The sequence below is a fragment of the Cryptomeria japonica genome, chromosome 9, assembly GCF_030272615.1.
Source record: "Cryptomeria japonica chromosome 9, Sugi_1.0, whole genome shotgun sequence".
NCBI lineage: Eukaryota > Viridiplantae > Streptophyta > Pinopsida > Cupressales > Cupressaceae > Cryptomeria > Cryptomeria japonica.
Genome location: NC_081413.1, coordinates 305,868,669 through 305,940,757, shown reverse-complemented (window position 1 = coordinate 305,940,757; position 72,089 = coordinate 305,868,669). Strand labels below are relative to the sequence as shown.

The window sequence follows — 72,089 nt, the reverse complement described above, 5'->3', positions numbered from 1 at the left end:
AGGGCTTGGTATGGGAGACTCCATTAACATCTAATAAAGATTGGATTTTAGAGAACCAGTGAGGATAGCAATATTCACTTGAAGAAAGAAGGAGATAAGTTATTGATTGCAGAAGTATTTGTAGATGATATTATATTTGAGGAGATGATGATATGAGTCTAAATTTTATAAAAGAGATAAAAAAGGAATTTGAGATGTCTCTAATAGGTGAGATTAAATTTTTCATTGGTTTGCAAGTACAATAGATGAAAGGTGGTATCTTTATCAGTCAGTCCAAGTACGTGAAGGAGGTATTGAAAACCTTTGGGATGGAAAACTCTAAACCAGTTGGAACTCCCATGGTTACATGTTGCAGATTATCAAAAGAAGATGATTCAGATCTACTAGATGAATCTGAGTATAGATCTATGATTGGAAAATTGCATTATGTTGTTCATAGCAGACTGAATATTGCTCATGTAGCTGGTATTGTGGCTAGATTTCAGAAAAGTCCTAAAGAGACTCATGTGCTGGCAGTGAAGAGAATTTTCAGATATCTTAGAGGGACTATTGATTATGGATTATGGCATCCATAAAAAGGAAATTTCCCTTTGCAGGTATTCACTGGTGCTGATTGGCAGGTAATATAGATGACCGGAAGAGCACAACCGGTGGTGCATTCTTTCTAGGAGGAAGATTGGTATCTTGGACCAGTAAGAACAGAGTTGTATTTCTTAGTCTACAGCAGAAGAAAAGTATGTGGTTGCATCCATGAATTCTACACAAGCTATATGGATGAGACATATATTGGAAGGATTCAAGGAGACTATGATAGAATCTATGATCATATATTGTGATAATACAAGTACAATAAGTATTTCAAAGAATCTGGTATTGCATGCTAGAACAAAGCATATTGAACTAAAGTATCATTTTCTGAGAGAAAGGGTGCAGGAAAAGCAAGTCAGGATGGAACATGTGTCAAGTAAGGAGTAGTTAGTAGACATATTCACTAAGCCATTGCCTAAGGCTACCTTTAAATATCTCATAGGCAAGTTAGGGGCCATACCCCTACCAAAGCTCAACTAAGATGTTGTTGAAGCATCAATCTAGTGGACTAATTGACAATGTTTCACTGTGGATTGATGAGAAGTGGGCTACTCCTCAGGGGGGGTAGCTAAGATGAAGGAAGCAAGAGCAGCAGAAGATGAATTTGACACTTTGCACCTTTGGCATTGTTGTCAAAGGGGGAGAAGAAATGAAAAGGGGGAGAAGAACAATGATATGGGGAGAAGTAAAGCAAAGAAGGAGAAGAGCAAAGAAGATCCAATACAACAGTCATAACTGGAACTCTAACAGTTATGTATGGTGAGCGTTTCAGTTTTGCAGATGAGCTTTTGGTATTGCCATTTTGGTGTTTCCATCAATGCCAAAGGGGGAGATTATTGGCATATCTGATGAAGACAATAATGAGGAGATTATTGGCATATGGAGATGATGATGAGATGAGAAGATCACCGGTAAAGTTGGTAAAGTTGATGGAGATTATTTTCTACATCATGATGATATTGTTGTAAGTTGTTTGATGACTTTATTTGTGTTGTTCTTGATGGCAACCATGTTTGTTGAGTCATCTAAGTCATCTAGGCCTACCGGTATAGCATAACTGGTAGAGGAATGTGTTAGACAACAAAACTACTGAACTGGTTTACAACAAGGTAAGAAGGAATAGTGCGATGATCAAGACACCGGTATAGACGATTGGTGATGAGTTAGGCATTGTGGTTTTACAGGAGTGTTGTAGACAAGAAGATGTATCTATGTTCCACACCGCATCAGCAAATTCAGTATATTGAATGAGTTATGATTGATTGTCATAAACTCTGTGAAGAAGAATGTATACCGGTAACAGATCTTTGACCGGTAATGATTTATGGTTTGGCGGTGAATCTTATCATGTTCATAACTTAGTGATGACGTGTCAAAAATCATGTGTAATGATAAGATGATGTTTGAGCACGTACAAGGATCAGATTTCTTGGGAAACAACAAAGTTCTTAACAGAATGTGACAAGGGTTTGATTGCTTATCAAATCGATGTCCGGTGATGTGTGGTGATCATTCAACGGTGGAAATTGTCTTCAAATTTGTTGTAATGATTTGTAATGTATTTTGGTGGACTGTTTTGTCACGCTTGATGCAAATTCAATTTATTTTGAATGTTGCTAGGGTTTTGTAACCAACCTAGTTGAAAAGAGTATTTAGGTCGAGTTTGAGAAGAGATTTTGTGTCGATGGTTTTGACAAGAAGAGTGTGTTGAACCAGATTGAAGAGTCTGCATGTGAGAAGCAGAATTGAGCTGAAAAGGATCTATAATAGCAAGCAAGTAAGTGTTGAGACCAGATCATTTACCTATTGTTTCCTAACAGTTGCAGCAGATTGAACCCCTTAACCGAGTAGACTTTAACAGGTCTTATTTGTAAATCCCTTGACCGAGTGGCTCATTAGCTTGAGTTTAAAATTCTCTAATAAGGTTACTCCTAACAAGGATAAGGTGAAATCCCTTAACCAGGTAACTCCTAACAGGGTCTACTCTCAACCGGGCATATTGTAAAGCTCCTAAAAGGGCTAGGCCTTTAATCGGGCGCATTCCTAAAGAGTGCAAATATTTTGTGGGTGTTAATTCCCACCGTGGTTTTTCCCATTTGGGTTTCCACGTGAAAAATCTTTGTGTTCATGTGGTGATGCATTATTGATGTGTGGATTTGATATCATTACTTTATTTGCATGTTGATCAACACTTAAATGAATGGTTTGGTAAATCAGTTTAAAGGATTGTTTGAGTAATTACCAGTACTGGTTTTTGAAGTTTCTCTTGAATTATTATCAAAGTTGTTTAACTACTGATTCACCCCCCCCCCCTCTCAGTAGTTACTGGATCCTCATAATAGAAAATTCAGTATGAGTTTCAATATTCTTAAAGGTGATTTGGTCGGGTTATGTGATCTGGTGTTGTGGTTGGTTTTTCTGTTGGTTTTGTATTGCAGAGTTGTGATTTCTGGATTTTATTGCTTCGGAATTGATTCCTTATGCGTTGCGGATTTTGGAGAGTGATTGGGATGTTCATGTGTGTCATCAAATCGGATGGTTCATGATTCGGAACTTTGCAAGCGTATCTTTCAATTTGTCAGTTGGTGCTCTTGACCTCCGATGACGAAATAATGACGATTCTTATTATCTGAATTGTTGCGGTGATTGTATAGGAATTCGTGTTACTTGTTGATGTTCTTTGATTGTGTCCTATGTGTTTTGGTGGTTCACATTGATCGTGGTGCGCGTTACTGAAGATTTTATTGGTTCGATGGTATTCTTCATGTTATGTGACATATTCGGTGGTTTGGCATGTTGCAGATGATCTTGGAAAATTATTTCATGGTGTTGTGTGTTCGAGGATTTGATTTGGGTCCATGCTATGTCCTTGCCAACATTGTATTGGTCTAGTTATTGATTTATGTATCATGTGATGCAATTTTGTAATTAGGTCTTATGTGTTGAGCCGACATTGAGGTCAAGGTTGATGATTTGTATAAATAGGTGATGTACTCATGTAATTGGTGTATTTGCGAGTGTCTAAGGTTGTACCTATGATGTGGGAGAGTATTGTATGTGCAAAGAAAATTTATCTTTTGGAAGTGTGGAAGAGCAAAGAAGTGTTGTTGTGTAGACAGTGTGCTTAACCGGAACTGTAATTGAGCATTTGGAGATGTTATTTTTTCAGTTCATGTAATCCAAATTTTTGTCCGATCTTTGTAAGGCAATGAGCCTTCCTAGGGTTGTATCCCTTTTTTTTTTGAGTAGTGAGCTCTAAGCAATGTGCCTGAATGCATGTGCATTCCCCATTGTAATATTTACACATACTACTGCAAAGTATCATCTTATTGTGAATAGGTTCCCACCGTGGTTTTTCTCTTAACCGGCATTTCCACATTAGAAATTTGTGTTATGTGCGTTGTTGATGTGGTGATTATTTATGTTATTGTTGTTCATGATCAAATCTAATTTTAAGGTTAATTGGTTTTAAGTCTGGTGAAAACTGATTCACCCCGCCCCCTCTCAGTTTTCTTGCATTATTGTGCCGAAAGATGAGACTACCAACAAGCTGCCAATATAAAGTACCATCAACCAAGGGTGAAGAGAAATTAGCCTCAAGTTTGACCCCTAACAAAAATGGAGTTGGTGTAGGCTTACAGTCAGCCATCCGAAATCTGGAGAGCATATCAAGTGCATACTTGGGTTGTCCAAGAAAGATACCCGAGGATGTTTTAGTGATCTCAATCCCAAAAAACTAATACAAAATATCCAATTTTGACATTATAAATCTCTCATGTAGAGAATTTTTCGCTGCCTTAATGGTGGATGAGCGATTCCTTGTGATCAACAAGTCATCAACATAGAGAACAAAATATGTGATACCTTCATCTTGTTGTAGGATGTACACGTTTAGATCAAAATGACACCAAGTGAAACCAATTGTCAGAAGAAATGAGTCTTTATTGGCATACAAAGCTCGGGGAGCCTATTTGAGGCCATAGAGATATTTTTGAAGTCGACACTCAAGTGAGGGATCCTGAACAAAACTTTATGGTTGCTCCATATAGATTTACTCATGGAGGTCACCATGAAGAAAGGCACTCTGCACATCCATTTGATGAACTTCCCAACAATGGGTTGCAACTATAGCAAGGACAAGTCAATAGGAATGCATCTTAGCAACTAGTGCCAAAGTCTTAGAGTGGTCAATCTTGGGAACCTAGGAGAATCATTTTTCTACCAAGTGAGTCTTATACTTATCAAATGGCCCTACTACAAATTTTGTTTGATAGATCCACTTACATCGAACAAGTTTCATTCCCGTGGGAAGAGGAACTAAATCCCATGTGTGATTCCTTTCTAAGGAATTGAACTATATCTGCATTGCAACATCTCACTCAGGAATACCTAAAGCTTCTCGAAAAGACTATGGATCAAAAGCTGAAGCATTGAAGATATGTGGAGCCTACTAAAATTATGACCTTGTTCTTCATGTATCTGATGGATCACCAAGTCAATCACCTACTAACTCAAATGTTTGTCGAGCCCAAAGAGGTACTGAGGTTGGAGAGTCTGGGGGAGAATCATCAACCTTTGGATGATGACTATGATGAATGTGAATCCTTGTCATCACTATCACCATCTAAAGTGGAGGAAGAAGACTCTTCATCAGTATTAGGAGGATTAAGATCCTCTGAAGAACTATCATCATGATACAATGTGTCTGATGTGATTGTGGATGGAGAAGTGGTATGAGAATAACTGGAAGAACTCTCCTCAAAATGAACACTCCTCTCAACGAACAACTCATGAGTGGTTGGATGGAGAATTCTATACCCTTTGACATCATCTAGATACCCAAAAAATATGCAAGGATTTCTTTGCAGATACATAGCCTTACATTTCTCTACTAGAATGTGGGCCCATGCAAGAGGACCAAACACTCTGAAGTTCTTAATTGTGGGTTTCCGACTAGTCCAGGCTTGAGGAGTAACCCCTTTCACAGATTTCTAAGGAAGTCGGTTCTAGATGTAACACACACATTTGATGACCTTTTCTCAATATTGAGGTGCCAAAGACTTGGATTGAATCATACAATTGGCCATCTCCTTCAAGGACCTATTCTTGCATTCTATGATACTATTCTATTGACGATTGTATGGAACTGTGTGCCGCATGTTGATACCTTCTGAAGAACAAAATTGTTCAAACTAATTGTTAGCATATTCACCCCCATTATTTTTACACAGAATCTTGATGAAATTCCTAGATTATTTCTCTACAAAATCTTTGAAATCTAGAAAATTCTCAAAGACCTCAGACTTTTGTTTGAGAAAGTAAACTCATGTATATCTAGAAAATTCATCAATAAATGTCAAGACATATCTAGCCCAAATGGTTGTGGAAATGGTCCTACCAAGTCATTGTGTACCAACTCTAATAGTTGTGTAGCTCTCCATGTTTTTCCTTTATCATACTTCTCCTTAGGATGCTTATCAAGAATTCATCCTTGGAAAACTCCATCAGAAAATTGAATTGAAGGCAACCCTGAAACCATGTCTTATTGACTAAATTATTGCAAGTAATGATAGTTCAAGTGGCCAAACCGTTGATGCCACAAACAACTCACCTCATGTGCATTAGTGTGGTAGACTGCCAAAAGAGAGTCAAGAACAAAATGAGAAAATTGATATAATTTGGAATGATGATCTACTTTTCCCATACCAATAGTAGACCCATTATGTATTTCACTAATTACACAATTGTATCTGTTGTGAACTCAACTCACTTGCCAAAACCAATGTGAATGATCTAATAAATAGATAGGAGATTGATTGATAAATATGGAACATAAAGGACATCTTCAAATGTTCCTTCATCGACATCAGTATACCCTTTCCCCTGCACTTCAACATGAATGTCATCACCCATTAGTATGTTAGGCATAAAACATTGCTCTAAAGAGGTGAAATCATCTTCTAAAGAAGCCATGTGGTGTGATGCACCTGATTCAATGATCCAAGAATTTGGTTGTGAAGAAAAAACAACTAGGGCCTTACCCTTTCCTTTCCCCTTACTCTTGTTTGTCTTTAGAAGATCCTTCTGTTGAACTTTGTTTATCTGAATTAAGAACCTTGATATTATTCTTTTCTAGAAGATGTGAAAGGTGATCAATTTGTTTCTTCAAACACTCATGTTCATCATGGCTAGGCCTCTTACAGTAAGAACACTTGAATTTCTCCTTCTTAGGTTCACCTTTTATGGAGAGGACCAGTTATCTTCTTTTGAAGTAGAATTTTTTTTATCTTTCTTCTTTCCTCCTTGGTTCTTTTGTTTCTTATCTTTCTTATAAACCCTTTTTGTTCTTGTGTGCCTTGATTTACAACTACGACATGTGACTTAGAGGGTTTGATTCTACCCATTTGAACCAATTTGTCTTTCTCCCTAGTGAGCTCTACAAATTCATCTAACAAATTAAGTCATTACATGTATGGTTAGACAGATATAAGCATGAATAATAAAACCATAACAAATTGACCAATTGCCTTCTAAAAGATGTGAGTATAGACTTGCTCTCAGATTTGTATAAGCAATACCAGTGACTAGACTACACCAAGATGGAGGATTTAATCTATATGAGCATGATAGTAAGCTAAATGGATGCAAGATTATACTAGATGGATGAATAGTAAGCTAAATGTATTCAAGCAATCATAATTGAACTAAATATGCAAAAAGCTAAACTAAGATGCAATAATCTCAAAAAGCAAGCACAATATCTTCAATGACTCTAGAGCAAAAACTGCATAATAACAATAAATCTCCAGGGTGATTTGAATGAGAGATGAAGGTTGAATTTATAGAGAATCAAAAGAGAGACCAACGGTCAAGATCAATTAGAAATGAGCGGTTGAGATTATTCAAGAAAAAACACAATTTAGGATAATTGAAATAATTGAGAGATCGGATTCAGTTAACCTTGAGATAAATTCCAATTATAGTTTGATTGAAATGCATTCAGATTATAAGTTTGAGTTTGCATTGGAGACAAAATTCAATTAATTCCATGCACTTGAGATAAAAATAGGTAATTCCATGCATATTTCTTTGATTTATTCAAAAAAAGAGTCTTTTCAATGCAACTGAATTTCTTTTCCTCAAAAGCTTTGAGTTCCAATTTTAGAGAATGATTAATAATTCATTTAGTTATTTTTCTAATTTCAAGTTCCCAATTTAGAAGAAGAAATAATATCTCGAGTTTGATTTCTCTCTCAATTCAATTCTTTTATTTTATTTTCAATTATAGTTTTGCTTTGCATATTGATTCCTCTTTTGTGATAAATTAATTCATTTTTTATGATTAAATGGCAAATTTATTAATTAATTAAATATGCTAAGATATTTAATAAATTAAATAGGATAATTGATCAAAATGATTTTATTGGAATGATTTAATTAATTAAATAAATATTTAATTAATATAGAATAATTCGCATGCCATGTGACATTTAATGATTGAAGAATTAATTAATTGTGTGCTCAAAGTTGATTTAATTGCCTTTGGTTAGGACCTTGGTGATGTTGTCGAAATTAAGGGCCCATGGTTTAGGTAACCATTTTTAGGGTATTACAGTACCTAAGGCACATTTTATAGCATAGAATGTAGAAACAAACATTGAATAATTAGGACCATGCTTAGAAATAATACTCAAGATCAATTGCTTATCATCCTTCTTGATTCCACACTATTCCAACTATAATCTTGCATATTTTAGTTTTGTGAAGAAGTCTTGTATAGTGTCAAAATTGGTTGGACTCAACCCTATGAGTTCAATCTCCAACTGATAACCTCTTAACTCATCCTTCTTACCAAAGAGTTTTTCCAAAGTGGTCCACACTCCATTTGGTGTAGTGGGAGATTCAATTTGAAAACAAAGGTCAACGGAGATTGACATACATAGAGTACCAAAGGCCTCATCACATTTGTTAAACCATTTTATCTTTTCTACAACATCCTATGGTTCGGTTTTGAGTCCCATTGTAACACAATGATATCCATGTCTTTTCAAATATATTATCATCTTATATTTTTATTCAAAATAATTATATGGTGTTAAAAGAGGAACTATAGATGCATACAAGATAGCAAAAGAGAAGATTGCATGATTAGGAAAAGTGCAAGAAGGAAGACACACAAGACACCCCCCCCTCCCTTTCCATTAGTCTCAAAAATCACCCCCCCCCAAAAAATATTACAAGGTTGGCACTTTATAATTAGTGCATTTACAAGGTCTTTTATCAGATTACAATGCTTTCTAAGGCTCCAATGGAAAAAATAGAAAGTTTTGATATAAATAAATTTGAAACAAAATCTTTTAAAAAAAGCCTTTTAGCTATGTAGTACCCTTCAATACCTTTCCAACGCCTATTTGTTTTTCGAAAAATGGAGTTTTGAGGTGAAAGATATGGCCTGTTGAAGAAAAAAATATGGAGTTGATTCAACCTACAATATTTGATAGAAAATAATAGAATTTTACAATGAAAACCATGTGGATGGAAGGTGCTAATTTCTAGCTTTCTATCAAGTACTCGTTTGTGAAAATTTGACACCTCAAGAAAAAGTTACAATTTTTTTTTAAAAAGTTGTTGAATCTACTAGCCAAAATAGTTCATGCTTCATTCAAACTGAATTTATGCAAAATGTATTAACTTTATGCAAAAAAAAAGAGATAATCAGGTGGTTTTTTTATGTTGGGAAGTAAAACCAGAAATTGATTTTCTTGCAAAGGAGTATAAGCTAGATTTCTAAAGCCAAAATGAAAATAGCTTCAATAAAAATTTTAATTTTTCACTCTAATTTTTACTGTCCTCCAAACTCTAGTTTTGGTGGAATATCACTTTTGACTTTCTCAAGCTTTCTGGACACTCTAGAAATGTTGAAGAAGCCTCCAATATTACCAAAAATATATAATAACCCAGATCTCACAAGACCACATGCATATATAAACCAGATTCACTAGAAGCTTATTTTCCTTTAAACTATTCAGATTCTCTAGGTCATATGAGAATGCAGGAGAAGAGCATACTTGGTTTTTAAGAAAAATATTAGGTATCTATTTGTCTTAAATCTCTCTAAAAATTAGAAAAAACAATTAACTATACTAGACAACATGATACTGATACCATGTTAGATTTTGCGAGAACCAAGTCAAGATCTGATGTCAGTCATAGATCACATGCAACTCTGAGTAACAAATGATCAAAGATCAAAATAGCTGAATGAAGAGAAATCTGAAATGAAAGAAAATAGATAAAGAAGAGAATTTTGAGAAGACTCACCAAGTTAGCACTGAACTAGTGAAGGTGAGAGTATAGTACTTATTATACAGAAAAATAATGATCAAAGATCAAAATAGCTGAATGAAGAGAAATTTGAAATGAAAGAAAATAGATAAAGAAGAGAATTTTGAGAAGACTCACCGAGTTAGCACTGAACTAGTGAAGGTGAGAGTATAGTACTTATTATACAGAAAAATAATGGCATATATGTCCAAGAGGTGCATTGACTCCCACTCCCCGTAAGACATGGGAGGTTTTGCCCACTTGGTAAATGCCAAAACATGTGGCATAACCTCCTTACATGAAAACAAAAAAGGAGTTATAAAGGTGACACATAAAGTCGAAAGAGAGTGAGAAACCCAACTACCCCATAACCCACCTAGGAAATGACAAAACAATGGCTATGTGAGGTGGCACAACAAACCAAAAGATGGTGTGTAACTCAACTACCCATGTGAAGGAGAGAGTTACACATATAGTGAAGTATTCCACCATGTACCCTCATATTAACCACTCCTAATAACCTAAGCAAGCTTAAATATTATGTGTAGGAAAATAATAACACCCTAACATAAGGAAAAATTAAAAAACCTACACTAATAGTGTTGGCGTGAGTGGTTTGTTGGAATTGTTTAGAAAGGATGTGTTGTCATGTACCTACACTAATAGTGTTAGTGTGTGTGGTTTGTTGGAATTATTGGGAAAGGATGTGTTGTGATGTTTTTGGGTCCCTTTTATCTCCTAGAGTAGACCGCAATAGATGTTATAGATCTGGATGGCCGAATTTGTGTAATATTGTATATTCTATCTATGGCCAACCTAGTTGAGAGTTTCAATGAATTATCTTGTATGTATAGGAGTGCAGATGTATGAGTTGAGTATGGGATGTATGTGAATTGATGTGAAGTTGATATGAATGATGCGCAAGTAGATTTGGTATAGCATAAGTGTGCAAGATAGTTTGTGAAGAGCTTTGAGATAGTGTTTGTTGTCAGATGCATTTGCCATGATATTGATTGCTTGACACAATGGTTCAAGGACAGTTTCATTATCAAGAGATCTTGTTCATTTCTGTTCATTTGATCCTCTACATCTACCAGAAGGTGTGTTCCTTTTAGCAGTTTGTGTAGCCCTTTGCATCTTGCCCTAAGGTTGTACATCTTAGTCTTGCAAGTCCTTCAAGGGTAGTGAGCTCCTTGGCCTTGAGCCTAAACATTGTAATCAATGATTCATATTGTGAGTGTGATTCTCACCATGGTTTTTCCCTATTTAGGGTTTTCCATGTAAATCTGGACTGCATGTGATTGTTGTACTTTGTGCTTTCATGTTTCATAATTGCAATAGTAAGTTAATTGTTGTTTAAGGTTTGAAGTAAAAAATTTTGAGATCTGGACTAATTCACGCCCCCACCCCCTCTCAATCCTATGGTGTGTTCAACAATAAGTATTAGCATAGAATTGTAGGTTGTCAATTCTAGTAATTATGTAGTTCACATGAGGTGAATATCATGCCAACACGTCCCATATTCATATGTGTATACCTCATGTCGTATGGAAAAATGGAGTGTAAACAAGATGTATCATCAACTACGAGCACATTATCCTCACATGTACTGAAAAAAATTGTAAAAAATCATGTTTTTAATCCTTAGGTGTGTCCACACCATGTGAAATAAATTGTATGTAAGAAAAGGTACCGCAAGTGGTCAAAGATTTGTCGTGTGGAAGAATGAACTAACCTAAAGGAGAGTCTCCATTAGAAAGTAGTTTGTTATAATGATGCATAGAAAAATCAATGGGGTCCACTAATGGCCACCAAGAAGGGGAAAGAATGATAATCATGAGTAAACCATGGTCTATGATCAACAATAAAGTAATCTATCAAAGCACATGACAAATCATAGAAGGATGTTTACTAATCATGACTTGATTTGAACCACTACCTAGTGCTATCAATCAAGGTATCACCAAATGCAAGTATAAAATACCACTATGATGTTTAGAAACACAATATGAAGATGAGAATGATCTAACATGTCTTTACATCTTCAATTCCACTAAATGACTCCTATCATATGTATATTGAAATTTTACATCATAAACCACATTATCATGTAACAAAGATTCATCGACCTCATTAAAAGAAGATAAAGAAGTATCACTATATTCACAAAACATATCATTTAAAGAACATGAACCAAAAGATAGAGAAGAGGAATCACCATGAACTACTTGGGGAGTAATGACCTCATATGAAGATGAACAAGGCATATCACTAATGATAGAAGTGCAATCATGATAAAGCTCATCACTAAGATAATCATCATAGATAGGTAATCCAAAACTAACTAGCATATTAGTAAGCATGGGAGAAAGTGCATAATGCATCACATCATCATCTATGAGAGTGGATATGTAATCTAAATGCATTATTCTAAGGATGTATGGCCATCGTGAAATGTGAAAAAAAGGCATCATGAGATGAAAAAATGTTATGAGAAGGTGAGGGAGGTAAAACTACATCCATGTCCATCCTACAAGGTATTTCACAAGGTAAAACTATATTAATCATCTACTCATCATAATTCATAGGATTATTATTAAGCTCGTGGATAAATGGCATAGGTGTATCTAATAAATGTAGATGACCAATCAGCAACTCCATGAAGGAAAAGATGAGAAATTGTAGAATTAAAAATCCAAGGAGAATACGTACTTATCTTTATGAAAATGTAGGTAGAATATTCTAGGGTGGGAAGCTAGGACAAAAGACAAATCGCAATGTATACCCAAACCCTAATCAAGGTATAATAAACATGAAAGAATCCAAAACCGTCGAGAAATTGAAAATGAGCAATAAAATCGTAATAATATTGAATTTGAAATTCCCCAAAATAATGAAGGTATAAACCTTAAAGCAAAACCCTGGGTTGGTGTAACATTGAACAAATTCACCAAAATGTAAAGAAAAATAACCTTTCCTAGGGGGTGACACACGCTTATCAATTAAGATGCATACACAAGCATAATTCAACCTAAAAAAAATCCTTTAATATTTATGGGCATGAGGATTATAAATTAAATGCTGGAAGTATGAAAAAAATCCTTTAATATTTATGGGCATGAGGATTATAAATTAAATGCTGGAAGTATGAAAATAAATGTAATAAATAAGGTACTCAACTTTATGAATGAAGAATGAATGATCCAAGTGAAGATTCTAGAATCTATTATGCTTCAAGATTTGAAATAGAATGTCTCAGTCTATTTTGACCCAAGATCAAAATTTGAATCTACTATATGTGAGATTGAGGCTAAGGATCAAGTTCAAGTCTACAATCATGGAAATGTCCTATACTTATGAACTCAATCTAGTATTTTACAACAATCTATTATTGTGCTGACTTGATTTGCATCTACTTTTATTCTTCTCCAAATCTAAAAGGTTGTTATCTCATGATGGGAAATCTTCTCCTAGGTCAATTGGTTAAAATGTACCACAAGATCAAAAATGACTCTTCATTCATGCATATGTTCCTAGAATGCTCATACAAATCTAGATTCTTTTTATTGCATTAATTGAAATGTTTATTTCCCTAAATGTGAATAAAACTTGAATAGATGTAAGGATGATTAAAATGAATGCATTGAATGATGTTCCTAGAGTGCTCATGCAGATCTAGGTTCTTTTCATTGCACCAATTGAAATGTTTATTTTCCTAAATGTGAATGATAATCAAATAAATGATTGAATTATTAGAATGAATGCATTGAATGCCTTTAGATATAAGTACATAGCAAGAAATTGCACAAATTTGTGTGGTTGTCTCTAGGCAAGAAAGGGATGGGCAAGTCTTAACAATATTTAAATTTGAATTTTAAAATATCAAAGGTCAAATTTGTAGATGTGGGATCAATTATGAAAGCATGGACTCAACTTGTTAAATTTGGAAAGCATCCTTCTCCAGATCTTTATTCGTTTTGCTGCCATGCATATGAGAAGTTGCAATTCTAAGATACAATTCAAAAGTTATGATCAGAACAATGAAGAGTCATATTTTAGCTGCCAAGACAAATGGGTAATGTGGTCAATGGGGGTAATGAAATGTATGTGGGTAAGTGAAATAAATGCATAGATAAAATGAATGTATCAAAATATGTATATATGAATAAAAATAGAGATAGGTGTATACAAATATATATGAACGGAGAAGGCCCTCTCCTCAAAACAAGCACATAAACTAAATGAAAAAAGATGCTATGCAAATTTCAACATACACCAAGATAGGACCAATAAGTACTATACTTCATTTGCCAAACTAATTTAACTCCAACATTCCCCCATACATAAAATTATCAAGGAACCAAAATTTTAAACAATAACATACTTGTTGGTCTCTATAAGTGAGGACCAACAGACTTACATTTCGCTAGTTGGTTAACATTGTTAAAATTTTATGCTATAATATACTTGTTGATATCTATAAGATCTATTTTTCCGATGTCATTACACTCTAATGCGCATCTTCAAACACTATAACTACCAATGTTGTTAGTTCTTAAACAACTATTTAATTTCTTTGTCCTTCCTAATTGTTGATTTATCTCGTATATGTTTTTCTAATTGCCTTTTCCCAGGTCGGCCACTATTCTTTCTCAGAACTCGTTTAAAGCTTTTGCAGTAAGTGCCAATCTCATTCGTATATCATGCACTTGCCGTGCTGTAGGAATTTTTTTTCACACGTCTGGACACTCCAATGTTGTACAACTAATTGCAACAAGCATCACGTAAGACTGGCATGTTTGTGTCAAATGTTTCAAGCTAATCATTAGCAATCTTAAATACATATTCGTTAAAGCACCTGAAAAACAGAGTTATTATGTAAAATAGGCTGAAGCATATGTGAAGACCATGTCTAGAGAGAAAATACACCTTTTTGGAAGAGTCCAATCATCTAAAACCATGTTCAGCAATGCTAATGCTTGTGTGTACTACATAACAAACTATTCTTCCAATGATAGATCAATTCTAGTGATGTCTGGTATAGGCTGCATAGCAACCATTTGAGAAATTAATAATCTGAGAGTTTTAAAGTGTGGGTAGGAAAGCATAATGGGCATTTTTTCTAATTAAAGTTCCATGCATTTTACTCATTTGTAATTAAATAATATTATTGTGTAATTGAATGGCAGGAAACAAATACATAGATCAAATATTAAAACTCAGTCATTACAGGCAAAACCCTTCAACTAGGCGCATAAATGCTCAAGATGTACTTTATGTTATTGAGGTTACATTGTCACGACATTTAAGCACTAGAAATAGCTGTCAGAGGAATTATAGAATTTCTGCTAGCTAAGTGCACTGGCAGTTATCTTCTCAAGCATTGTAAACTCATTGCAAGAAACCAAGCAGGGAAAAAAACATCACTCTCTGTTTAAGCAAATACTCTTCTAAAGAAAAAATAGGGCCAGATTATAGGCCCAAACAACTTTTTCGGTCTCCTTCGGTCTACATAAACCTGGTAGAAAGGAAGAATTTGAATCATGGGCATTATTGAAATTCAACCTTGGTTCAATCAAAAAGCTGGTTACTCTTCACTGTTGTGCCTGTCTCTCCCTCTAAACTTTAAAGTACCCATTATATGACAACATTATAGTTCCAGCTGGCTAACAATCCAATAATGCCTATGGGAGGCATGGATTGCTCCATCCTGAGGATCTTCATATCAAAAACTAAAGGCTTCACATTAATCCTGGCCTTTTACATGTTGTGTCTCCACTTGAGACATGGCGAAGAACTCAGTTATAACTTCCAGTGGCATTCCCTTTGTCTCTGGAACTTTTAAGAATATAAATACCCAAGCTATGCAGCATACAGCTGCATAAATGCCAAATACACCTTTGAGGCCAACTGAGGACAATAATGTCGGAAGAGAGTAAGTTACAATGATGTCTCCAAACCAAAAGGCCAACGAACATAATGCTATACACACACCCCGTACACGGGTTGGAAATATTTCTGCACAGAGGATATTTGGTATTGGCCCAAACCCCATGACAAAGAAGCAAATGTAAAAGACGACACAGAGACAAGACATGATGGCTAAAGGTACATCACCCATAGAAATACAATTCACTATCACCAAAACCACAAGTGATACGATCAAAATAGGCACAGTTTTAAGTAGGAGCGTCCTGCAAGCATTCATAACATCTGATCAGTTTTCCATTCCAAGTTAGAATAAAGTAGCTATAAGAAAAAATCGAAGTTCTCCATAAGCCGCAGGTACTCCCAACTGAAATCTTCAAACTTACCTTCTGCCAGCTGTATCCATAAGCCGCATGGCAACTAAAATACATGGAAGCATAAGCAAAGTCGCAATTCCACTGATTAAAACAGATGATGAGTCATCACTTATGCCAATGTCGGCAAAGATAACATATGCACCAGCCTTCTCTAGAATTTGGGGTGTATAATATAGGACTCCATTTATACCAGCAAACTGCATGTATGACAGATTTAGAATATTATCAGTGAAGCTAATGAAAAATCAACTTAAATCAAAAAACCGTTACATGTTATTCTTTTATATTGCAATATCACAGTTACCTGCTCAAGAAGTTGAAGCGTAATTCCCATTATCAGAGCACGCTTAACCCCTGGCTCAAGAAGATCAGTCCATTTTGGACCTTTGACAGCTGTTTCTGAAGGATGTACCATAGCAGGTCCTACTGGATGTTCAGCCAGCAGCTCTTTCGAAAACAGTGCTGGTTGACTTACCAAGGCTGCTGCTTGGATGGGCTCCATCTCACCTTGAAAGCTAACACTTGGTAATGACATCATAGAAGCCCGTTGAGATTGGGTTCCACCTTCCTGATGTAGATAAATTCTTTTGAACTTCCCCTCCTCAGGTTTGGCTTCTCTTCCTTCAGCACCAGTCCAACGCCAGGCTAACTGCCAGCCACCTCCAATACCCGTACTGCCAAATGACTCTGCGATGCTACCATGATGTCCACTCATAAGACTACTATGACGACGCATGCTCAGTGTACTACCATGAGGAACAGGTGGCAAAAGCTCCTTAACTTCTCTGGAACTAGTGTGTCTAGACAGTAGAGGACTATGAAGATTTTCATCAAGATCACCTGTTGCATCATCAGATTCGTACCCTTCACCAGTATTATCCCTTTGCACGCTCTCTTCATCCCACTGATCATTTTTCCCATCATCTGCATGTCTTTCTTCTGCTGCATTCCACATACTCCCAAGCTCAGGAAGGGCTGTACTGCGCATGCTGCGCATGCTCCCACCCTCAGGTAGAGTGACATTGCGAAGACTACCAAAGAGAGTGACCACAGGATCCATAAGGGGTACACTCTGCGTTTCCACACTGCCATGCCTTGAGAGGAAACTCTGAGTTCCAGTTTCATTTGTGATTGGCTTGGCAATCCAAGAAAGACCCTCTTCTGGCCCATACAGTTTGATGTTACCATTTTCTGAAACCGGTTCATACTCATCCCCTAGAGCATCAGCCGGCTGAATTAGATATTCTTCTAGAGATGTTTCACCTCCTACTCCTAAACCTTCAACCAGAAGTGCCATTTCCCCTGCATGCAGAAAAGTATTCTCAGTAAAGAAATGAGATGCCATAAGTTCCTAAACATTTGATCTACAACCCTTTGATTGAAAAGGCTGTCACAAGACTCACTCCACCATTGCTTTTGAAGAAAGAAATTTATGTCAAATATTAACAATCTTACGAGTTCCACTGTATGTCTAATTGTATTCTTTACTAAGCCCAAGGGTTCAAGGAAAGCTCCCCTTGCTTTCTTCACATCATGCATAGCCATACAAGAAACAAGGAACCAAATCAAGCCCTTCTACCTCATGCCGATTGAGATTTGTAGGGGTGAAGGATACTCTATTGTATATAACCATTATTCTCTTGCATCAGAGATGTTCATATACTATTTATTTATACTTAAATCCTTGAGGAGTCCTACTACATAGTCATAGTCTATTGAAAGACAATAAATAGCCGGAAGCTTTTGACTACAATAAAATGTCCATGTCTCTGTTGGAAGGAGACATTTAAAGAAAGCTTTATTAATATACACACCTAGATCCGTTGTACACCTTTGAATCTAGATATATATTGTTGTAATGTCCCCTTTTGCAGGTATACCTTATTTTGCCCAAAAATAATAAATCCAATAATACAATTTTATTTACAAGAGTATTCTTACACTAAATTACACAATAGCAATTGATTTTAGGAAAATAATCAACTAACATCAAACAAATGATAATGAAGATTCCTATTGTAAACATAAACATTATAGCTTATTCCTAATCACCAACCACATTAGAAACGTGAGGAGAAAGCACAATAGGTGCCAGGAGACTGTCTTCCGCAACTAAGCCCAAGAGTGCTGGACAACTAACCAATGTGATGTAGTGTCCTCTACTAAGTTTAGGTCTATTTTAATCATAATTAATCCATCTCAACATACTTATTTCATAAACTAAATTGATTAGGAAACAAAACTATCTTAACATGAATCCAATCGATGATATTCCGCAGTTCCATCAGTAATTTGTTCATCTATCATACATCAGTAATTTGTTCATCCGAGTTACTATTTCTACATATTCATATATTATATATATTTTAATTTAGTTTCAGATAGTATTGTTATATATCTTTACTGCAGAGCAGTTCTAATAAGATATTATAGTAATTATAATTATTATATTATTTTTTAGAATTATATTATAATTAAGCTCTGCATAAGAATATTATCGTACTTCATATATTAAGCATTCATATTAAGCTCATTCCCCATGCATACCACCAAAAACAAGGATGTTAATGCTTGTAACTTAATAACGGTTCTGATCTGATCTGATCGATAGCGAACATCAGCGATGCAACCTAACCTCCTTTTATAAGCACAGACTATATATAATAATTTCTAATGAATCTAATCCATTCCGATGGTTGAAGATAATATCTATTGCCCTTCTCCCTTTTTATCTACTCTAAACTCGGAAATTAATCATTGAATTCCCTTTGGCCGTTCTTCATTCTAAGAGAATTCCTTATGCTTCAAAAGTCTCCATTCCAAATTATTAAATGGCAACCGCCCGTTATCATGTTACTTGATAATAAGCATGGTATAGTGGTACGCCTTAAAGAATATCGATTGCTCATTTGGCATTATAATACTGGTGCCCCGTATTGCTTCTAAATTCTTTCACGACTTATCCACAACATTTATGTTGATCAAGTAATCAATTTATACCAATTTCTCCAAGTGTCGATTTTTGTTAGGCCAAGGTTGATTTCCTTAAGGACCATGTTTGGCTTGTAATACAATACTCAATCTAAAATCATTATCAAGCGATATCATCTGCATCTCCCGTTTAAGATTATTCATCTATACCTTAAGTGTACGAGTGGGGTGATTACGTATGATTCCCTCCCAAGATAGGGAGATTTCTTAATTATAACCGCCACCCTAATAGTTCCATGGCCAAGAACCCATCGTTGGATGTATATACGGTTGTTTGCTTAAGCTGGGTCTCATGGAGGGGCTTCCTAAAAAAATAGAGTTCGTGAGATTTTTTAAGAAAATTTTAAAGTTGGCAGTCCCATGAATTTTATTTTGCATTTCAGCTTAAAAATTTTAGTTCCTAAATTTAAGGATGTCATGAACTTTGTAGTGTAGATCAACTTAAGTTTAAACTCCTGAATTTAAGTAAATTGGTGGTAAATAAATTTAGGTTTTTTTCTAGTCCCACCCAATTTTTATCAATTTTCACCAGCTTAGATTTTCAAGGCTAAAAAATAGGGGCTCTATTTTTTTTGGAATAAATTCCAAATAATCCCATAGCCAAAAAAAAAATTTTCCATGAGACAACCTCTTCCTTAAAAATAGAACTTTACACCTATAATAGATTCTCAGAAATCTCAATTGCACCTGGATACCACTCCGTGGTTGAGATAGTTCTACTAATTCCTATTCATTGCTCCGTATCCCGTTCTAGCTTCCCTTCCTTATGCCTTCTCGTGTCTTGTGGAAAGATGTGCCTTTATGGAGGGAGACGTTCATCCAAGGAGAAGCGCCCCTTAATTCACATCTTATTATTATTTGTTAATAAATAATGTTCGATTTGTAATACAGATGGCCTGTACTGTTTAATTCATGGGGCTATATATATATATATATGTGTGTGTTTTTACTGTTAGGTATATATAAATATAATTTACAATTTATATAATATTAATTAATATTTTTATTTGAATATTTCAAGAATATTATTAGTAATAAATATTAATAAATATTAGTTAAATAAATAAATTTGAAACAATCATTTGTTGGTAAATAATATATAATATATTAATTAATAATAATAGTTGTTTCATTTGAAATATATATAAAACAATCAAAGAGGGAACATGACATGGGACTCCTTGACCCACAAGCAATCCAACTCAATGGGTGGTCTAATTGAATCCATACTCCTGCATCTCCCCATTATGTTTCCTCTCCCCATTATGTTTCCTTGCCAATTCCTAATATGATTTTCAAATGAATAATTACTAATGTTTCTTGATGGATTGGCAATCTAATTTCATTAAATAAATTTAAAAATTTTATTAGATTCAACCATAATGCATATCAATCACTTTGCTAAATACAAATGGCTGCTTATTTTCTGAATTCAAGTTAGATCTCAGAATTCTGCTCTTAGATCAGATTACTTCTTTCTTATCTCTTTCTTGTTTTTCAGTTGCCTTCCTCGAATGAGACTTCCCTCCTTGTATACCTCTTACGTGGGAAGGGTCATAACCCTTAAGTTTGAAAAGATGTAACCTTTACAATGAAGCGCTGCCCTCCATGAATAATAATCACCAAATGACCCTTCACTTTGCTGTGTTAAGGATAATTGATATTCATAAGGGTTGCCGACCAATTTTGCCGAGTGTTAAAATTAATAATGGACAGCCGACCTGTATGTAATAGTTACCTCTTTCTTTGGTAAGCATCGCTCTTGATTTGATATGTTGGCGATTTTAATTATAATAAATTGCTATTTTTGTGGCAGGGCATGATAATCGTTAAGCTTAATATAGTAATTTTCTTTGAGATAAAGGAGACAAATGAAATATCAAGAGAAGAAATGAATGTTATATGTGCTCTATGACCTTCTTAACTTAGAATGGATGATTTCATTGTTTACATGAACTATGCATTTTAAGTCAACTTGTCTTGGTGATATTGCATTTAAAAAATACCTTTAATTAATTTTGTTTGACAACTACTGATTTTGGGTAGGAATCTAATGGGCCGAGTTGCAAAGAAAACTGCCAGCACATATTTATGATTTTTACTAAATGCTTTCTAGGTTTTATTCTTCGCTCTTTCCTTTTTCTAGAACATATTAAACTTTTAATTTTGGCCAAAGGACGTGGAAGTTATGATGGTTTAAACGCTGTCCTGTTTGCTCCAATCTGCAGATTGAAAGTTGTGAATTGATTTATGACATAAATACACAAATTTAATAGTTAATATTATTATTTAAGAATATGATATTATGAATATGGGTGAAGTTATTTCTAGCCTTTCATTGGATTCTAGGGAAAGGTTCAAGACTTGAAAATTAACAAATGAAGAAATACGACATTAGGTTCCTAAATCACCTAGTTGTGAATGAATTTAGGGAACATATGGGATATGGAATAGCCTTTAATTGGTACTATTTAGTGAATGTTATTACCTTGGAATTATATTATTGAACTAATGCCAGTATGGACTTCGTCTTCTAGATATTGTTTTATCCATCTTGTAGAATGTCAAGGTATCATAGTGATGATTGAAATATTCTATGTTGTAAACATAGAATGTCATTAATTTCCATGCATAAGTGCATTATTTTGGTTGATTTACGTACTCTCCCATAATATATTTAGCAGTGGACAAACGTATTAGATATATGATGCATGAGCCAATAGGTACCCTAGCTTATCAGTGACTCACATAGGGAATTGGATTACATCAAGGTGGAAATCACCTCAATGATTCTCTCTCTCTCTCTTCCTTTGCAAACTGTAAATATGATATCATGGTGTTTCTATAATTGTAAAATAAAATGTTTTAAGTTTATAGTTATACCAAAGTAAGTATCTTAAATGATTAGCTATGATGATTGTAGAATCATTATATGCAATTGAAAAAAAAAAGGGTCAAATGTTTGACTCTTTGACTCTGAGTAACCATTATGTTTATTCATTAAATTCCATACTTTGTTAAGTAATTATTTGGGTAGATATTACAAGACCTATGTTAGCCCTCTCATAACTACCACCAATTACTTCACAAAATGTGGACCGTAGCAACACCATAATGCACTGCTCGTGACATTATGAAGTTCTTGGATGAGAACATTATTTGGTTTGGATATCTGCAGATATTGGTAAGTGAGAGTGGAACTAACTTTCTAAGTAAAACAATCGAATCCTAAACCAAGGCGTTCATGATCACACGTCACAAGAGGGACCCTATATCACCCACAACCAATCAATCAGGCAGAAACTTTAAGCAAGGTATAAAAAAGCATATAGACAAAATCAGCAATGTGAACTGAGATGACTGGGAAGGAAGGATCCCAACAATACTATATGCATATCAAAAAAAAAATTGCAGGTCTACAAGGCAGACGCCATTTTAATCAGTAGATGGATTGAAAGTTGTTATGAACTTATGCCAATGGAACATATCTATCTGATCCTACAGGTTGCTATAACAACGTGAATAGGAGGTTTAGAACAACAAATGGTATGGCATGATAGGAAACTATGACTCGCAGAATTTATGAAGGGCCACACCTGTTGTTGTATGAGAATAGCTGTAAAGCACAACCCAGGAAATTAAGAATTCAATAGCAAAGTCCATATGGAATCCACCACATCACTAACAATGGGACAATCAAGCATAGGCAGATGAAAGGACAATATGTGAATTGTAATTGGCTTAAGCACTATCAAGGCTGAGAGGTGGAACAAAGTAAGTTGTAAATAAGTGTGCAAAAAGAGCACAAGGGCAGAAGGCATAAGAGCAAGTGTTTTATTATTCAATTGATATGTAGTTGGTACAAATAAGAAGGAAATTTTGTAAATAATTGTGTTATGGAAGGATGGATCAGGCTACAGAAGTTATGAGAGAAAGTAGAAAGCTGTCACATTTGTGAGGGAAAGTTGATGGTCATTCGAGAGATTTGCAGCAAAATACAAATGTTTAGGTCTATATAAAACCCAACGTGTTTTGATGAGTAAAAAAAGTTGGAGAAAATATTTTTTTAAATTACGCTTTGGAGCTGTGAAATAAAGATACAAATTTTAAGTAGCCTGAAGATGAGAATTTCCATTCCCAAAAGTGGGGATACTTGGGCACTACGAGGTGCAAATATTTTGTACTATGAGCTGAAACAAGCCGATGCTACTTCACAAGTCAATTGCCTCCATCTCTTATCCCAAATGATGAACCCCATAAAACAAAGAGAAATAAGGTACAAGAGTACTTAGGGGCCAATGGTTGAAGTGATTGGTTCCTTGGCTTCATCAATGGTGCAAACACTAGTAGGGAAAGCCACAAAGATGAAGAATTGATAAAGCCTCCACCTCAAGAACATAGTCTAGAGCAAGGACCTCCACCACTTGGTGATAATAATGAAACCATAGGTCAAGATGCCAATGTTGAAGAGGAAATGTTGATAACATTGCTACAATAGTTTAATAAAACTTATTGATGGGGAAAAGGAAAAAAACCAGTGTTCCATGGGGACACGCCCCCCCCCCTTTTTGGCCACGTCTCCCCGTAAGAAACGTCTCGGGGACGGGGGGACAGGGATGCGACGTCCCCCGTCATCCCGCCACCGCCACCCAAGCGCCGCCGAGACGTCTCTACGTCTCCCAGGGAGACGTGGAGATGTCTCGACGGCAGACGTCTGGGCGTCTCACTGTCCTTTGAGAGACATGCAGACGTCTCTCAAGGGACGGGGAGACGCCCAGATGTCTCCTGTCGCCCCCACGTATATGCAATGTTTAAAATTAAATTTTTTTTAAAAAGTGACTTTTTAAGTTTTTGGGGGGTTAAGGGGTAACTCTAATTGGACATGGGCCAATAGAAAAATAACACTCAATGCCTTCATAAAATAATAAAAGTATTTTTGGCCTTGCGGGGCGCAGCCCCTTGACCCCCACAAGGGGCGATGCCCCTTGACCCCAACTTGGGGGCGCTGCCCCCAAACCCCGTTGAAAAATATAGGTGGAAACCGTGCCGATAGAAGCAGGGAAAATCTAACCTCCGAGTCTGATTAGGCTCCATATAACAACACAACTTAGAAATCTTGGTAATTGGTATTTAGATTTAGTATTTCAAATTTCCTATAGTCTCATTTGAAAATGTAATTCTTATACTGTAATACTGTCATACATCTTTTCAAAACTAGTTTTTCAAGTACCATATTGTTGTGACCATTTCACACATCGCCCCATTAAAATGGGGACCTGTTGACGTGTATTTTGTACACCATCATACACAGAATAAAATACCTAAAGGTATCTTATCCTCTCTTGAATAAAGCCTCTAACTGCTGAAGATTCGCATGAAGGATCAGTTAGGATGACTCCAAGGTTCCTTTTGGTAGGGTCTCTACATGTGGACAAGCTCCAGTGGTATGATGTGATTTGCTGGAATCACAAGGGGACTTACATTTGGTGATTGAATTTCCGATCTACTTTGCTAGAACACAAGCTCTTACTAACTTAGATTTGAAAAAAAAAAAAAAGGATAAGGGCGAAGAGAGGATCTAATCCTAATACTAAGAATGTAGGAGCAATGATTGATCTTTGACAAAACTCTAACTAGGTCTTGTTTTGACATCAATGGAACATCTACACAAGACTAGTGCGATCTTCTAAGGGAAGCTTTATGATGTTCAAATCATCACCGCAGGCATAGATACCATCCAAGTTGATGCATATCAATGAAGAGGCAACAAATTGAAATTGAGCTTAAGCTGAACTATTCCAGTTGACTACACAAGACAAGTCTGCAATCAACAAACTGCTAGTAGTATGGATATACGAATTTCACCATCAATCAAGCACATTTCCTCCATTCATCTAATTATCTACCATCTAAGATTGAAGACTTCAACAAGAAACCATGCAAATTGCAAGAAAACGACATATTTCACCATTACTTCAATGAAAATGGAGTTTGTTTACAATCAATGGCAACAATTTCTTGCCTTGTCCTCCTATTCTACTCTCTAACTACTAACTAGTTTCAACTATTTCTAACTATCTCTCTCTAATTCTGTCTAATTCTTTTACAAATGAAATGTCTGGGCTTATATAGTGCCCACAATACAATTTGATGGCTTAGATCAATTCAAGATCAATGGCCAAGATTCAACAATGAAAAACCCTAATTAGGGTTTGTTACAACCATTACATAACATTTAATGTTTGACCAATGATAAAATTGTATTGCTTGGACACATGTCCCTTTTAGAAAAATCGACCAATGGATAGCCGGGGTAGGTACATCGGAGTTTGTGCCACCTTCCATGAGTTAAGTACATTGAATCTGGACATGCTGAGATGGACTTCACTGATTGGAGAAATGATGACTAGGACGCCACCTCATTTGACACTTGGAACTTGGTAGATATTCAACTTGATGTTGTTGAGAAGCTTGCTTTAATTAATTCATCTGGAACTATTTTGCTTCTTCAACGAGCCCTTGTTCTAACTCCTTGCGTCCTTGATGTGCAGGAAGATGATATACCTCGCCTTGGAACACTGGATTGAAAGAGTTCGCCCTTGTCCTGGCTTGATCGTCCTGGCGAAGACCATCCTTGATCCGGCTTGATTTTCCTTGAAGAGATCTCCATTTGATGCCTACACAACATTTCAGAATTAGTACCATGATTTTGCAATACATAACATAAATTAGAGAGCAAATTTTAGGAAACTTAATGATAAGTCCTTTATTAATCATTTCCTAAAAAAGACTGAGCTAAGGCAAAACAAAATTCCAAAATTCAAAATTAAGGAAATGACGATGAACAATTCAAAATCAAGACAATAAAACCAATATCGCCATACCTCAGGAGAGAGCTAACTCTAGAATGCAAATGATAAAAATTTGCCTAGGCAAAAATCAAAATTTGATGGCTTCGACGTGATCTTGAAGGATAAGGAACGTTCTCTTTGTCAATTCGCCACCCTTGGGGATATCTCTGACGTGGTCTTCAATGTCTTTGGCAAGTTCGCCTAACTTGAAACTCAAACTCCTTTGATAATGCTTGTGCCTTCCTATTGATAAGACTCGCACCTTGAACACAATTCGCACCTTCTCTTGAATGATAATTTCGCCCTTCCTTTGTATGAAATTCGCATGAAGGATAAAAATAATGATATGACAATAATAGTTCTCACCCTCCATATATAGCGCTTGCATTGCATTCATCCCTTAGGCCGACTTGAGGATATAAAACAATTTTTTAATGATTTTAAATGAAATAACAAGGCCGACCTCCCTTAAATGAGCGCTCCATGCGATTTTTATTAATTAATTAATTAATTATTAAATGCCTTACGTTTTTTAATTTGCAAATTTCGATTCTAATAAAGGCAAAATAATTAATAAATGTTCAACGCCGTATTAAATGCCAAATTAAATAGGATTTTCAATTTTTTATTGATTTTAGCATTTAAGGAAATTCGAATTGTCTATTTGGCGCCAAAATTATGAAAATGAAAGGGACGTACCTCATCGCCCTGGTCCCTTGGAGAGGGACAGGAGCGATTCAACATTTTTGTCCTGATTTTGCATTTTTTCACGATCAACTCCTTCATCTCCACGTTAAAAATCGATCATCTTGATAGGTTCTTCGCATTTGATCATCTTGCATGTGTGCTTAAGTGCCTTTTGAGTGTACATCGCCCTGGTCCTTGTCCAAAGGACAGGAGCGATCTTCTTGTTTCCACGTCCATCTTGCATCTTTTAACTTCGATCTTTTATTGTTGGCGAATAACATCCTTTGTTCGTGTCTTTTGCGCTTATTCCATTTGCTCGCATGAAGTTTTGGGCGTATTAAAGGGATCATCGCCCTTGTCCCTTGGAGAGGGACAGGAGCGATCCATGTTTTCTCCTTGACCTTGTCAACTTTAAACCTTGATCTTCGTTGTGATGTCCTTCAAACGTCGTCCTTCACCTTACCTAACCTCGCCTAGCTTGGATCTTGAAGGAAAATGAGTGCTATTGATAGTATCGCCCTGGTCCTTGTCCAAAGGACAGGAGCGATGGGAGCTTTTCACCTTGATTGGCAATGTTTGGACGTTGAAAAACTCTCGCATTTATCTTCAAACGATGCCTTGGACCATGTATTACCTTATGAAATCTTGCTCTTACGTAAATCTTGCACAAAATGACCAATGCATCTAACATCGCCCTGGTCCCTTGGAGAGGGACAGGAGCGATCTAGGTCTTAGGGTGCGAATTTCTTCATTATAACGTCCCTTGAGTACTTGTGCTTGCTAAAGACGCCTTGAAATGTCCCTCGCCACCTTGTCTTGACTTGGATCGACCTTGAACTTTGGAGGAACGACCTTGAACTTGCATAGGAAGTATCATCACCATTGTATCGCCCTGGTCCCTTGGAGAGGGACAGGAGCGATCCTCCCTTTATGGCCTTTATTTCACTTGGTCAGGTTCCAAATTTATATTCAACGGACTCGTCATGCTCCACTCCATTCATTCATGTCTTGACATCATCTGTAACTTTGCAAGAAAATCATTTATATCAAAAATCGCTCTGGTCCCTTCCTGAGGGACAGGAGCGAACTAGGCATTTAGGACCTTTGTGGACGTCCAAAAAAAATCTTCAATTTGTATTCAATGCGTTCATCTCATGTTTTCCCTTGTTTTTGAACGTAAACTTGCCTTGACATTTGCCTGGATTCTGTCTAATGAAGGAAATCGCTCTGGTCCCTGGGAGAGGGACGAGAGCTACAAGGTACCTCGCCCTGGTCCCTTGGAGAGGGACAGGAGCGATTTGGTCATTCTAGGTCATTCTCCTTCACCTTTGGCATTTCAAATTATATTCATTTGGTAAAGCACCTTCCTTTGGACCCTTTCAAATTGCTAAGTCATCAAAATCTTGCAAGGACAAGGCGAAATTTGATTTGTAGCTCCGGTCCTTCACTGAGGGACAGGAGCGATTTTCCTCCTGGAGGCATTTCTGTGCTCATGAAAATCTTCAATTTATATTCAATGGAAAGATATCGCCGTTCTCCATCACTTCCAACTTGAAATTTGTCTGGACTCTGCAGGGATGATGAGATATTTGAAAATGAGCTCCCGTCCTTCACTGAGGGACAGGAGCGATTTTGCTCCTACAGGCCAAAATAACATGATTTTTCACATTTTAACACTTCACGAGGGGAAAACAAATCAATTCCAATGCCCAGGATCAAAATCAAAAAAGTCAAAATTTGGTCAAAATATTCAATGGGACAAAAATTCACATTTCATCTTCAACACTTAGACAAATTTAAGCTCTGCATTAACATTCCAATTGAAAATTAGACCATTTTGGCGAACTCATTGCATTCAAAATTTGCATTCTAGAAAAGGAAATTCAAAAAGCTCCCAAAACCGACTGGATTCAAACCAAAACCCTAAAAAGCAAAGCGAAAACGAGCAAAAAACATGGGTCCCCATTTGCAATGGGGCGATGTGTGAAAACGTCACAACAGGACCCCCTCTTTTTTGCTTTTGTTTTGCCTGTTCTTCTCTCTGCTTTTAGGATTTTGAGTAAGTGAGTGAGTCGTCTGGACTAGGGTTAAGCCTTAGAGTTGCCTTTTGATGTTTTCGAGCCGAGTCCAGTCCAATTTTGAGAGATTGTTATGCATCCTCCTGAAGATTGCAAATTTTGAAATAGGATGAGCCTGTCAGGAAGTCAAGTTTGTCTCAGGATGGGTCCAGTTATGATTTTGAAGGCAAATTCAAGTTGGGTCTTAGCATTTTAATGATTAAATTATACATTTTGTCCAGGTGAATTTTGACCAAATTTTTGAAGGTTTACTAACTGGCCCCTGGCCTTGGAGATGACCTAATTATGCCTTGTCAAGTGATTCGAAGACCTAATTTTTGATATTTTGGCCTGTAGAGGTGAAATCGCCCCTGTCCCTCTCTCAGGGACCAGGGCGAAAATGATATTTAGTGCATCTTGGTTATTGACTTGTCTTAATTATTTTGTGCAGGGTCGCCAAGGGATGCAATTGGACGTGAATTGAAGGTTTTGAAGATTTTGAAGACTCAAAAATGAACAAGTTTTTAAGGTTTAAGGCCAAATCGCTCCTGTCCCTCACTGGAGGACCAGGGCGAAATGGCTTATTTAGATCATTTTTGGCCTTAGTTGATCAAACTGAAGCATCAAGGACGCAATGAAGGATGAAATGAGCATGAAGGAGTATCTAGACTTGGTCGTTGGCAATGAAGGGTTGAAATTTTGGCCTAGCAAGACAAGTTCACTCCTGTCCCTCTCCCAGGGACCAGAGCGATTTTCCTCAAACACACCTTCTTGGACATTTTTTGGATTTGGGCTCTTGTTCATAGCTTGCAAAATGATGATATCTTTCCCGGCAAAGGAGAATTGAGATGAAAATTGTAAAGATTTGACCTTTAAGACAAAAATCGCTCCTGTCCCTCACTGAAGGACCGGAGCTTGAATTCCAAATTTGCATTGTCCTCACAAGATTTAAATGATTTCGTGATTTGAGGAAGACAAGGGAAGTATGTTTTGCCCGTTGAATATAACTTGAATGGACCACGAAGGAGAAAATCGACCCAAGGTACAAATTCGCTCCTGTCCCTCGCCAAGGGACCAGGGCAATTTTCAAATGAAGCTCTTGTCCCTCTCCAAGGGACCAAAGCGATCCTCCTTCAAGGCAAATATCTGGCAAGGGATATGCAAGTTTCGTGCTTGAGATGAAGGAAGGAGGGCGTAATCAACCCATTGAGGATTGTTTCGAAAGTTAGCAATGCATAAATGAGCTCATGATGACCAAGGCGCTCCTGTCCCTCTCCAAGGGACCAGAGCGATTTTCTCAAGAGACAAGTTTTTGGCAAAGGAAAAGCGAGTTTTTAGTTTGAGATAAAGGAAGGAAGGCTTGATCACCCCGTTGAAGATAATTTTGAAAGTTGGCGAAACACAAGTGAAGCCTATATTGGCCAAGGCGCTCCTGTCCCTCACCCAGGGACCAAGGCGAAAAATGCATTATCAAGTCTTCCCTTCCAAATTTGGACGAGTCCAAGTCAAGACACAAGGTCAAAATGATATTTGGAATGCCTCTAAGAAGAACGAGGTTGCAAAAACCACAAAAACTTGATGTAAATGGATAAGGCGCTCCTGTCCCTCACCAAGGGACCAGAGCGAAATCTTCAAATTTGCCTTATTGCATAATATTTTGGAGTGCTACTTCCGTTCGCAAGACTCAAGATGGAATAAGGAACAACGTTTTACGCCTCGAAGATAATTTGATATTGATATGATTGAGGATTTGTGCCATGGATTAAAAATCGCTCTTGTCCTTCACTGGAGGACCAGGGCAATTTCTATAAAATCAAGCATCTCCCTCCAGGATCACGCCAAGGCAAGGTTTTACGAAATGAGAAACGCCTTTTGGAAAACGATGGACAAGGAAACATCCACAAGAATTGACAATTTTTGGCTCAAGTATAAAGTTCGCTCCTGTCCTTCACTGGAGGACCAAGGCGAAAATCCTTGGGAGAGCTCAGTTAGTCTTGAAAAAGCAAATTGGACATGCATGAAGCAAACAATAAAGATCATCGCCTGCCTCACAACTCGATTTGGCGACTTAGAAGATAAAGACCAAGGGCAAAAAGTAAAGATCGCTCCTGTCCCTCACCAGGGGACCAGGGCGAAAATCTCTAGAATATCAAGTTTGCCTTACAAAGGACAAGTTAAGCATGTATGGAATGGATGGAGGAAGATCATCGATTGCCTTGCAACATGAATTGGCGGTTGGAAAAGACAAGAACCAAGGCTAAGTATGGGATCGCTCCTGTCCCTCTCCAAGGGACCAGGGCGAAAATGTTCCAAGGTTCACCCCTTCCAAAGATCACATGAATCAAACTTAAGATTCCAAGCGAAAATGCTATTTCAAACGTCCAGGATAAGACTTTGAACGTGAAAAGTGAAGAATGCAAGGCCAAATGAAAAGGGCGCTCCTATCCCTCCCCCAGGGACCAGAGCGATATTATTGATGTCCCAAATATCTCCCATGCTTAGGCGCCAACATTTTTTGAATTGCATTAAATGCCAAATTCGATAAAATTTTGGAATATTTTTAATTAAAATGGGCATTTAATGAGTTCGCATAAGGCATTTAATAATTAATTTAGCCTTTTAAAAAAATCGAAATTCTAATTACAAAGGCATTTAAATTAATTAATTAAATTATTAAATGAAGGGAGTGCGCTTGGGGTTTTATTTTAAATATTTTATAAAGGTCGGCCTCCTTTTTATTTAAATTTTTGTTTATTTTCGCCTATTTTCTAAGTCGGCCTATGGGCAATTGCAAAGCATAAGCGCCTATATATGGGAGGTACTTTGAGGCATTTTACTCCATCATTCAATCATTGTTTACATACGATTTGGAGAAGCAATAGGAGGAGCGAATTTTGATCCAAGGAGGAGCAAATTTTGATCCAAGGAGAAGTGTGAATTTTGATCCAAGGAGAAGTGCGAATTTTGATCCAAGGAGGAGTGCGAACTTTGCTAGATGTTAGAGGTGGAGCGAGTTTTCCTCAAGACGTTGAAGACCCAAGGTGGTGAAGTTGATGAAGGAGGCGCCTTTGCTAGAAGACTTCGATATTCATTTTGCCTAGCAAATTCCTTAATTTTTGCATCTTTTTTAGAGCTAGTTCTCAAAGAGAGGTGTCAAGATGGCGACCCCAAAGGCGGGAGCATCCACCAGTCGTCCAGCCCTTATGAAGGAAGATCAAAGGAATGAAGAAATGGAGACCAAGATCGTGTCAAAATGGAGCAACATTGGAGATACCAACTTGGGAAACTTCAGTATGAAGAAGTTTCGAGAGGTCCCTTACATTGGAAAGCCATCACCTGTCGCAAGGAGAATAATTGAAAGTGGCATTATCAAGGTGGTCGGCTTCCCTCCTGCAATCCAGTGCCATGAGTTGATGATCGAGTGTGCTCGCCATTATGACCCACAGTCAAGATCGATCGTGTCCAAGGAAGGAAACACTTTGGCTTATCTTTCAGATGAGGCTATCAGTGAAGCTCTCCATCTGCCAGAACATAAAGATACGATTTACAAAAGCTTGGAAGGAGCTAGATCCATGTACGAAGATGATCCAGACACTTGCTTGAGCATCATCAACAAGAATTGGTTGCTCAAAAGTCGTCCTCGCCTAAGCAAGATTCCCAACACACCACATAGGATCGACTTCCAGGAGGAGTACAGAGATTTGGTAACCTTACTCAATCGAGTTACAGGGGCTCCTCAAGCCTTCTATTTTGAGAAGTGGATGTTCTTCTTCATCCAAGTGATAGTTCAAGGAAAAGGAACAATTCATTGGGCTAGAATTATTAGCCATTGCTTGGACGTACAGTTGAGAAGATTGAAGGCTACCAAGTCATTTCACATGAGCTCGTACATCATGTATGCCTTGATCAGGAGTTTTGAATATGCAGGACTACCTCACAGGGGAGCGATTGGAAGAGGACCTGGAGAGGTCAGAGTTTGTGACTCTTATGTTCATTTGCATCATCCACCTGGGAGTAATTACAAGTTAGTCAATGATACTTTCACAATGAACATCACCAGGACACTGCAAGGCGGGATTCATAATCAGCTATCTCAGGAGGCACAAGAACTTGTAAAGAGGTATGGTGCTTGGTTTATCCAATTCCAGAAGTTTACATATATTAGAGTTCATGGGTGTCCTTCACCTCCATATATGTTGCCAAGATATCCGACAGACAGGATAGTACTACTTGAGGTGACTAGGCAACTGGCAGCTTATGCGAAGGCATTCAGACACAGGCATGGAAATGGGATTCCTATACCTATCATATTAGGAAATTCAGTTGAGGTATGTCCTAATGTTCCAGCTTTAGATGATGCAGAAAGGGAGTTGGCCTTATATTCATTTTCATTCTTTTCATTGAGGGAGAATTTTGATCCTTATGGATATATAGAAGAGACAGTTGGTAGGAAATACAAGCATGAATGTCAGGTAAAGGACTTTTGGATGAATCTCTCAGATGATTTAGAAGTGAAAAGAAAGATGCATTCCAGATTGCCTTTGGATTTCATCAGGAAATGCAAAGTTTACAGAGTGGCCGATCAAGCTCAGGACAGTGGCAGGCACCTCCAGTCATCCTATGATAGAGAAGACAAGGCAGTAAAGACAAATTGGAATGAACCTGAGGTTGTGGACTTGAAGACTTTGATGGCTCCAGTTTTGTCCTGTACTCGCAGATGGGTTGATGTGCAACATCAAAAGTTGAGAGAGCAAAACATATCAATGACTTTTACTTTGGAGGAAAGGTCGACAGAAGGAGGAGCAAGCGCAAGTGAAGGCCATCCTCATCCTAAAAGCACAAGCGAAGGCAATCCTCACCCCAGAAGCGTAAGTGAAGGCAATCCCCATCATAGAGGTGCGAAGAGGAAGGAAAGACCTGAGAAAAGGGAATCTTCCAAGAAGAAGCAAGAGGCCAATCGAGATCGCTCATCCGGCACATCTTCTCGACAGGAGAAGAGGACACTTGAAGTGGAGGAATCTATGGAATCAATGGTTCAGAATGATAAACATGAGGGAGGACAGGCATCTCAACGTTCATCAAGTCAATCTCCCCAGGTCAATGAGCTACATGAAGACCAGAATGACGATGAAGCGACGTCTCCTCTCCGGAAAGAAGAGTCACTACCTAAAGAAATACAAGTTAGAGAGACAAGGTCCGCCATTCCAGATTGGTTGAAGGAGAGACTAACAAGGGTGATTGTGATCGAAGACGAAGATAATGTGATTGATTTAGATAGCCTTGTTGGAGATTCTCAGGGAGTAACAGAAAAGAAGAAGGCCGCCAAAATGTCCAAGATGATCAGAGATGAGACAGGGTCCAGGAAGTTGCAGATAGCTACACCGGCAATGGACAAGTACGAGGGTGAGATCCTTGCAGAAGAATATGATGTAGAAACCGTTGAGCTTGGTCCACTCACCACCGAGCAGGCATTGGATGAGGCAACTGATTCATTTGAGGCACTTAAAGATAAACTTAAGGAAGAAATGGAAAAGAGTAGAAAACTTGAGAGAGAGAGAGGTGCTTGGAGAAGCTACCTTAGTCACCTCAGTCAGCCTTTGGGACGTCAGGATCCAGCAGTATCTCCCGTGCAAGCACTTCCCCTTGAATCAGTTGGTGAAGCAGAGAAAGTTAAGAGCTTGGTCCAGCTTATGAGCTCTTGGATTGACAAATCCCATACAGTTGCCATTGAGTTTGCAACAAGAATGATGCAGACCATTCATCGGGCTATCCAGGTCCTTGAGATCATCCACAACCTAATGATAACAGTAGCCGCTTTTGCTCATACTAAAGATGTTACCATTCCTGTTCTTCAAGTAATCAGGCAAACACCAAGAAAGATCTTAGCACAAGAAAAAATAATGGATGGAGGAGCTCATAATTTACTCCAGTGGTCTACTTTACTCCAGATGAAAGAAGTTCTCTTCGAGGACACCAGCACCAAATGCAATCAAGTAGAGGAGGTCATCCATCCAATCCAGGACAAGGTGTTTGGGGTTTTATGTACTATTCTTGGCAGAAGGATCGAAGTTGAGACAGATGTGGATCTTCAAGAATTAGAAGAAAGGGTCAAAGTCATCTTTTGCAAAGATGAGAATGTTATTACAGATGAGCAAAGAGATCAAATGTTTGCTACTATGCTCCTGATTGAGAAAATCAAGGAACTCGAACCTGAATGGGACGCAGCTCTTCTCAAGGCCTTTGATCAGATTATTCACTTGGAAAAACGAATGAGGAATCTTCCCGAGATTCCTATTGCTGAGATTGAGGGAATCGTGTCCAGATTCATTGCATATGCTAAAAAGGAGCATTGGAAAGGGAATAAAGTTCTAGAAGAGAGGTTGTTATAGATGACATGGCACCTTAATTGTCATTGGTCTATGTTTCCTAGATTTTTGTGCCAAATTAAATATTTGGCTATGCATTTAATATTGTGCAATAAAAAGGGAACTTTTGTAATAAAACCCTAATTAGGGTTTAGGTGTCAGAATCTCAGCCGTTGATCTTCTTTTGATCTAGGCCGTTCATTGTAATTGAGGATGCTATATATACCCTCACTCATTTTCATTTTGTAATTAGAAAAATAGGAAATAGAGAGCAATAAGAAATAGTTAGAAGATTAGAGCTTTTGGAGAAAAGAAAGTTATTTTGTAGCAAGATTGAGTTTGAAGAAAGGATTTCAAACAATTGTTGTCTATTTTGGCTTTGAAATCAATAAAATATTGAAGTTATGGTGTTTTATTGCAACTCTTGTGGCTATCTTCATGGTTGTTTGTTTTCTTGAATCATTCTCAGTCAAAGTAGTATTTAAGTTTGAAGGACTAAGTGTTGGGCTTGATTTTGGTGAAGGTTCACGTTCCAAACCACTAGCTTCTTACTGATTGTAGGAATGCCTTGTGTGGTCAACTGGAGAGACTTGAATTGCTTAAACCTTCAATCGTCATTGAGCTTTGGACATGTGCCTTTGTAGTAGTGTCCATGATCCTTGATGAATTGAAAAATCATTTGTTACCTTAGAAGATCGCATCAATTTCAGTTAGGTTGTTACTTCATGGCAATATTGAAATTGGTAGAATCTTGCCAAGTCTAGCCTACATTAGGTCATTCATAGGATTAGAATAGAATTTATCCCTTGCAAACCCTACCTTTTGATCTTTTGAAGAACTTGTTAGTTTAGAGAAATCTTGTTCCTACAGCTTGGAGGACGTAAGGCCCCTTGATGAAACAGCATTCACAACGACCACTGGTGCTTATCCACACGTAGAGACCCTACATAAAAGAACATTGGAGTCACCCTGATTGATCCTTTTTTGCGACATCTTCAGCAATCAGAGGCTTTATTCAAGAGAGGATAAGGTACCCCTGGGTATTTTATTCTGTGTATGATTGTGTACAAAATACACGTCAACACATATGTATATGTATAACTATATCAGCACCATCACCCCGCCACCGTCCCCAAACTTAGGCCCTTGGTCCCCCCGTCCCGTCCCCGCGTCCCCCCGTCCCCAACGCCCATGGAACACTGAAAAAAACACAACTAGAACAACAAGATACATGTACAAGCACCATGGTAGCAGAGGGCACTTTAGAGAAACCACCCAAACCTCCCCTACAAAATAGAAAGGAAAGCTCAAGAAAAAGGGATTGAGAAATAAAAATGCAAGAAAAGAGGAATTGAGCACCACAAAGACCACATAAAAGATGTTAGGGAACCCCAACACTTCAATGCCTTTGACAATTAATGCTCAAAAAAGAAGAAAGAACCCTTTGGCAGTGCAATGCATCATTCAAGCTACACATTTACAAATACAAGTAGATCCTCCAAAACCAATAGTGCAACTACAAAGTACATAAGAGAAAGCTTCAAGAGCTAAACAATGGTCTGCTACAATATTTGAGGGTTTTTGCAACCTTACACAACAAACACGAGACCAATGTGAAATTCCAACAAAGTGAACAAGAGATAACCATGAGCTACCACCATATTGCTCTATTTTTAAGAGATTCTATTTGCTTGTTTTAACCAACAAGATTGAGGAAATCCCACCACAAAAGAAAAATTGAGTTGATAGTGTCATGATCCCACTCTAAGCTGGGTTGGCCCAGCCTCTCTTTTAACGGTGTTTTTAAACACCACTTGCAAATTTTGAATAAATAAAATAAAATAATTGAGATTCTTTTTGGGTGCCTAATTTTACACTGACCCTTTAGGAAAAATAAAAGAAATAATTTCTTGTAGTTGTTGGCCTTGTTGGACCCTAGCACCATTTTGCAAGCAGGTATACAGGTATTTTTGGATGCTGCATAAGTATCTAGAAGTTTGATGGTAATTTGGGAGGTTTTCCAAATAGGAGAGCTGGGACGAAACCCTCAACCATCCTGCAAGGTTAGGATGCAAACCCTAACCCTGCTTCATCAATTTTCCTATCGATATTTGCGATTTTATCCTTCTTTCAGTGCTTAACACAGACCAGCATTGCTCACAAGCAGCGACCATTTAAGAGTACAACACCTGGTTGATAACTGGACATTGGATCACACCATCCAAATCACCTGTGCACTTCAGTTGTGTTGTAAATCATCAAACAGGAGTGTTGGGTGTATATTAAGGTATGTAGCAGGCAGGGACAATTGACAACAAAGGCCATATCACTTTAGGACACCCTATCCATGCTAGGGTTTGGAGTTTTCAAAGAGTTGGCAATTTTTGGGGACCTGCAGCAAGCTGCACTAGGCATTGGGTGATCTTTAACCCTACAATATTGTGTCGTGATGTAATGTCCCCATTTGGAATTTGCCTTAAATTAGCTCCGAGACATCAATTTGTTAAAAATAAAGTGAGAATTGTAATTAATAAACATAATTTTATCAGAACTGAATACATTTCATTATAATATTTAATTTAATATTTTAAGAATAGTTTAGAGGATAGAACTTATCTCGATAATTTTTACTGATTTGTATATTTCAGATATATGTCTTAATGTTATAAACCATTAATGCATTACTGCTCAGCAGAGCCAACAGATTAGAATAATAGATTCTTCATGATGATAATTCTCACTCTCTACTTAATCTTCAAAGGCTATAAATGACTGAATTGCCCCAGCATACTCCTTCATCCTTAAAGCATCCCTGAAATAACATTGGAGACGATGTATAGAATTGGCCACTGCATATGCGCCCATGTCGCTTCTATGTTGGCAGTTCAATTTTGTATTACCTTCCACATACTTAGCAAGTCACCCAATATGATATGCTATGGAGTGATGCATTGAAATTCTCCTTCTTATATGATGTCTTTGGAAAGATAACTCCCCTGGTAAGAGACACATCCCATGTCCTTCATATTTATCTTTCTTTATACAATTATTAATCGCACCTCTTTGTAATGTCCCCTACATTTTGTAGTCTATATTGATATTACTACTAAATTCTGCATAACAACATTATCAGGCTTCATATATTAAGCATACATATTCAGCACATCCCCATGCATACCACCAAGAACAAGGATGCTACTACCTGTAACTTAATAACAGTTCTGATCTGATCTATGGTGATGTCACTAGATGCTTTTGATTCCTTCCCTTTATATCTCTCAATGTGAGAAAGAGATCACACCTCTTCATCATGTATGCCCTTTGGCAAGAGACACACCCTTTCACCATTTGCACCCTTTGAAAGAGTGCTTCACTATTTCTGCCCTTTGAAAGGGACACAACCTTCCAAAATCAGATCTGCACTTCTTATTTAAATCAAATCTGCACTTCTCATTTCCAAATTCTCCCCCTTCTCAAATGAGGTTCTCTTCTCCCTTTTATAAATTATGTTTGAAGGAGTCACAACTTTTTCTTCCATTTCTTTTGACCATTCATTAACTTAATTAAATTTTAATTATATTTAACTATATTATTTTATATTTTAATTTAAATTTTATTTTTATTCTTTTGTATTTTAATATTATTATCATTATTTATTATTAAATTATACTTCAAAGTGGGGACATTACACGTGAGGCCTAAGCATATAAGGTGACAAGTCTAAAAAGTGCACTACACTTGAAGACTATTCCCTGTGACCAAGATTGGGGGTGGTCCGAAGCTAGTCTTTGAGGGTTTCACGCCTAAGATCTGCAGATCCATTCACTGAAGAGCTTCATCTCTACATACACTAGAATTGTAAGATTTATATCAATTTCAGATCTTGTTGTTGTTCCAGTAAGTTGGGTGTGTAATATCCTAAGAGTAACCACTGTAAGCCTTGACATTTCTTTAATAAAATATTGTTGTGTTATGTCTCCTCCTGGGTTTTGTTGGGATACTTGATCTAAACTGGATGTCAATGAGTTTCAAATACTGAATTGTTGAAATTACAATATAATTGGCTAGTTGTATTCCCAGAGTTCCCCTGTGTTTTCTTGTTATGCAATAATAACCAGCTAACCTAAGGTCTCAAGAAGAGGGACATTCCAGTGGTATCAAAGCTTGGCATCCTGGCAATCTATTTGTATGTATGCAGATACATGAGTGTTAGTGACAGAGGATTGAAGTATCAACAAGGGGAAAAGAAGAAAGAGGCAACCATGGGTGACAGAGATGAAAACAACTCTCAGGAATTCATCAGGGAGAGCAAGGAGTTTTAGGCTAATATGAGGGACACCATGGTTGAGATGGTCCAGCTCCTAAGAGGACTGAATCAACAGTTGAGTGCTGGTAGACCTATGCAAAATGGGATTGAAGGGAGCAGCTCTGGTTGTGATAGGGTCTTAGCCAACCCAAATTCAAAAACCTTTAGAACCAAATTTCTCGAAAAGGAAGGGGCAGCACCCATGGAAGAAGAGTAACCCAAACAAAATGACAAGACTTCATGATGAAAACAATGCCCTAAGCGCCACCATGCAAAGAGACATGTCCTTTACAAAATACTGTGAAAACAAGGAATGGGCATAGGAAGAGAAGGTATGATGAGCAGCCCCGAAAGGACATTCAACACCGCTTGGGAAAGATCACCATTCCCACCTTTGAAGGATCCAATAGCTGTTCAGCAAGAGCTTGGTTGCAAAAATTGGACACATGATTCTCTTTGAATCTGATGTTCGAAGAAGAGGCCATCAAGTTTGCCACCTTGAATCTCAAGGGAGTGGCTCACGAATGGTGGTATTATGGTTGATGGCATGATGACCCAAGGGCATGATTCAATCACTACCTTAGAAGATTTCAGCTAGAATTAACAGAGTGGTTTGATAGAAAGGATCCAGAAATTCATGTCAGAGAGCTAGCACAGCTGAAGCAAGAGGGCACAATGGAAAACTATGCAGCAGAATTTCAAAGGCTTTCTATGATGGTTCTAGACATGACAGAAAGGAGGCTCATAGTCTTTTTCGTGGAGAGCCTATATGAACCCCTCAAAGGATTTGTAAGGGCATCTGATTCGAGTTCATCGCACGAAGCCATCAAGAGAGCTCTAAACTTGGGGTATTCAATGGCTAAGGATAAATTCTATTCCATGAAGGCACCTCCTATTGTGCCAAAAAGGCCTCCTTAGAAGAGCATGCCTCCACCTAAGGCATTACCTCCCAAGACAAACCAAATTGAGGTATCTAAGAATGAACTCCGGAGGAGAAAGCTATGTTTCACATGCACAAAGCCATGACAACCAAAACATAGGTGTTTGAGAAAGGGAAAGTACACTATATAGAGGTGGTTTCCGATGAGGATATAGAGGATGATGAGTCTGAGCCTAAGATAGCTGTGGATGAGGCTGAGCATGAGGATTGACGAGAAGAGCATCCAGGAGGTACACTTGCAACACTATCAGGGGCACCTAGATATCATGATTTCCGTGTTAGAGGAGTTTTGTGAGGAGAAAGGGTGACAATTCTTATTGATAGTGGAGCCACACACAATTTCATTGGCGAAGGGCTAGCAACTAAAATGGGTTTGAAAATTGAAAACTTTGAAGGGTTTAATGTTACAATGGTAAATGTGTGTACTCTTCCCTACAACCATAAGATTCGACAAATGGAGTTGACTTTAAAGGGATACAAGATGCGAGATGATTTCTATGCTATTGGAATCGTTGGTCTTAGGCATGCAATGGCTACACTCACTTGGCAAATATACACAAAGTTATCAAACTATGGAGTTGAACTTCAAATCTAATGGGAAGGAGGTAGTTCTTCGTGGCCTTTCTAATGGGATATCCATGATGGTTTCAGCAAGAGGATGGAGAGAGTTTTTCATAAAGACCAGGTGGCATGGGCAGTTGTGTGATTGGTTACAGATATGAGTCCCTCCAAGGACGGGAGATCCTACCACGTTGATATTCAATCCATTTTGGACAACCATAGTAGGGTCTTCGATGACATTTGACATGATATACCACTAGATAGAGGTTTCCAGCATGTGATTGAGCTTGGGGAGAGAGCAAAACCAGTCATCATGACTCCATAACGTCATCCTAGTAGATACAAGGAGCAGATTGAAAAGGCAATTAAGGAGCTACTAAATATGGGACACATACGGCCTAGTTCCAGCCCATTTGCTTCATCTATGGTATTGGTTAAGAATAACGATGGGACAATGAGGATGTGCATTGATTATAGAGCCCTCAACAAAAGGACAATCAAAAACCGCTACCCCATACCTAGGATCAATGAATTGATTGATAAGCTTTACAAAGAAATGTATTTCTCCAAAATTGAACTATGATAGGGGTACCATCAAACAAGGGTTAGAGATGAGGATGTGCACAAAACAGCCTTCAAATGTAACTATGGGCATTATGAGTTTTTGGCCATGCCATTTGAATTGACCAATGCAACTGCCACTTTTGAATCATGCATGAAAAGGATATTCATTCTACAATTGAGGAAAATTGTATTGGTTTTCTTTGATGACATTTTAGTTTATAGTAGACATGGGAGCTGAAGCATATAGATGAGGTGCTTGGCATACTTGAGCAGCATTCTTTCTACACCAAGGTATCCAAATGTGAGTTTGGATTGACTGAAATTTTATATTTGGGATTCAAGATTAGTGCCCAAGGGGTTAGCATGGATGAGGAAAAGATCAAGGCAATACAGAATTGGCCTAGACCAAGGAATTTGACACCTTTGAGAGGGTTTGTGGGACTTTGCAGCTACTATAGGAGGTTTGTGAAAGGTTTCTCACAATTTGCACCTCCATTGACCAATTTGAAGAAGGGGGCATTCTCTTGGAGTTCAGCAACACAATAAGCTTTTGATAAACTTAAGGAGGTAATGAGTTCACGCCCTGTTTTGGCTATTTCAGACTTCTCACTTCCTTTTGTTTTAGAATGTGATGCTTTAGGAGACGGTTCAAGCAGTCTTGATGCAAATTAGACACCCCATAGCATTTGAGAATAAGAAGCTCAAGGAGACGATGACGACCTTCTCCATTGTAACAACAAGGAGATGTTGGCTATCATGCATGCCCTCACCGAATTCAAACAGTACTTGGTTTGTGGGAGTTTTGTGATGAAAACGGACCATAATAGCTTGAAATTCTTCCTCAATCAAAAAAATTTGAATGATAGACAGCAAATATGGGTAGGCAAACTTCAAGCCTATGATTCAACATCGAGTTTGTTAAGGGGGAAAATAATGTGGTGGCTGATGCACTCTCTAGGAAACCTAATTTACGCTCTATAATTGATATATCTGCTGATTTGAAGGTTTCAATAATGGCTGAGTATGCTAAGAATTCAGTTGCTAATGACATTTTGGAGGGGAAGTTGCCAAATGATAGGTTCAAGATGGTTGATAAGCTCATCCTTTATAAAGATCGTGTGTATCTTGTACCAAAATCAAAGGTGAAAGAAAGAATTTTAAGGGCATGTCATGACACACCACTTGCTGGTCAACTGGGTTTCTATAAGACATACAAGCACGGGAACGTTTTTCATGGAAGGGCTCAAAAGTGATGTGATGAAGCATGTTAGGAAGTGTTTGGCTTGTCAACAAAACAAAATAGAGCATGTTTCTCCACCTGGTTTGTTGCAGCCCTACCCATCCCAAATCAGAAATGGGAAAGCATATCTATGCATTTCAGTACAAGGTTGCCAAAGGTGCAAGATAAGGATTGTATCTATGTGGTGGTTGATAGGCTCACTAAATATGCTCATTTTCATGCAATTTCTTCAAAGTACAAGGCTGTACAAGTTGTTGATCTGTTTTTAAGAGGGTTTTTAGACTTCATGGTTTGCCAAAGAATTATCAGCTTGTTTTGGCAAGAGCTCTTTCATTTGACAGGTACAAAACTAAGCCAAAGCACTAGCTACCATCCACTAACTGATGGGCAAACTGAAATTGTGAGCAAATGGATAGAATGCTACTTGAGGAAATATGTAATAGGGAAGCAACAACATGGATCAACTGGCTACACCTTCGGGAGTATTGCTGCAACACCACACATCACATGTCAATATGTATGGTCCCTTTCAAAGCACTTTATGGATATGAGGCTGCTTTATTCATGGACTTGATCCTTATAGATAGTAGAGTTCTGAGGGCAAGGGATGTGGTGTAGCAGAGTATGGACATCTTGAATGCTCTTAAAGAAAATTTACACTAGGCCCAAAACCAGCAGAAGATGTATGTTGATCGGCACCGAACAAAGAGGGTTTTTGAGGTTGGAGACATGGTATTTTTGAAATCGCAGCCCTATAGGGCATCTTCTCTCAAAGGCAGCGGAGCTAAGAAGTTGAAACCATGATTTTATGGGCCCTACAAGGTGTTGAGGGAGGATTGTCGAGGTTGCACATAAGCTGGAACTTCCAGTCAACAGCAGATAACATAATGTTTTTCATGTCTCATGTCTCAAGAAAGCTCATGGCCAACATGTCACCCCTTCACTTGAGCTGCCACCACTTGATGATGAAGGAAAGTTGATTCTTGTTAACCTGAAGCCATTTTGAATGTGATGGAGAAGAAGCTAAGAAGCAAAGTTATTCCAAAGCATTTGATCAAGTGGAAGAATTTGCCCCTAGAGGACGCTACTTGGGAAGGAATGGAAATTTTTGGCATCCAAATCTGAAACTGCTTGAGGCAAACGATTTTGGGACAGGAGGACTGTCACGATCCCACTCTAAGCTTGGTCGGCCCAACTTCTCTTTTAACAGAGTTTTTAAACATCACTTACAAGTTTTAAATAAATAAAATAAATATTTGAAATTCTTTTTGGGTGCCTAATTTTGGGTTGACTCCCTTTAGGAAAACAAAAGTATATAAAATCAAAGTAATAATTTGTTATTGTTGTTGGCCTAGATGATCCCTAGCACCATTTTGCAAGCAAGTATAAAGGTATTTTTGGATGTTGGGCTCAATTATCTGGAAGTTTGATAGTAATTTGGGAGATTTTCCAAATAGGAGAGCTCGGACGAAATCCTCAACCATTCTGCAAGGTTAGGACACATACCCTAACCCTGCTTCATCAATTTTCCTATCAATATTTGCAATCTTAATCCTTCTTTCAATGCTTAACACAAACCAGCATTGTTCACAAACAGCCGCCATTCAAGAGGACTGCACCTAGATGATAACTGGGCATTGGATCACACCACTCCAATCATCTGTGCACTTCTAGTTGTGTTGCAGATCATCAAACAGGAGCGTTGGGCATATATCAAGGTCTATAGTAGGCAGAGACAATTGGCAACAAAGGCAACACCACTTTAGCACACCCTATCAGATTAGGGTTTGGAGTTTTCAAAGAATTGGCAATTTTTGGGGACCAGCAGCAAGCTACACCGAGTATTGGATGATCTTTAACCCTACAATAATGTGTTGTGAGGCCTAGGCATATAAGGTGACAAGGCTGAAAGGTGCACTACACTTGAAGACTATTAACTGCAACAAATATTGGGGGTGGTCAGGAGCTATTTGTTACATCCCACTTGTGCCCTAGTTGTTTATATGCTATAGTTACGTCATGTTATATGTGTGCCCTAGTTGTTCTATGCTCTATTTGCGAGATGTTTAGTCGTGACATAAATGTTTCATGTTTCATGTTTCAATTGAATGAACGTACCCTAGATGTTCATGTTTTAATTGAATGAGGATGCCCTAGATATTTATGTATAATTGAATGATGTTAATTATGCTCAGAACAATGAATTGATGACTCATAATTGTTAGATTGATGTTTTGATAGTTAACATTATGACATTAAGATGTTTTACTTTGTTAATGATATTTGGAAATGTCAGAGTTATGACAAGATTTCAGGCTAACTAGTTGAATTGGCCAAGTGTGTGCAGGAGTTCATCATCCTCCGAGAAGGGAGGGGAAATATCATCAAGTCGGGAGGTAAGGAGAGAGAGAATTCATGCCATCTGGATACCCTAACCATAAGTGAGTCAGGTCGTCTCATGTTGACCATGTTTTTCGTCAGCCTGTCGCATCAGGTAGCCCTAATTTGGTTTGTATAGGGGTTTTAGAGTTTCACGACTCTAAGTCATTGATTGGTTTCCAAGTTAGTTTGTTATTATTATTATTATTATTATTATTATTTTTATTAATAATTGAATTAAAAATTGCATTGGCTCATGTTTGATATATATATATATATATATATATATATGTAGGTAATCAGTACCATGGTCAATATGACCGTATGCGTGCTCCCATAGACATGTATACATAGGATATATAAATTCATATATATTATATTAATGTTCTTTCAACATAAGGTCCTCTTGTGCAATGCATTAGTCGATTCTATTATGGTTATTTTAATAAAGTTAAATATATAAAAGGGGACTTTAATATTTAAATTAGTTTACCTTAAATCATTCTTAAGTCGCTAAAGCATATAGTGGCACAAAGCAAAGGTATCAAATTTCAGAAAATTCGAATGTTGATTTCAATGTCTTTTTAATATACTTATCGGACATAATATGAGTAAAACCACAACATATATTTTAGTAGATATTGAGATTCATACTTAGTAAAATGATAAAGTCGAAGGAATAAGAAATCGACTCTTCTAGAAACTTCAAAAGGCAAAGAAGGCTTTTCGCGTGACTGGTATCTTCTTCTAGAAGACGAACACTTTGGGCGTGATACTTGTGTGAGGAGCTTGACAGCACTTTGGCATGATCAATCTTGTGGAAATTAGGGCGAAATGGAAATAGGAATTCATATTGTGGAGTATATAGGCTTTTCCTGGAAGTAGCGATGGACATTCTACTCACTTGAAGTTCATTTTTCTGCAAAAGAAAATACAAAAGCTATACATTCGGGAAGGCTCAGAGATTTCCAAAGTCTAGGCGTTGTGTAGGAAGCCATACCGAGACGTTTCTCTCTTCATTTTTCCAAGTTATGCTTTCTGTGAAAACTTAATAAATTTGTGCAAGCATTATTCTTCTTCCTCAATTTGAAATAAGGAAGGATTAGCTTAAGAAAAACGTATAAGGAATATGTAGAATAGTTTGGAAATGGAGAATGGTTGTGGTATAATTTCTTGTGTGTAGGAAATATTTGTATAAGTTGTGTTTTCCTTCTTGTAGACAAAAAGAAAATAAATTATATGCACAAAATGTTAACACACAGCCATGATTGTGTATACACAACATGTTAACTATGCAGAATAGTTTGGAAATCATTTTTTATTTGGAAATGGAGAATGGTTGTGGTATAATTTCTTGTGTGTAGGAAATAGAAGAACACAAGGAAATATTTGTATAAGCTGTGTTTTCCTTCTTGTAGACAAAAAAAAAAATTATATGCACAAAATGTTAACACACAGCCATGACTGTGTATACACAACATGTTAACACATAGCCATGGCTGTGCACACTCAGAATGACTGTGTATTGCATTTCCAGTGTTGTTGTGTTTGGACTGTGTAAACCCTTATAATCCATAGGAGATACACTCATTTTATTAATGTATTCAAATGAATTTTGAAAAGGTCAATATGACTACAAACATATAGTGCAGTTGTAGCAGCATACATAGGGTTTGGTTTTAAAAATAAAAAATAGAATAAAAACCCTTGACAGCTGGAACTGTATGATGCATTGTGTTTATTTATAACAGTTGAGAACAATTCTTTTGACAGTAAATAAGATATATATTGAGAAAGCACAATAAGGTTGGTTTAGTTTCTTATTTTGAAAATGTGTAAGAAAGGCATAAATGCCTAACTATCTGAATATGCAAAATAATACTGCTCAGATTAGAGGGTATGCGTACCAAAAAGACTTGTATTATGAAGAATTAACCTTCTTGTTTTGAACTGTCTCAGAATTATCCAAATCTGAAAAATATTACAGCAGTGAGGCTGATCATTCAATTTGAGATTAACCTTCTCTAGCACGTGTTGAAAACTAAAACCCTAGTTTAGGAAGGAAAATGGGTAAGAGCAAAACAGGGGAACCCATAATGCAGTTAGCATTCCAATTACAAAAAAGATGCACTCAAACATTGCAATGAAAGCAAAGACATGTCATGCATAATGTTCATTCAAACTTAAAGATCATATGGGTAGCTGGCGGCTCTTAAGCCATTTACCTCTCATAACCTAGGGGTTTAGTTGTATTCTCTGTTAACTTATGAAATGATTTATGAGAATGATTGAACAAACCCCATATAAGGATTAGTGTGGATAACAAAATCATGTAATACTAGTAGTGTTTCTTTCCTTTCTGTTAAAAGTTGCAAAGTTGTAGTTTATTTTGCTTTATTTCGTTTAAGCATGTTACACTATTTTCTGAGGGTTTCACACCTCAGATCTGCAGATCCACTCATGGAAGAGCTTCATCGCTACATATATTAGAGTTGCTGTAAGATTTATATCAATTTCAGATCTCCTTGTTGTTCCAATAAGTTAGGTGTGTAATATTCTAAGAGTAACCACCATATGACATTTCTTGAATTGTTGAGTTATGTTTGCTTCTGAGAAATCTGATTCTGTTGAGTATGATCTTGCATTTTGTTGGGATGTCTGATCTAAGGTGGATGTCAATGAGTTTCAAATACTAAATTGTTGAACTAAAAATATAATTGGCAAGTTGTATTCCCAAAATTCCCCGTGTTTTCTTTTTATGCAATAATAAACAGCTAACCCTAGGTCTCAAGAAGGACATTCTAGATAGTTTGTGTTTGATCTTATGCATGGACTATATAATTGGAGTACAATGGAATCTCAATGCTTTATTCAATCCAAAAACCACATAATCGGCTCATGAAGCAAGCAAAATTTCATCATATTAATATATTTGCTAGTAAATAAACAATATCCTAATTGGAAGATTCCACTTGGAAATTATTGGGAATGTGAAGCCCAACGATCACATGACCATTCGCCTTCTCCAGACTCTTCATTTCACACCTGAACATAAATGTATAAATAGATTCCTTGGTTGAGAGTGGAAATAGCCTTTACAGTGAACCACCATAAATCTCGTTGTCTCATGTCCTTGTGTTATTTTCTTTCTCTGTTTTATGTTTATTATATGCTTTTCTCTGCTCATTTAAATTAACAGAAATACATGAACATAATAGCAGCCAATATGTAGATATTCTAGTAGTAAATTAACATGAGCATAAATTAAAACTTCAAACTTGGAAATGTTGTATCAATGTTTAGAATAAATCTCTACAAAAACAACATAGGGCACAAATCACTCAGCTCAATGGTGATCTTCAAGTCAAATCACTCGATCACCTAGGTGGGTTTTCGTCCACAAAATTGATTGTCAAAGGGATCTCCTCCCTCAGCTAAAAATTGAACCATGTTCAACCTATCCAAACTGGATTTGTAAAAGTAAAATGTCCAAAATCCTTCTCTTCTCAAAAACTCCTACTTTTATAGAAACTTTGAGGGCAACTAAAATAATTTCCCCTTTTTTCTTTCTTTTTTTTTAATATTTCTTTTTGCACTCTAGTCACCACCTTGAACTTAATATTATATATCACTTTGAGAAGCTGTTTAATTTAATAAAAAAAAATTAGTTGTACTTTATTTATAACAATTATGGACATGTCCCTACGGAGGCAACCGTTCATAACAATTAGTTTGTTTAAGTTTAATTTCCAAACTGTATGCTCTGTTAATATATCACTCTCCAGATAATAACCGATTTACCATTAGTTAGACTCATGAGGGCTATATCTTAACAATTTTCAGTTGCTCGAAATAACTATATTTTATAAATAAAGTACAACTAATTTTTTTTTATTAAATTAAACAGCTTCTCAAAGTGATATATAATATTAAGTTCAAGGTGGTGACTAGAGTGCAAAAAGAAATATTAAAAAAAAAGAAAGAAAAAAGGGGAAATTATTTTAGTTGCCCTCAAAGTTTCTATAAAAGTAAACTGCCACGTATGGACATGTCCCTACGGAGGCAACCTTTCCTCTTGTATTTAAACCGGATTCAATGATGGAGACGATCAATAACTCACGGCAATCAGTCTTCCAAAATCGCTGTCATTATTCTTCGATCCATATTTCACAACATGGTATCAGAGCCAGCATATTAAGAGAATAAATTAGACAGCCATATTACTCATAAGCATTTATCGGAAGTAAATAACAAATCAACGCAGAGGCTATATACGCAGAGGATATATCCGACTAAGAAAATATTCAAAATGTCAAGTAGTATGAGAGTGGAAGATAGACTCAAAGGAGCCTCCAACTTCGTTTCTTGGAAGATACGAATCATTGCCATTCTTGAAGAACTAGAATTAGAGTCTTACATAGAAGAAAATCTAGACATGCCAAATGATGAACCAGAGAAATCTACCTGGAAAAGGCGTAATAATAAAGCAAAGAAAATAATTATTGACTCAGTCAAAGATCATATTCTTCCATCTATAGCCAGACTGCCTAAAGCATATAAAGTATTTAAAACCATTAAAAATACATATGAAGTTAACAATGCAAGCAGAATGTTAACCTTGAAACAACAACTTTTAAACATAAAGATGAATAAAGATGATACAATATCTACATACTTTTCAAGGATATCTGAAGTAAAAGACCAATTACAAACTATTGGAAATGAGGTAGATGATCAAGAAATCTCTCTCATAGCCCTAAGAGGATTACCAATTTCATGGGAATCCTACATTCAATGTATTAGCAGAACACCCCCCTTACCCAAATTTGAACAACTTAAGAATGAGTGCATTCAAGAGGAATCTCGACTAATCTCAAGAGGATTAGTGACAAATAAAGAAGGAGAAATCCAAGCACTTAATACAAATACCTTCAACAAAAAGAAAAAGTTCTCCAAAAGGAAGAGAGGAAATAAAAACCATCAGAAAAGAGATATGTATAAAATTCAGTGTTACAAATGCGACAAATATGGGCACACTCACAAGAATTGTCCAGAAAGGAAGAAAACACAAGCTAGTCTAGCCGAAGACAAAGGAGAAAACTCACTTTTCTTCTTAGCCCTATCAAGCGAAATAAATACAAATAAAAACACTTGGATCGTAGAAAGTGGAGCATCAAGGCATATAACTGGATTCAGAAATCAGTTTGAAACACTTAACGGGCACTCAAGTGAAGAGGTTACTATTGGAGATAACTCCACATATCCTGTGAAAGGAATTGGGACCTGTACTATCAAACTAAGAAATGGAGTATCTCTACAATTAAAGGATGTTTTGTTTGTACCTGGAATAAAAAGAAATCTAGTCTCAATCTCAGGCCTAGCTGATCAAGGATATCGGGTTACCTTCAATGAAGATAAAGTTCTACTTTGGCCTAAAAATACAAATATCAAAAATGCCATAACAGTAGGTTCAAGAGATGGTAGCCTATACAAACTATGCAGTGATCAAAAGGAAGCACTAAATCTTGAAGTTTCAAATAATAATGAATTATGGCACAAAAGATTAGGACACCTAAGATATAGTGCTCTATCCAACATAAAGAAGATTACTTCAGGACTGCCCCAACTAAAATCTGAACACACAGGCATTTGCAAAGGATGTGCCTTGGGAAAGAATGTGAAAGTTTCTTTTCCCTCAAGCGAGCACAAATCAAAAGTTATTTTAGAACTAATTCACTCAGACCTATGCGGTCCAATGTCAACACCATCCCTAACTAGATCCTTATACTACATAATCTTTGTTGACGACTACTCTTGAAAAACATGGATATATTTTCTAAAGTGCAAAGACTCAAATGAAGTACTATCTAAGTTCAAAGAATTCAAGGCACTAGTAGAAAACCAATCAGGGAAGAAAATTAAGGTGTTAAGATCCGACAATGGGGGAGAATATACATCTGACAACTTCAAAGACTTTTGTAATTCTGTTGGGATTAAGAGGGAGTATACTGTACCATATAATCCACAACAGAATGGAGTAGCAGAAAGAAAGAACAGAACCATAATTGAAGCAACAAAAGCCATGATGCATGACCAAGACTTACACACTTCATTCTGGGCAGAAGCTTCAAATACAGCAGTCTACATTCAAAACAGATGTCCGCACTCAGTTCTAGAAAACATAACTCCTGAAGAAGCTTTTACAGGGAACAAACCAGACTTAAGTCATTTAAGGATATTTGGCTGTCCCGTATATATACATGTTCCTAAAGAAAAGAGGACAAAATTAGAACCATCCGGAAAAGAGGTATCTTCATTGGCTATAGTGAAAATACTAAAGGATATCGCATTTACATTCCAGGGAAAAAATTTGTTGAGATAAGTAGAGATGTAAAGTTTGAAGAAAACACTACACTCAAAAAACCTGAGGATGATAACATTACTAAAGAAGAAGAAGATCACATAACTGAGATTGAGAGGGAGAATATCATAGAAAATTCCAAACCTTCAGACACTGAGAGGGAGGACATCATAAGAGCTTCTGAACCTCTTGTTGATGAAAATATTGAAACACTCAATAACAAGAAAAGACCTCTATGGGCAAGGAAAATGATTGAAGAGAATAATGTAGAACCAAATGAAATTTCCAAAGAAAATAAGAGAACAAGAACTCTAAAATGTTATGCTGCACTTTAACCGAACTCACAAATTCTGAACCAACAAATGTCAGAGAAGCCTTATCAAAACAGGGTTGGAAAGATGCTATGGTTGAAGAATATCAATCTATACTAAAGAATGATGTTTGGGATATAGTGCCTAGACCAAAAGACAAATCAGTTGTCTCATCCAAGTGGTTATTCAAGATCAAATATGCATCTGATGGCAGCATTGAAAAACATAAAGCTCGCTTTGTGGCCAGGGGATTCTCTCAGAAAGCAGGAATTGATTATGAAGAGACATTTGCCCCAATTGCCCGGTATACGTCAGTAAGAACAATCATTGCAATTGTAGCATCCAAAGGATGGAAAATTCACCAAATGGATGTAAAGACTGCCTTCCTAAATGGTTCAATTGAAGAAGAAGTATATATAGAACAACCAGAAGGATTCACCATACGTGATAAAAATTGCTATGTTTGTAAACTAAAGAAAGCTCTCTATGGGTTAAAACAAGCACCTAGGGCCTGGTATGCAAGGATAGACAACTATCTCTCCAAACTAGGGTACTCCAAGAACCTAGCAGATCCCAACATCTACTTCAAGGCTTCAAATGGCCATATGATTATATTGGTCCTTTACGTGGATGATCTTTTGATAACATGAGAGGATAATCTCATTGAGAAATGTAAGCAAGATCTGGCAGCAGAATTCGATATGAAGGATCTAGGGCTTCTACATTATTTTCTGGGATTAGAAGTATGGCAGAAGAAAAACTACATCTTCCTAAATCAAGGAAAGTACACCACAGATATTCTAACTAGATTTGGGATGATGGAGTGTAAGCCATTAGCTACACCAATGGAAACTAATTTGCACAAGCTGAAAATTGAGGCAGAAGATTCAGAACCTACAAATCCCACACTCTACAGACAAATCGTCGGTTCACTCATGTATTTGGTAAATACTCGTCCTGATATCTGCTATGCTACAAATGTATTAAGTCACTTCATGTGTGAACCTAAGAAGATACATCTAATGGCTGCTAAACACATTCTAAGATATTTACGAGGAATGTTGAGATTCAACTTGAAGGATATTCTGATTCTGATTGGGCCGGAAGTACCATTGACCGTAAAAGTACTACAGGGTGTTGCTTCAGTCTTGGTTTTGCTATGATATCTTGGTTCAGCAGAAAACAATCAGCAGTTGCACAAAGCTCCACCGAAGCAAAATATATGGCAGCCTCCATGGGAGCTCGTGAAGCGGTATGGCTAAGAAAGTTATTATTTGGATTATTTGGAAAAACTCTGAATTCAACAATAATTCACTGTGATAATCAGAGTTGTATCAAGCTCTCAGTAAATCCAGTTTTTCACAATCGATCCAAACATATTGAGATCCCTTATCACTACATAAGAGATATGGTAGATCGAAGCGTCATAAAACTAGTGTACATCAGTACTGAAGAACAAAATGCTGATATCTTCACCAAGCCACTTGCAAGATTGAAGATAGAATACTTCAGAAGTAAACTTCGTATGACTAGATTGTAATTGAGATTATTAGGATGAAATTCCTACCATGTGTAATTTGTTCATGAATAAATAAATAAAATGTATATTGCAATATTCTAACTGTGTTCAAGAAGATGACGATCTTCTTATGTTTAAGGTTACTATTTCAAGGTGACGATCTTGACAATAGTTGACCAAGTGTCAAGATTGACTACATTAAGTTGTTGTCCCGGACTGTGCCGGATATCTTGATCCTAAAGTATGTGATCATCTCATGATTGACTTCTTAAGTGATTGTCCCAGACTAAGCCGGATATCATGATATTGAGTTTATTGTCATGACAAGACTATATTAAATGTTGTCCCGAATTGTGTTGGAAGTCATGACAGAATATGCTCCCAAGAAAATTACTTAGATCCACTCCTGCTAAGAGGGAGTGTTAAGATATAGCCCTCATGAATCTAACTAATGGTAAATCGGTTATTATCTGGAGAGTGATATATTAACAGAGCATACAGTTTGGAAATTAAACATAAACAAACTAATTGTTATGAACAGTTGCCTCCGTAGGGACATGTCCATACGTGGCAACTGCCTACGGAGGCAACCTTTCCTCTTGTATTTAAACCGGATTCAATGATGGAGACGATCAATAACTCACAGCAATCAGTCTTCCAGAATCGCTATCATTATTCTTCGATCCATATTTCACAACAAAAATTAAATTATTAAATTATTTTGATTCTCAAAAAGGGGACATGACAATTACACAATGATGTGTTGTCCCCTATATTGTTCTTGGGATCTATACCAAAAACCTCCTTTGTCCTTGGTTTTTCCTACAATCTTCCTCTTTGATACCGATTTGCAATTTATAATCCCATGGTAGTAGCTTATGAGGTCCAAAAATGCTATTTTTAGATGTCAAACATTATTTAATGAGGTCGATGGAACACAGATTCCCAATCAGAATGTAAGTATTACGAATGATGTCATATATGCAAGGTTGATTAAAAAGAGGAAAAAACCAAATTGATGTTTAAAATAATTCAATTTTCATTTTAGACACTTATATTGTCATAAAATGTCTAATGAACCTATGATGATGTTATCAAGCATTTGTTGCATCTTCAATCTCATGTTGTACCCCAAGAGTTTGAATATGCAATTAATTGCTTCTCATTTTAGTAAAGGTCTACTTAAGACCAATTATCCAAGATAGAAAAGGAATAGTCTAATAGTTGACTTCAACAAGTGTGATTTGTTATCTCCTACTGTGGTATGGCAGTGTAGTTCCAATAAGACTGTTCATATGCCATTTTCATACTTCCATAGTACTTTCAAGTGAACAGAACTACATATTCTTTGATGAAACAATGGATATGGTTTGCAATTTGGAAAGAAAATTTTCAAGCCTAAGGGGCCTACAAAAATCTACAAAAACTTCTCAGCAAGACAAATAAATAAACACCCAAAGATTCTAATGTGCTACTTTCATTGAAGAGTAGAACAGATATTATTTCTTTTGCTAAATCTGCAAAGTAACCAGCATTGGGTCCAAACAATGGAGTTCATCATTTTATGTGGATCCTAGGTACAGTATGGTTTGGGCATTGTTACCAGATTTGAAAAATTTGATTGTCCCAGAGGTTCAAAAAGTTCACAAATCTGAAAAGAAAATTAAAATTCAGAATTGAGAAGTCCAGACTAAATTGGACAAATCCAGCATGCCCAAAAAATCCGGGTCTAGACACATTTGAGCCAATCTGTCCGGGTTTGGTAACTATGGGTTTGGGTGCACATATACAAAATGTATAAACAAAATAAAAATTGTGGACAAAATAAACAAAATTAGCCATAACATCAATGTCATAAGCATTTAATAATACAGGTACCCAACATAATAGAAGAATCCCAGAGGTACCTATCAAGTACTTGTAAGAGTATAGAAATCTCTAGGGAAGAATATGGAAACGTAGACTGAAAAAAATGTTCCATATCTTTGAGGGCAAAGAATTAACATTTTTCATAGTAAATTGTCCCAATGCTTGTATTTATGAGGGCATCACTCCTACAAACCGTTGATAATTTAGTTTAGACAATGAATCTTAACACTTAATATTCTAAACTGAAGTGATAGTTTAGGCTAGTAAATACTGCGTGAGGTTTCTTGGTCATCGCCTAAATTACTCTTTACTTGATTTTCTTAAAGCAAATTAAGTTTGTTTTGATAATATCCAAGAGACATACATCATTGAAATGTATTAATTTGGTCCACCAAAGATACAACACCAAAAAAAATCTGAAGATTCTATCTCAAGTTTCAACGCAACAAAATTGAAGCAAAAGATAAGTATCTCCAAATGTTGCGAGTGAATAGGAAAATGGTATTTCCACTCATGATCTCCGTTGAGGACCAAGTTAATTAATAAAGAACCGTTAAATAAAGGAGGACCACATGTCCCTTTCTTTGACATCTACAAGCAACCTTTTTATTTAGCTGTAATACAAACAACAAACTAAATTATTAGGCTTTTAAATTTGTGAGATTTTTACCCATGCAAATCCATCAAACAGACAAACAATTTTAGTAAGTCATTTCTTACATAACTGGGGAGTTTTGTAAAATATTACTGGGACTCCTCTATTTCCCCCCATCCTTGAGAATCGATTCCAATCGGGTTGATTCAAAATTCTCCTTCCTGTAAAAAGCTGCTCCAAATTTTGGGTAAAGATTTAATTTTATGCAGTTTTATGCTTTTCAGGTGATGCATGGACCACCTACAGCAAAAAATTCTCTGCATATATTTTTAAGCCAGAACTATGATTGCCATTTGAGTAACCTTTTATTATAACTGACCTTCTCTCTCATGCATATTGGTAGAGATCACAAGGCAAGGGCTACCCGCAAAGCATTCAAGCACCTTTAAAGAGTCTTTGTACCAGAGAGGAAGATGTGAATACATCAACCTAGAGACTCTTACCCGAGGCTTATTCCAAAGTGGCAAAGATTTGAAAGCATGTAATGCCTTATAATTAATTCATATTTTTCTTTTGCAAAAATCTTTCTATTGTCTATCAGGTTCCCGAATTAGAGAGCTCCAAGTTTGATACAAATTCACCTTAAGTTGTTAAATATGCACAACAGATTAAACACACACTCTAAAGTGCTCTTTAGTTCAGTCTATTCGTATGTTTGTTCCATCAAAAGGATGTGTGGAAAATCTGTAAGGGGGACCAGCTTCAAGCAAAATCACGTCAATATCAGAATTATATTTTTCAAAACAAAAGCTGAGGTAATGTAAAGGATGCATGGAAAATCTGCAAGGAGGCCAAACTTCAAATAAGTTATGTTGATCCCAAGTTATATCTTTCAACAAACATCAAGGTTTTGCATATAATGATAATATTTTTTCAAAGATAATAAGCAAGCTCTAAACTTTAGGTATGATCACAAAAGAGCTCCATGAGAATATCTCACTGCATCCATCTTTCATCAGCATAGAAAATTACCATAAACTTCACAATGCTTCCTAAAAGGGCAACATGTTTCTCGAATAAGGAATAATAAAAATAATTCAAAAGAATGATATTTAATGTGACAATACAGGACATAATGAGAAGAATTGCAGACACAGATTACAGCTTTCCTTTGTCTATGCTGAAATTTTCTGCTTGTTTCCCCTCCAGTGAAGAATGTATGTGGATATAAACGAACAATGTTAAAACTTAATACTATTTGCACACATATCATTGTTGCTGTCCGCCTCAATGATTCATGAATTGTTAGCAAGAGATAAGTGGGGCTGAACAAGATTATTGTCTGTCACTTTGACAAAAAAATTACAAATATTGATTCCCCATTTACAATTTTTTTGAAAAAATCATTAGATTCATCATTATTTACAATTATTAGTAGTAAAATCCATAACACTAAAAAGATCAGTAATGATCTGTTCAGGCAAGCAGCTAGCAAGGCTACACCATATCAATTGGGATTCATAAGTTATTAATTCGTGTACATCAGAGTTCGTATATGGTGGTACATAGGTCATATTAATTAACATAGAATTGCATAAGAAGATGGGCAGATGTAAAAAAATGAATATTTGCTACCAAATATGACATACCTGATACATCTTCCTTGCCCCGCAATTCCTGCAACACTTGCTTTGCCTCTCGCATTCGCCCTTTGCTAACAAGCCACCTTGGAGACTCAGGTAGGTAAAAAATGGTCAAAACCACATACACAATGGATGGAATGAACAAGACAGCCAACATTAATCTCCAGTTTGGGCTCTCCATCAATGACATCCCGAAAACCATACAGTATGACAAGAACATTCCAGTGGAACCAGTCATCTGTGGAAAAGTATTCAATGTTCCGCGTGTATCTGAAGGCGCAATCTCAGATATATAAGCCGGCACAAGGGTAAGGGCCAATCCAATCCCAAAGCCGTCCAAGAGCCGGGCTAGAAGCAATACATACACATTTGGAGACCAAAACATCACCAGTGCACTTACACTGTACAGCACAGATGATATGATCAACAAGGTCCGCCGTCCAATCCAATCTGATACTGTTCCAGCGAACGAGGTAAAGATTGTGGCCCCAATCAATGACATAGCCACAACAAGGCCTTCCATAGTAGTGCCCAGAGCAAATTCTTTTTTAATATACAGCACAGCGCCTGAATCAATCAAATCAACAAAGATTAGCACACACATTGCCACATCACAAAGCTAATGTTCATCCACAAAGATTATATTCCAAAGTTAGCTATGGTACACCAAAAATGAAAATTCAGTCCTCCAAGGATGATTCATTTCAGCCTCTAACACATTGCCTTCTAATATGTGTTTGCAGTAAGAAGCTAATGAATCTAAATTCAAAACAATCATACAAAACTTGAAGTGCCCCAGAACAAATTCTTTTTTAATATACAGTACAGCTCCTGAATCAATCAAATCCACAAAGATTAACAGACACATCGGCACATCACAAAGCTAATGTTCATCCACAAAGATTACATTGCAAAGCTAGCTATGTTACACCAAAAATAAAATTCAGTGCTCCACTGATGATATATTTCAGCCTATAACACATTTCCTTCTAACAAATGTTTGCAGTCATAAGCTAGTGAAACCTAAATCCAAGATGATCATACAAAGCCTGAAGATATCTGTCTGAGAACAGGACACAATCAATCTTCTAAACTAGCAAATGTACTATGATAGGATTCTACACTAAAATTTAGCCTAGAGAGCAACTCAAACATCCGCTCTCATCTCATCTCATCTCATCATCTTAAACAAACGAATTGGACAACTCAAAATTAGATTTCTCAAATTTACACATATATATTCTGGAATCTGGAATTTTCAATCATAAAGCAGAAAACCCTTTATTCCCTCTTTTGTTGATCCCAAATCCTCATAGGTTCGAATCCAAAAGCAAAGAAGCAGCAGTATATGTATATATCACACTGACCTGCTATAGTGGCGTTGTCCCATCCTTGCAGCATGTTCCCGATTGAGGCCGCAACCGCAACCAGCGCTGCTCCTCTGGCTTTCATTTTCACTAACAGATCGTTGCTTCCAATCCAAGCCCAACAGTCCTCACCTTCCACAGCCGATAGCTGTGGCAATCAAATAAGCTGCAGCAGGATTTCCCCAGAAATGCATCCAAAAGATACAAGCTGAATCTTGCCACACAACCCGACAAAAACAGCACCGTCAAAGATTTCAGACCATACAGCTCACTTGAGCTCACCCATTAACCAATTTAATTATTCTAACCCACGCAAATGCAAATAGTGTCAGTCTGCTTCATCACACTCTCCTCCCAATGAATTTTCCCCAGATACTCTCTAATTATTTCTTTTACTCGTTTTCTCAAATTTATTTCAATAATTACATCAGTGAACTAAATTACATTCGGATACTGTTGGAGATGGGTAATTCCAGTTATGATGCTCCAGTGATGTAATCATTCTGTGACCCTGTACTACCTGAAGTAAATTGCGGTCACAAAAAAAATTTCACATAAATCCAATAATCAGTTATAAGAGGTGAGCATAATGGTTTGGGTGTAGTATAAAACCGCTATCTATTACTTGAAGTTTGACAATCATTAGTTAATTAAAAAGTGGATTTTAAAAAATAAATCAATAATAAATATTAATACATAAAATAATTGATAATTTTTTTTTTTGATGGAGGTCCTTCATTAGTATTTTTTGCCAACCGTAAGGAGACTCATTTCGTCAAATTCACAAGTAGATCAAGGGTCTATTGACTTTAATTTTCTTTTTGATTATCTTTCTTCTTTTAAATATAAATTTAGCAAAAACAAAAAATGGTTCTATAATACATTTGAACTATTCTATCAAAGTTAAGTAGGCTAAAGATATCATTTTTATCCTTGAGATCTCTAGCATCCTATGATGGATCACAAAGTGTGATCCCAAACATTGATCAAAACCTCACACACAATTGGAATCCAAAAACATCACTATAGATTGTCAAAATCTAAGATCAATATACTATTTGATATAATTGTATATTTAACAAGACTAAATAATTATTAAAAATATCTAAAATTCACCAAAAATTAAAGAGATACTTCTAAATATAGACATCATCTATTGGATATGTAAAGATTTTGTATGTATAATTGTAAAAAAGTTACACTATATTCTTAAAAATAAAATGTTTCACTTTTTCCCTAATTAAATAAACTAATAATTACTCATAATTAGTATGTCTTGTCACTTAGGTGTAAGATATGTATGTCCCATATTAGAAACACAACTAGACATCTCCCTCAAAATAAGAGTATGATGTCTTTTTCATATGAGATAGTCTCATATATTAGAAGTCCTCTCTAGACCCCAAAAAAGATATGTATGTCCCATATTAGAAACACAACTAGACATCTCCCTCAAAATAAGAGTATGATGCCTTTTTCATATGAGATAGTCTCATATATTAGAAGTCCTCTCTAGACCCCAAAAAAAATCGCCATGTAGACTATAAATAGATTTGGTTTCCCTTACGATTTTTTATAAAAATCATGCCTTTTTCATATGAATTAGGGTCTAGTCTCATATACTAGAAATCCTCTCTAGACCCAAAAACATATCGTCAGGTAGACTATAAAAAAAAAATCGGTTTTGACTTCTGTTTCCATAAAAAAGACAATTTCTTAAAACTCAAAAAATATAAAGAACTTTAAAAAAAAACTTGTCAATAAATATCCATGTGGTTGTTAGCGTTGAAGCAGAGCAGTAAGCACGGGCATTCTACTTATGTTTGGGTAGAATGGTAGTTGATAAAATCTGGTTTGTAAGTAAGATGAAAAATATGAGTAGATTTGTTTGTTGTTTGTTGAAATATTTAGAGAAAAGGTGGCATATGGACTAAGTGTCAAATGCGACAATTGATGCGACGAGTATGGATACCCGCACTTCAACTTTTCTAATTTAAATCTTCAACGTGTACTTTTCTTTTTATAGCATTTTAATTTGCATGTTGAACAGTCTCTTCTTTTATTTAATAATCATTTCTTGCCGTTGAGATCCTTTCCTAGGCGACATAGGCGTGGAGGTATCAAATTCCAATAAGTTGTAAGGGAAGATATTTATATATTTTGTATACTTTTTATGTTTTGATATTATGTTGTATAGGTGTCTTGGCATGTGATTTTAAATGATTTAGTATTTTTATTATTTTAAATCTGGCTAGAAATTTAAAAATTGATTAAAAATTAAATTTAAGTCATGTTTAGATAATTTTTGGATTTTAAAATATTATGTGTATTATCAAGTATAAAAGTATAAATTTGGTTTTAAGTTAAGTTAAAATTGTGTATATTGGATTGGTCTATGTTTTCAAAATATAGATTTAATCATTAAATTAAGTTGATTTAGTTTTAGTTAATTGATACGGGTTTATTCTCATGTCAAAAGGTTTCAATTATGTGCTAACAACGTATATAAAAAGGTGTCACTTTTAAGTCATTCACAACATTGGTACATCACAAGGAATCACTCCTACCATCTAGAATCACTCATTACTAGCATTTCTACCTCTCATTATCACTTGTCCCTTGTCAAAGCATTATTTTCCATCAATCTTTCTAGTTGCCTTAGACTTTATCAATAAATTTCAAAACCCTAGTTCTTGCACTAGGTCATTGTATCACCCTTCTTCACTTTGTTCAAGTTTCAAGTTGTCACCATCACAATTGCATCAATATCATGTGTGGTGTTTGTTGTCTTTCAACTATTAAAATAAAATGGCATTTACCTTGCAATCTTGAATCATTTTCATGTATCTCCATGTTCCTTGGAAGGTGTACTTGAATGCCTAAGAACATATTGGACAAATATTTTGTAATTATTCATTTATGTCATGTAATTACACTCATACAAGATGGGCATAGTCAACGGTGACGGGGATAAGACATAATGGCATAATATTCTACCTAGGCATCTGTTTTGGTGATGGAATCACTTGGGTTTGCATGTTAGTGCATGTAATTACATGTTAATGCATGATCGTGCATGTTAGTGCATGCATTTACATGTTAATGCATGAACTTCCATGTTAGTGAATGTAATTACATGTGAATGCATGAACTTGCATGTTAGTGCATGCAATTCCATTTTAATACATGAACTTGCATGTTAGTGCATGTAATTGCATGTTGTCCATAGTGGGGCACCAAGTAGTGTATGACAGTGCATGGTAGCCATCAGAGCCATCGAGAGTAATGGAGCACTTGGAATTGACCAATTCTTATTGACTATAGGTTGGGGGCCCATGTGAAGGCCATGTGATAATTTATTATTTTTTACTATGTTTATAGGTTGACCAACAAAAGGGGGCATTTGGTTTTTGAGGTTGTTTTTGTTGGGAAATAAATAGGTTCAATACCAAAGATTGTGAAGATCACTCTTTATCCAATAAACTAATCAAAAGATGAGATTCAAAGCTTGGATAGAAACAACATGAAAATCTAAAAATAAATTTGTCTTAATTGTGGAAAACCCATGATTAGATCCTTCTTCTTTATGATGCCAAAAATTAGCCTGATAACAATGCTTAATAAACCTATCTTATGTGAACTTATAGCAACAATAAATAATGATTAACATCAGCATAAGATAACAACAATAAGGCATAAATCGGCAACATAACATAGGATTTACATGGAGAAATCCTTGCGAGAAAAAAATCCACCAAGAAGAGAGGACAAGCTTGTATTAACAACAATAAAAGTGCTTACAATTCAATCACTTCCTTTATCCTTGTTGCCTCCACCATAGCAAGACCTATGTACATGTGAACAACCTCCTTATTGCTCACATCCATCCTTCATTCCTATAGAGAAAACTACATTCGACTATTCCCCATTTTGTTGCACATAAAATCTACACCCAAAGGTGAAATTTATAGAATGACAAGAGCTCCAAAACCACCAATAAAGGTTCCCAAAGAAGACTCTTCATTACTCATGACCACAACCCTTGAAATGCCTCCATAAAAATTCAAAAGACATCGGCTTAGCTTCCAATTCATTCCCTCCAACATGGAAGCCTATACTTGTAAGATAAACATTACATTACATTACATGTAATAAATGACCAAAAACCAAGAGACACTTGTTGCCTCTTCCATACTCCCACTTGGAGATGCCCATATGTTACTCTTTTTCCACTTTCTTAAGTCATTAAATATATTATTCTATACATCCATAAGTGGGGAAAACAATATGAAATATTTGTGTTCATAACCCACTTTTATCGTTTCTAGTGTAACCCATCACCCCTTATGAATGTATTACAAATAATGGTGAGAATTAAATATTACAAATTATTTTCCCAATGCATCCTAAGTGCCTTGGACACATTCCAAGGATGTTGGAACCATGTCATAAGATTTACAAGGTAGATGGCACCTTAATCCTAACATTCTCTCACTTGACATCATACATTGTAAATACACCCATGGGAATCACAAATAAGGGGAAACCGTCCTTAGCCATACATGTACCATCTAAATCTTCACCATGCTCTCGTGCTCCAATAAGACACCTACAAAAGCAACTACGGCAAGCACCATCAAGCAACAAACTCCTCAAATCCTCGAGCATGCCACATATGGAAGAAAAAAGGAACATGTCAAGGTGAACCATGTCAACTGTCACTGAAACTTGCACCAATCTCTGCATGAACATAAGCATCAGAATCAAATGATAATAAAAGCTCTATGTAACCACCTTACTCATACCATTTGGAATAGCAACCACAACAAATTGGAATTCATCCAAGCTAACCATACCTTAAACCAAGGTAAACCAACATAGATAAAACTCCATGCCATCAACATATCAACTCTAAACTTGCAACCAAGTCTTTGTATATCCAACCTTTTATCTCAAAGAAACATACCAATGCACAAATGACGGTAGATAAGGCCAACAAAAAAGTCTGCATCACCACTGAAACAATCTAATGGATATAGACAATCCACATTCAAGTCATCCCACTATAGTCAATAAGTTGTGCACACCTAAAAACTATATAACTCATGGATCCAAATACAATGAAACATGCAAACTCATTATCACATTAATAATCAACAAACCAAGATATCATAGAGGATATGTTGGGACTTAAAAATTCATTCCTGGTTTTTTAGGTCCCATGTAAAAAAAAAATTAAAAGAACTCAGTTTCGCCCTTGTATAGTAAGCCTAAGTTGCTCAGTTTGAGAGCTTGCAGTTTTTAACTGGTGAATTGTCATGAGAAATCCCTTTGGGGGATTATTATACACCTTATTGAGATTCCAAACATTTGTTTGCATCTTCCCTGGATCTAATTTGATGCATTTTTTAAGTCTCCTTTGGAGGTCCAGAGGTTAGGGTTGTTGTTAGCACATGTTTGCACTTTTCTGAGTAGCCTTGTTTGAGCAGTTATATATTTTTACCATGTGATTTGCAAAACAAACAGAGAGTTTCCCATGTTTATATGTTATTTTTTGAGCCCCCATGCCAAGTGGAAAAGTCCCATCAATCCATTTGACGAGTTTTCAAAGCCAAATCCGTTTGCAAAAAGTTTAGTTTTGCAAAGTGGACAATGTCAAATAGCAGTCAAGAGCCCATTTCATGAATTTTTTATTTCATGTCCAGTTGACCTAAAATTCAAATCAAATTTACCTCATGATTCTTAGTAAGATTATCTACCTTATTCCCAAATTATAGCCCCCCAGCTCGTCATATGATCAGTTTTCAAAGCCCATTTCAAACGCACTTTTGCAGGGTTTCTCAAGCAGCAGCTTCAGTGTTTTCAAAAAGGCCAACTTTGAGGGTTAATAATTTTCACATGTGACCTAATCAGGTCAAACCCTCTTGCACACATATTCAAGGTATATTGATGTACCAGTGTGCCAAGTGGCGGCTCTTGAAGCGGTGATTTGATATTTTTTTCAAATCAGGGTTTGAATGTTACTCGGGTTGATTCAGCAAGTTCAATTTCAAATAAGCCTGAGTAGGCAACTTTGCAGATTAATAAATTTTGCCTCGGATGTTGTAATGATAATCCGTCTAATGCCTTGGATTCTCAGTATTGCAATATTTCAGTGTGCCATCTCCCATGGCTTGATCAGATGTTTTGATCAGTTTTTTAAACTGATTTTGGAAGCTACTCAGGTGTTCTGGGCCAGTTTCAAAGTTGTAAAAACATCAAGTTCAATATTTTGAATTCAATTTCTCAAACCCTGAGTATTTCCAATCAGTGTATCAATGCTTTCTCGTCAAGCCAATTGCATTGAAACAAAAAAAAATAGTCAGGCCCACCTTTAGGCCCGACTAATGATCAGCCTAATGAGATCAATTGAGGGCTATTTTATTAAATACATATTATTTATAAGCATTCGGGTTTAAATAATATTGTATTTATAACTAGTGTATACACCTAAAAATGGTCTGAAGATAATTAATTAAATAAGCAATTATTTAATTAATCCCCCTTCCTAATTTAATTGAATTCACTAAGCAATTTGATTAAAATCCCCCTTTCAATCTACTTATTAATAAATCTAAGGATTTATTTAATAGGTTCATTTCAATAATCCCCTTTGATTAATTAATTCAAATTAATTAATTCCCCCCATCAAATTCATTTCTTCTAAATCTCCTAATTAATTAAAACAAATCAATTTATGAGTTGTTGAGATTAATTAGTCTTTTCCTATTATTTGAATTTTTAAATTCAAATTCTCCTAACATCTAACTATAGACACCTAAAATTGTGCAGTCTAATTATCTAAGCTTAATTCTTCTATTAATTAAATAAATCTTTATTTATTTAATTAATTCATTTATCCTCTTCTAGCCTTATTTCTCATTTAAATAAATACATTTATTTATTTAAATTATCCTTTTCCTAAATTAAATAAATATCTTATTTATTTAATTGATCCCACTTCTTCTATTAATTAAATAAATATTTATTTATTTAATTAATTCATTAACCTTTTCTACCCATGACACATGTCATTCATCTCTTAATTCATACACTACCTACCCCTTTCATTATTTTATTATTTCTTTTACCTACCCTCTAATCATAGCCGACCTCCTTTTACACCTCTCAATCTTATCCCTCCATTTCATATAGTGTCTTCTATATAAGAGGATGCTTCCTTCATTATCAACCCTGGCTAATCAATTTATGCACTTGACTACACTACGCTTTTGAGCATATGCGATCCTACTTGCAACCACATTCCATTTTTTGTTGAGCTCTTGTGCACACAAAATCTGAGAGCAAATATATCAAGCAAGATCAATGGAGATAGGAAGAATGGAGATCCAAACCCTATTGGACATGTGATAGTATAATCTTTGTGAATTCATTTGATTTGCATTGTCTTAGGTAATCTTCATATGTTATGGTGGATCTTTGTTGTTGTTAGGTTAGGGTTTTGTGGTTGAATTCATTTAGCCTTTCAATATCGTTATTATTGTTATCCATTTTCACCATATACATTTTGGCATGCCCGGTGGGACCCTTGTCCCTTTTTTGCATTTAACATCCTTGTTGCAGATTTTGTGTTTTGAAGTTGCAGATCTGACATTTTCGACAGCATTTTGGATATTTTCGCGTCTGCGTACTTTTGGATCGCGTTTTTTATTTTCTGGCGCGTCTGCGACATCTGGAATCGCGTCTGTGTTATCGACAGCATTTTATTTTGCAGATTTTGGAAACCACATTTGTGTTCATAAGTCGCATATGTGGTGTTTTTAGACACGTCTGTGTCCAGAAGTCGCGTTTGGGTTCTGTAGCCGTGTCTTTGTCTCACAGAACCGCATTTGCGTCTCTAAGTCGCGTTTGTGTCGAAGGTAATCGCGTCTGTGTGCACCGGTTTCCAATTTTGAGTTATTGATTTAGTTTTGGGTTTTGCATTTAAGGTTTCAGATCTGGTTTATTTTGAGCTAACATTTTCAGATCTAGCTAACGAAATTGGTGCAGCTTGTCTTGAAAGCAAAATCATTTGGTTGAAGGCCCCTATTTTCACAAAGTCTTTTTGGATCTAAAATTTACCTAATTTGTGTGCTTGCAGGAAGGGGTGATTATTTCAAACAATTCAAACTACTAATAAATCTTTGTTGCAGGTCCTTGGCAAGGGTTTTTGGATTTTTATTGTGTGCCTTGTTTTCATAGACTAGCAAACACTTCAATTGGTGCACTAAAATTGAATCATTGTTTGTCTTTTGTGTCTTGAGCAATAGGCTCTTTTTGTTTAATCTTTAGAGGGTCTGTCTTCTCGTGTGGTCATTAGGACTACTAGTGAAAAGAGAACGACCCAAGTGGTAGCGAGGAAAACCCACCTCTTCTGAACCACTATAAACAACTATATTCATGGTGAAAACTATGGATAACGTGTGCTGATTAGTTCATACCGACACTATGTCTCCCCATAAACCCGTTTGATCAAATTTATTTGATTAGTTGTAGGGCATAACCCCTATCGACTGGGAGCCTTTTGTATTTACAGAGCTGAAAGTGTCGCATGTATGGCCACACAAGCGGATGCCCTTACTAGCACCTTTTTGTTTTAGAAGCCAAAATCCTTCTAGTTGTTGAGGCAGGAGGTCGGACCTCTGGTAGCGGCCCACACACATACGGTTCTTAGTAGAGATACAAAGTTCACCACGGGGAGTTTTCGTGGGGACTGATGCTTGGCTGACCCTAGAAGTGAGTGCCAAGGGTGGAGCCAGTGAGGTCAAGCATCTAAGTATCTGCTCTGAATAGCGTAGCCTCGGGGGTAAAACCCCATGTGGGATCAACAACTATTGTCTTGCCCAGCCATAAGAATTGTGCTTGACTTATTTTAAACATTCAGAACATTCAAGACCAAACAGCAAAATATTGTGTCTTTTGTGTCTTCAAGTGTATGCAAAACATTTTTACATCAAACAACACACTTTTCTGGGAGTCATTTTGAGTCTAGACACTTGCAAACATTAGGTCTTCATCAACATTGTGTCCTCTTGTCACACAAAACAGTCAAACAGTCAGATTTGGTCACAACAAAACAACTTCATAGATTGGAAAAAATTGCACAAATTTTGCAGAAACGCGTCTGTGTCTGACATAATAGCGTCTGTGTTGTATAACCGCGTCTGTGAAGGGAAAAAACGCATCTGTGTTTCCAGAATCAACAATGCATTTTACAAAAATATCAGAAGCGCGTCTGTGTTAAACAAAACCATGTCTATGTCAGGAAATCGCGTCTGTGAAGTATACAGGCACGTTTGTGTTCATAATTGAAAAACTTTTACAGTCCAGCAAACAAACACAGTCAGTTTCAGAATTCTTGAGCTTCCTAGGTCATTTCTCTAGGGTTTCATTTAGCATTCAACCTGTCTTTGGGTCTCACAAAGTCCATCATTGTTTTACACCTTACATTACATTCACATTTGTCTAAACTTGAGTCAAAAGGTCACTTGCTTGTCCTCATCATACTTTGTCAACACACTACATACAACAACATTTTGCTAAGTGGTCCCTCATCAAGGTCTATCACCTTTGGGTCTCATTTGGTCTTACTTAGAGTCAAGGTCAACTTACCTCATCAAGAGAAACTATCCTCTCTTTGGAAGTCACACCTACTCTACTACATACATACTTGGTCTTACACTTTGGACATTGCAAGTACACTTTAGATTCATTTACATTTCATCCAACTCTTGGTCTTCCATACTTTTTCCATTTTTCATCTAGTCTCACACATCTCGGTCAATACCTAGTTCATGGTTGAAACCCGTCTTCAAAAATCTAGGAGAGAAACTAAAGAGGCTCAAGAGTCCGCAAACATGAGTGTCTATGAGTATGACAATGATGTCTTTTTCAATACTGATCATAACACATTACCTGACATGGATGCCTATAGAAACATTCCAAATGTTGAGAACATGGACACTACAAACAACAATGATACACACAATGATGATATGGACAACTTTTCAGTACATTCAGCAGATGTGGAAGAATCCATTATGGATCCCCGTTTCAATCGATTGGTTGAGGAAATAATGAGGAGGGATAGACAATACTTCTTACAAATGATGGCACAAAGTGGAGCCAAGATACCTCATGATTTTGACATGTCTCAAATAATGGAAAATCGACCTTTGCAACAACCTCACTCCAACATGGATCAAAGGAGGCCTAATAGTGGAGGCAATAGAAGACCACATCTTGTGCCTGAATCACCATCATCTTTGTTTCAAAAACCAGAGGTCCCACATACACATTGTCAAGCATATGATACTCACCTTCGCAGACCATTATGGAAGTCTTATGCAGAGAAATATGCCCAATCACATATCAATGCTAAGGATCAACCACCAAAGCAATTGGATATTCAAAGGCATGCTCAAAATTTGGACACAAGGAAACCCCATGTCAAATTTGGGGGCAACACATTAGAACATGACATGCCTGTAGAGTATGGTATACATGGACAAAATAGATATTTTGTTCCCCAACATGAATCTATACCAAGTGGTCCATATATGCAGCATCACTATAGACCTCCTCCATATGAACATGTGTATGATCAATATCATCCATATATGCAACATGCTCCTCCTGCAATTGGTGCCTCAAGCATAGGGTATGGTCCAAGAAGTCGATCTCCACCTAAGAGCAATTTGGAGCAACAAATCAGGGACTTACAAAAGAGAATGGAGGACATAGATACACCAAAGCCAACATACACAATGAGAGACATGTGTCCTTATCCATTTGACAAGAGTATTCCAATGCCTCCATTTCCTACACACTTTGTGACACCTAAATTTGATAAGTATAGAGGAAAAGGGGATCCTAAGGCACACATAAGACAATTTTTCACAGCTTGCATTGAGGTAGCAACAGAAGAGACATATTTGATGAGATTATTCCCACAGAGCCTAGGCGATCAAGCTATGGAATGGTTCTCCCAACTTCCACCTGGAATTAAGTCATGGGGTGACTTAGCAGAGGCATTTATTCAACATTTCTCCTACAACATAGAGACAGACATATCAGTCACTACTTTGTGCAACACCAAGCAAAGGGATGGAGAATCTTTTGCATCATTTTTACAAAGATGGAGAAATCTAGCCAGCAGATGCTCTTGTGAAATTCCACAAAAACAAATGGTAGAGATGTTCACACAAAATGTTAACAAAGACATTGGCTATGATTTAAGGAAAGCTTGTTTGTCCACCTTCAAGGACGTCATTGAAAAAAGCTTAGCAATAGAGAAGGTCCTAATTGAACAAGGAGTCATTAAGATATTCAAGGAAAACAAAGATGACTTTAAAGGAAAAGACAAGCCGAGATTTTGGAATAAAAACAAGAACACAGTCAATGATGGTGTTGTTGACGCCAACACAGTGCGACTCAAATTCATTTTTTCTAGATCAAGTTCTACAAACAATCAAGTGAATACTCAAACAACTTCTAGATCACGAAGGAAGTACACTCCATTGGGAGAACCACTTGAGTCAGTTTTCAAAAAGCTAGTGGCAAACAAGGTAATCACAGTTCCAGATTTTCCTCCATATGAACCAAAGGTTAAACCAAATTGGTGGAATGATGATGAGTATTGTGAATTTCATAAGAGCAAAGGTCATAAAACAGGAAATTGTCATCGACTGAAGAACATCATACAAGATCTCATTGATAGAGGTGACATTGAGATTGAGGGACACTCATCCAATCAAGAACATGAGATGTTTAAGGAACCATTCCCAAAACATGACAAGGGAAAAGCTAAAGCCACAGATGACCAAACCAACTATACCAGAGCAACCTATAACTATGATTCAACTATCAATCACATTTCAATGGACAATTACGTCTCCACCATTATCATCAAGGACAAAAACCCTAAGAATTCTACCCGGATACCCAGGATTGTCCTAAAAGGTGTTGGATCTTCTTCCGAACCTACCTCTGAATGTAATGTCACAACCCGCCGAGGTAAATTCACTTTGCAAGGTGCTCTAGCCAAAAATAGCGCTTCCTCATCACCTAAGCCTGAGTATGACCTTGTAGAACAGTTAGGGAAAACACCTGCGCTTATCTCCATCCTTGAGCTCTTACGCATATCCCCCACAAATAAATCCATTCTTGACAAAATCTTGAGAGACACTGTCGTTCCTACTAATCTGAACGTGGACCAATTTCAAGCCATGGTGGGATACCTTTCCGTTCCACACTCTCTTACATTCACATAAGCCGATGATGCCTCTGTAAGTCAGCCACATAATGCACCACTACACATCGAAGCTTTCATACACAAACATCGAATAAAACAAGTCCTGATAGATGGAGGAGCAGGTCTGAACATTTGTACATTGAGCACTATTAAAAAATTGGGATATTCTGACAAAGCTGTGAATTCTACAAACAAAATTACTACCAAAGCATATGATGATGAAGAGCGTTCATCCAAGGGTACAATCACCTTACCTCTCAGAGTTGGGCCAGTTACAAAGGATGTGGTTTGTCAAGTACTTGATCTTGATCTCACATACAACATATTGCTAGGACGTCCTTGGATTCATGAAATGAGGGCAATCCCATCTACATATCACCAATGCATTAAGTTTCCTCACAATGGAGTTGAAATAACAGTTAATGGTGATCCTAATCCATTCATATATTGCAACAATCTACGACCTAGATTAGAAATAACAATTCCAGCTAATCGAGAGGTTGTTCCATCTTCAACATATGTGGATCCAGAATCATTGAAAGCTTCTACATCAAAACAAACAGAGCTCAAAGAAAAATTCAAGGTTAAAGACCTAGGATGTGGTGAGTATATTTTTCATGTTGATCAACTCCCACTATCTCCTAAGACATTCAATTGACAAAAACAACCTACAAACAACTTGCAATGCCAAGGAATTGGGTGTGAACCACCTAGTGTTGAGGCTACTAAGTCTGAATGCAAATCTCCTCTAGTGGTGCAAGCATCTCTTGATATCAATAGTCCTAAGAGTGGTTCCAGCGAAGAATCTATTGAGCGTATTACCAGCCCTCTTGAGAACTCACATAGCTTTACCATATCATCTGCTCATTCCATTTCCACTCCACTTCCAGACTTGGATCAACAAGAATTACAAAAGCCCTTACTCATTGGGGATCAAAAATCAAGCTTTGAAAAGAAAAATCTAAAAGTCAATA

General features: G+C 36.7%; 1 protein-coding gene across 1 annotated transcript; it reads right to left on the bottom strand.

Moving 5' to 3' along the window:
- Window positions 1-15,138: 15,138 nt before the first annotated feature.
- On the bottom strand, window positions 15,139-59,357 carry LOC131079596 (monosaccharide-sensing protein 2). The gene is made up of 5 exons (XM_058017593.2): window positions 58,824-59,357; window positions 57,463-58,023; window positions 16,522-17,519; window positions 16,227-16,414; window positions 15,139-16,106 (listed from the first exon to the last, which is right to left on the bottom strand). Exons 1-5 carry the CDS (start codon window positions 58,906-58,908, stop codon window positions 15,659-15,661), a joined length of 2,280 nt encoding a protein of 759 aa, XP_057873576.2. The 5' UTR covers window positions 58,909-59,357; the 3' UTR covers window positions 15,139-15,658.
- Window positions 59,358-72,089: the final 12,732 nt, after the last annotated feature.

Coding starts and splice junctions, on each gene's coding strand:
- LOC131079596 (XM_058017593.2), bottom strand. CDS start 58,908: ATGAAAGCCAGAGGAGCAGCGCTGGTTGCGGTTGCGGCCTCAATCGGG. Junction 17,520..57,462: donor GGGCAAGGAAGATGTATCAG/GTATGTCATATT, acceptor TTCTGCATGCAG/GGGAAATGGCACTTCTGGTT. Junction 16,415..16,521: donor CGCTTCAACTTCTTGAGCAG/GTAACTGTGATA, acceptor TCATACATGCAG/TTTGCTGGTATAAATGGAGT.